This window comes from Mytilus californianus, unplaced genomic scaffold (genome assembly GCF_021869535.1).
Source record: "Mytilus californianus isolate M0D057914Y unplaced genomic scaffold, xbMytCali1.0.p SCAF_13, whole genome shotgun sequence".
Taxonomy (NCBI): Eukaryota; Metazoa; Mollusca; class Bivalvia; order Mytilida; family Mytilidae; genus Mytilus; species Mytilus californianus.
The window spans coordinates 20,630,341-20,702,429 of record NW_026262615.1 but is presented as its reverse complement, the minus strand read 5'-3'; the positions used below and the strand labels follow the sequence as shown (position 1 = coordinate 20,702,429).

The 72,089-nt window shown below is 32.3% G+C and overlaps 3 long non-coding RNA genes across 3 annotated transcripts in view; all 3 read right to left on the bottom strand.

The window, feature by feature from the left end:
- Positions 1-17,467: 17,467 nt before the first annotated feature.
- LOC127723355 (uncharacterized) lies at positions 17,468-25,860 on the bottom strand. The gene is made up of 4 exons (XR_007992011.1): positions 24,973-25,860; positions 23,415-23,569; positions 20,241-20,337; positions 17,468-17,534 (listed from the first exon to the last, which is right to left on the bottom strand). It is a non-coding gene; the product is annotated as an uncharacterized LOC127723355 (long non-coding RNA).
- A 34,287-nt stretch (positions 25,861-60,147) lies between these two features.
- LOC127723357 (uncharacterized) lies at positions 60,148-66,267 on the bottom strand. The gene is made up of 2 exons (XR_007992013.1): positions 66,039-66,267; positions 60,148-60,905 (listed from the first exon to the last, which is right to left on the bottom strand). It is a non-coding gene; the product is annotated as an uncharacterized LOC127723357 (long non-coding RNA).
- A 998-nt stretch (positions 66,268-67,265) lies between these two features.
- Positions 67,266-72,089, bottom strand: part of LOC127723354 (uncharacterized) — a 5,202-nt gene continuing 378 nt past the window's right edge. The window contains exons 2-3 of the long non-coding RNA XR_007992010.1: positions 69,899-70,106; positions 67,266-67,401 (exon numbers count right to left, since the gene is read on the bottom strand). This is a non-coding gene — a long non-coding RNA (uncharacterized LOC127723354). The remainder of the gene's footprint in view (positions 67,402-69,898; positions 70,107-72,089) is intronic.

The following is a 72,089-nucleotide window of genomic DNA, read 5'->3' as shown; positions in this document are numbered from 1 at the left end:
TATATGTTTTCAAAAAGTTATAGATACAGTGTAGAATATTCCAGGCCAAAAAAACACTAAATAATATGAAAAACTTATTATATTAGTAACCCTGCAGACACAAGTTGTCAAGTTATCACTGAAACAGTGGCTATGGATGTTGATTTAATGTTAATATGACAATTATAAACAATTTGCCTGATAGTTAATACAGCACTAAAGACGGTAAGATGACCTGATTGCCTGTTCACATTTTGTCCTTGGGTCTAATGGATAATACTCTCATTGGCAATCATATAATTTTTCCTGCTTTTCATACTTTCCTTTTATTTTAAAGGTACTGGTTTTATGTACAACACAAATGTAATAGTATAATTGTGTGTGATAATAAATGTAATGAAAACATAATGAATATATTAAAACTTTTATTGTTTAAGACGGCCGGTACATTAAAAACAAATCAATTTCTATATATACTGCTTAGTTGTTTCTTATTTTTAAAGATTAAGACTATTCAAATCATACAACTTTGGCAACGATTTGTGATTGACTTTTTGTTCCAGATTTGGGAAATGTGAAAAATATTCTCATCTTACATGTTTTTGGAAAGAATTTTTGAACAAAAAGGTCGCTTTTTTAAAAAAACGATGAAAAATAAACCACGTTGTTTGAAAAATCTGTTAAGCAACATTTGTATAATCATCTTCACAAATTACTTGTATTTATCTTTCATTCATATTTAAGCTGTTTGTAACACAAACGATTATTCAGAAAACACTGAAGCCCCGATCCTCCTACTACCCCAAAGGATTCAAATCTATTTATATATAACCGTTTCAGATGATAAAAATGCAACACAAATTTCCAAACAAGAACGCACCTCAACGCATTTAGGTAAAATAAAACTAAAAAAATGAAAATATGATATAGATGCGAATTAATGAGACAAATATCCGCCAGAGACCATGTGACATAGATATGTGCAACTTTACAAATCTTTGATATATTTTATTCATTACAGTGAATGCCCTGATGAAATATGAAAATTATAGGACTATAAGTGGGCCAGGTTAGGTAAACATGTAATGAGATAAAGGACATATATAATATACTGTATCAGATGTCTACATTAAAAATACGTTGTAAGGTAAGGGCACGAATCTATCAGTATAAACTACTTAAGGCATTACATTTGTTCTTTTACAAAATGTAGATAAAAAATAATGAATATACTCATATATATACACATTATTTCATATAGCTAGTGAAAGTCAAGGGAATGCACTCGATTCTATTGGTCATCACATTGAACTAGATCGACATGTGCACGTGGTACACTATTCACTTACTGTTATTGTTTTATCGTTTTTGGTTTTTTGTGTAGATGGGTAGAGGTTTTCTTGACGTTTGTTTTAAAGTACATTAAAATATCGCAGAACATTCAGTTATACACATCTGAACAACAGGCGCTTGGGTACAAGATTTTGATTTTTGTTTCATTGCATGTTTGCACTGAATATTCAATATTCTGTTTTAACATTACTATATATGCGTGTCTTACCTTGTGTTAGTACAACCCCTTATTTACTATCCAAGAACGGACAGTAAAATGAGGGGCTGTATCAGACTTCATAAATGGATAGTAACATAAGGGGTTGTAACATATTTCATTAATTCACCTAAAAAAAGGTACGAAAAAAAATATTAGTGTTAAGTATTGGGTATAAAAGCAGAAAATTCAATATTTAGTGCAATTAATGAAAAAAATTCCAAATTCTGTACCCATGCGCCTGTGATCTGAACAAATCGTCGTTATATAGAAAACCATTTCAGATGATAAAAATACAACAAAACTTTCCAAACAAAAACGCACCTCAACGCTTTAGGTAAAATAAAACAATATAAAAAAATGAAGATTTGATATAGATACGAATGAGACAAATATCCACCAGAGACCAAATAACGTAGATGTGAGCAACTATTCAAGAGGGTCTGAATAGGGGAAAGATTGGGTACATACATTTTATCATCATCTCAATTGTGCGAAGCCTTTTCTATTAATTGTATTATTTTAACTTCAAAATTAGGAGATCCCAATTGCCTAGCACATATACATATAACATATTGCAGATAAATACCATATAAGTCGGAGATAAAAGGATTTCTAACTCACTAAAATCGAGCAAAACCTTTGTTAATCAACGTCATACAGACATCAGAGAAGAAGTAAACAAAAGCTTGTTAAAAAAACCCATAAAACAACGTCATCCATAAATGATAATAACAAAGTTATAAAAATCATAAAAGATGCATCACTAATTAACAAATTAAGATAAAAACGGTATGAAGGAAATGTATAAGACCTCTGTCCTATTCAGAAATGGATCCCCATGGATTCCACTGGTAACTGTGATCTGTCCAGCATCTTTCGACATCTGACCAATATTTCTGTCCTTTTCAGAAGTGGATCATTGGAGTCCACTGGATACTTGTCATGGTATCTGTCTCGGAATTTTCGATAACCGATATCTTTTTCAGAAACCGTTCACCCTGGAGTGCACTGGTGCCTTGTCAGGGATATGCCCATTAATTTTCGATAACTGACCAATATTTTTTGTCTATTTAAGAAATGGATCCCTCAAGTCCACTGGTGACTGGATTCTGTCCTTTAATTTTCGTTAACTGACCAATATTTTTTTTGTCCTTTTTAGAAATGAATCACCAGAGTCCACTGGTGTCTTCACATGATATCTTACTACTTATTTTTGGATAACTGACCAACATTTCTGTCCTTTCCAGAAATGAATAACAGGAGTCCACTGGTGACTGGGATCTGTCCAGTAATTTTTGATAGCTGACCAATATTCTATGTTCTCTTCAGAAATGGATCACTTGATTCCACTGGTGACTTGACATGTGATTTGTTCAGTAGTTATCAATAACTGACCAATATGTCTGTCCTTTTCAGAAATGAATCACCCTGGAGTCCTCAGCTGGTGACTTGATATGGGTTTTGTCCAGTAGTTTTCAATAACTGACCAATATGTCTGTCCTTTTCAGAAATGAATCACCCTAGAGTCCCCAGCTGGTGACTTGATATAGGTTTTGTCCAGTTGTGATCGAAAACTGAACAATATTTCTGTCCTTTTCCGAAATAAATCACCCTGGAGTCAACTGGTGACTTGACATGGAATTTGTCCAGTGATTATCGATAACTAACTAATAATTCTGTCCTTTCCAGGTATGAATCACCCTGGAATCCCCAGCTCGTGACTTGATATGGGATATGTCTAGTAATTTTCAATAACCAACCAATATTTCTGTCCTTTTCAGAAATGAATTACCCTGGAGTCCACTGGTGACTTGTAATAGGATTTGCCCAGTAATTTTCGAAAACTGACCACTATTTGTGTCTTTTTTAGAAATGAATCACTGCAGTCCAATGGTGACTGCGGTTTGTCCAGTAATTTTCGATAGCTGACCAATATTATCTGTTCTCTTCAGAAATTAATCATTTGAGTTCACTGTTGATTTGACATGTGATTTGTCCAGTAATTATCAATAACTGACCGATAAATCTGTCCTTTTCAAAAGTGGATCACCGTGGAGTCCACTGGTGACTTGACATGGGATTTGTCCAGTAATTTTCGATAACTAACCAGTATTTCTGACCTATTCAGAAATCGATCAGACTGGAGTCCACATCTGGTGAATTGGTTTTGGATATGTCCAGTTATGATCGATAACTTACTAATATTTTTGTCTTTTTCAGAAATGGATTACCCTGGAGTCTACTGGTGATTTGACATGGGATTTGCCCAGGAATTTTAAAAAACTGACCAATATATGTGTCCTTTTTCAGAAAAAAAGATCACTCTGGCGTCTACTTGTGACTTTAGCATGTTAAGATGGGAATTGTTCAATATCAGTATGCCGTGATATGGTTTGTTTTAGGAGTGACTTTAATAGTCCCACTTCTTATATTCATTCGCTATAATGTTAACTTTGATAAAACTAAACCAGTCGAGAACACAAACATTGTTTTACTTAGTTCAGAAGAGACGCTAGGGAAAGTATTCACACGTGAGCATAACCTTGGATGTAATATATTAGACGAAGAAACCTGCTAAGCAAACGATAATTTAGTCCTTAAAACGATACTGCCTTTGGATGTACCTATATATATTTATAATCCTAACGACGATGTTCACATATATCGAATGATCTATAATTCTGGTACATGGGAAACCCCACTGGTTGACAAGGTAGTAGAAGCAATGAAACTTCACCCGGACGCAGTGTTTATTGACATTGGTGCTAACATAGGAATGTATTCTATGACAATGGCGGCTCTTGGTTATCGCGTCATAGCATTCGACTGTTTTATAGATAATGTAATGCGGTTGTGTGCCTCCGCAAGGAAAGCAAACGTTACGAACAAAATATCCATCATTCATAATGGAATGTCAGACAAGCGATCGGAATTAAGATTGATTAAATCAGCAGAGCCAAATGTTGGCGGGATGGGAGTAGAACAAATATCGTCAACATCAAATGTTACTCACAAATTAACAGCTAATGTCATACTTTTAGATGATTTACTTGATATAGTTCCCATTAAAAGTGCAATAATAAAAATGGACGTTGAGAAGCATGAAGATGAAATACTTAAAGGTGCCAAAATATTTTTCGAAAAGTTAAAGTTGAAACAGTTTTATTGGAGTTTCGATTCCATACAAAAGATGAAACAGGACAGTTCATAATTGACTTTTTTTATCAATATGGATTAACACCCAATTTGCCAAAGACTGTTAACGCATCCGATTATAGAACATGGCCAGGAAAATCGATTTGGAACAGGAAAAAATAACAACTTGAACATCTAAATTTATTAACGTTTGTTTTTATTTCAAACTGCCATTTTCAGATTGTAACAAATATGTAACTTATATCTGTTATGAATTGAATATAATTATCATTAGGGACCAATCATTTGTAACCTAAACGGCCGGCTCGGAGGTAATACATTTTGTCGACACTTCAGATGGAAAGAAACGAAATTACAAAAATCGAGCAATTCTGTTTTTCAAAGCGACAAAAATGATAAATGATGTGTTGAACATATTGATTACTGTAAATAGGTATCTGATTCTTCAGGAAAAATGTCTGTATCAATTGATTCACATATCTTATATATATGTTTTGTGTCATAAATATTGTCTTTAACTTCATTTCAATGTTTGTTGACTGTGAGTCATGACCACCTTTTGTTAATTTGTATGTTAGAAATATATCAGGGATTGCTGGTTTGATGTCTTAGTTTTTGCATTTTTTTCGGAGTTTTTCAGATTAAAAACATAACCCATTTCATAAGAACACTGAAAATACTAACCGTTTCCTTACAATTAAGGTTCATTGAAAAACTCATGATCGAGCATATATTGTAATGGTTCGTGATAAGATCGAGGAGTTAAACATGGCATTTTAAACATCTGTATTTATAAGAATTATTTTCCTTTAGCAATCTAGGAATTCATAGCAAGCCATAACTCTACAATGTTATGGTAACCCATAACCTTCATAGTTATGAATATTCATAACTGTGCATTTTGAGGGTGGGAGAAATTATTTTTCATTTATCTTGATAAGGTTATGGGCATCCATTACCTTCGTAGTTAGGGTTTACCATAACCTTCAGTCATAAAAAGGTTTTGGTAGTCCATACCATAAACAAAAGGCTATATTCCGTATCTTCCTGATCATGGCATCCATTTCAGAAAACAATACAATTATTAGAGAAAATATAAATGTTAGACCTATAAAATTTGACTGGAGTATAAAAGGCTATCATGTTTTTCGTTTGCGCCCACATGTTGAGATTCCATTGAATGTTGAATTGGAGGTTAACAATCCATATGATCCACATGCAATAGAGGTGTCAGTTCCAACACTGCAGCACATCCCTCAGCATCTTCATGACGCTGTAACAAGAGATGGTAATCCACCACAAAGAGTACGACACATTGCTGGTGAGGAATAGAAGTTTTCCTGCTTAGTGAAGTTGTCATTTTATTTTGTTTAAACAACTCGAGGGAACAAAGGACTTCTCAAACCGCCTCTGTGGTGAAATTGTTAGGGTGCATGTCTCAAGTGCCGGAAGACATAGGCACCAGACTTGAAAATTGGTAATTGCTGCTTCTCTGCCAACATGGCCAAGCACATGACATTGGGCTTTAATGAGTAAGAGCAAAGACAAGTTGGCCTGGATCCGAAATAATTTGTTCCTGCTAACTGTTAAAAATCTGTCCAAGCGTCTATTACAAAAGCAGGGTTTCTCATTTCTCATTATCATGTTCTCATCCTGAATATGCACCTGACCTGCCACTGGACGTTAAGCAATCATACATCATTATCATCTCTATTTCATAGAAGTTCAACAGGTTAAAAAGACCAGTATAGATGCCTAATGACCATAACAATGATTTCGATACAGGTAGCTCTTAAACTTAATGCTTCCTAATATATTTGAATAGCTATTATACTTACATTACTTTTGTGAATATCAAATCTAGACAATTCATGATTCATGTAAAACAAATATTCAATTATTTATATTATTATTCATGTAAACAAGTGGACAGAGTACCAGCAAATCTGTGTAAGGCCTTTCATCTGTTAACAACAAGGGGTTACATTGAAAATATAACTTGCAAATACGCTGGAGAAGCAACTATCTCAACAAGACCACTCTCCCATCAGCAATATAGACGCAGAAGAGGCAATGAAAGGCATGACCAACCAGGAGGAGGAGCAGATTTAAAATGCTACTATGTTGTACAGATTAAGAAAGAATATTTTGAACATGCCATGCACATTCTTGAAGAATGTGTGACACAAGAAGATTTACAACACATACTATATGCATAAATGTTGATCAGTATAAATCTATTAGAAATATCATGTATTTAAAAGTCTTAACAATAATTACCAATGATTGATATGCCCATATATGAAAGTATAAAAGAAGCAAGTTAAAAAACATAACTTTGTAAATGTTTATAAAAAAAAATATAGACAAGTATATTTATAACAAAATTAAAAAGATAATCATGATTATCAATATTGCCTTTAACATTTGGCAAATACATGTATGTGGTTACAAAGAGTCTTATTGGGTGAAGCCTGATGACACGATTAAACTAAACTTTGTAAATGTTTAAGAAAAGACTATTATATTGAAATTTCATAACAAAATTATTGCATATTCATAAAAAATTTAAAATATTATTCAATATTGCCTTGGAATCGAGTGTCAGTATCATTGCCTATAACATTCTACAAATACATGTATAAATGTATTGGGATTTTACATGTACATATAGTTTCACCTTAAAAACCTATATAATCATAACAAAAATAAAACAACAACTTTTTACAAATGGTCTTACTTTGTGAAGTATGATGACATGATTAAACATAACTTTGTAAATATTTAAAAAATAGACTAGTATATTCAACACAAAATTATAGTATATACCAGTATTCAACATTGTTCAATACAAAATTACAAAGATTAATCAATATTGCCTTGGAATCAAGTCTTTGAATTATTTTATCTATAGTTTAACCCATGAAACATATCTGATCATAACAAAAAAAAAAACAATTTATATACAAAGACATGCTGCATATTTCATATTTACCATGTTCATGTTGAAAAGATTTATTATAGACCCAATATGTCTCCAATTTTAATCAAACTGCTTATTTACTACAGCAATAAAAGTGGCTCATGAGAAATGAATCTGAACGCAAAATATAATAAAATGCTCAACAGAATGAAGGTGGTATAAGAACTGAACAGTCCAGACATACTAGAGTTATTGCCCAATACATGTATGAACAAAATTGTCTTATTTCAGAATGTTAAGACCTGTACATGTAACTCCGGAACAACATATGAGAATACAAAACAAAAACAAAAAACGGAGTCTAAACATGATTTAAAGTTTAAAAGGAAATAATTTTAGGCATTATAGAGTGAATGACAATATGTGAATATTTTAGTTAACACTTAACAGTTCTAAATTCTAATAACTCTAAAACAACATGAATTTTTATTTAAAATCAAAAATGAGGTCGCATGAAAATTCCTAAAAACATTTTTGAGTTAAAGTCTAAAAACTTGTGTATCCCCCCATTTTTATGAATGAAATCCCTGGAACATAAAACAAAGAAGAACAAGCATGACGGATACACATGACTCTATCATGCATTTGATTTTTTGTAACATATGATGAATTTAAACAAGTTTTGCTAATGTTCACCTATGACTACAGTAAAGTAAGTTTATCAATGCTATATTGTTAAAGAGAGTAATATACGGATCGACCGTTTCATAAATGCTAAAAAAGAAACAATTTGTCCTTCGCCTCATTTCATAACATTTTAATGTCACTTTGTGTCAGCATTACCATTTTATTAGGTTTTGAATTGTTAATCTTGTATTATTTTTTTTATACTGTCATTTTGCGTTGTTTGTTTGTCATCGATTCATATGTTTGAATATCCTTTTAGTATCTTCCGCCTTTCTTTTGACGATGACAGTATTCATGTTGTTATTTGCAATGGCATCATTTGGAAGTGAATTATGATCTGTGTCTATAAAAAGCACACAATTCAAACAGAGCCTTCAAAAATCATCCTACTAATCAGACACTTAATTTGGAATGTTTTGTTTCAAATAACTATGTTTGAAACGAATATTTCCAAACTATAGCAAAAACAAATGAGCAATTATAGTTAAAGGACTGGAAAAAAATCCTTGTATCTCATAGTGAATTGTATGATGATTCTTTTAAATATAGAATAAAACGGTTCAAAGAATTGAATTAAGTAATTCAGTCTCAGACATTAGAATAAGATGACGTTGTTTTAATCTCGAACAAAATGGGGCAACAACCTCTTCCAGCTCATTATTTCGTCATAATATACTATTCAATAAATTATAAATATTTGTTTGGTACATAACTGATATACAACACTCATAGATAATCTTAGACAAAAGACATACTGTCCTGTTACTTAACTACTAAACCATGACATTTTGCGCGACTTTTTGCATTCAAAATTGCTAGAAAAAGGGTTATAATAGCAGCCCTTTCACTAATGAAAAAACAAAACATGAGAATCATATTGCATGACAATAATACCTTTTTTAATCTATCTCTTTTTTTAAATGATTCGGTATCCAACTTTTGTTATATTTAACTGTTAGACCAATCTCAATATAAACAATATCACACAGAGTGATAACTCAAATAATTCAGCCGTTATATTCCGCTGATCTACGATTACTACATTAACGCCTGAATTCATAGACAATGACAAATTTTCAATCAATCATTCGGAATTATAAGTCATTTTCAGTATTTAAGTCAAATTGAAGTCTTATGTACTGTAGTCAATTCATTACAGTTCAGACAATTCGCTTGCAGTCAATTCTGTAGTGTTCAGTAGCTTTTCAGACAACTCAGTAGGATGTTGTAGTATACAGGTAAATAACTACTTCTCAACAGTCTGAACATAAACTGAACATATCTTAGTTGACTAAAAGCACATTTTCTGAACCGTATTGCATTTACCGCAGTGGATAAGTATTAGAATTAACTGAAAGACTGAAAATGATGTAATAAGTGTGTAGTCTTTTAAAGGCTGTTCACATCAAAACAACCGTTCCGGGTCCACATTAGTTTAATAGTGGGATGTTTTTAGAATACTAACAACAGTTTACTCATGACAAATCAGAGCTTGACATATTGTATAAATACCTGATTACTGTTGAAGAAGATTGTATGTTTTCCCTTAAAAATCTTTTGACTGTTAATCGCACATGTCCTTTTATTCATATATGTACTTTTAAAATGGTTTCAACATCTTTACATTTTTACCGGGATTGGAATTGTATTTGCTCTGGTTAAAAAACAAAAAAATAATTACATGTATAACTATGTATATGTTCTGTTTGATTGTTTTTACTCATCAGAGGTATTTGTTTATTTATCGTAAAGTTCATCCGAAAAATGTGTAATCATGCTTATATTTATTTTATTTATTTTCTTTATGTTAAAGTCAGTAACATTGTGTAATGACAAAAGGTATATTGCAAACGTTTTTGTTATCGATGCTATTTTGATTCACTCATCGTGGAAAATAGAGTCTCTTTGCCCTTCCCAATGTCTTAAGTTCCAATATAACTAGAACACACCGCGGGTCCGTGACTAAAATTAGAGTACATGCGCCTAATTTTGGTAATTTATAGTATTCGTATTGTCATCTGGTAAAGTCATGCTGCCTATAAGGTGCACAGTTTTCTCTGCTTTCAAAATCTTTCTGTGTGTACCCGTCCTGGTTTTCTTACTTGTTTTCATATTTTTCATTTTTAATATTTTGAGGATAAGCGAATCAGGTGAGTGTATGTTCGTATGTTTTATTGCATTTTACTTATTGTTTTTGGGGAAGGTTAACTTCCTGTTAGTAAGAGCTGACCAGGCTGGGAAACTGGGTAGGCAAATGCTCACATTAAATCTGTACCGATACAGTGTGGTACATGTCCTCCTTAACACAATAGTGGTGCTCCTATTAAAGGAGGAAGATACATAACATACATAGATATAAAAAGATTTGGTATGAGTGCCAATGAGACAACTCTCCCTCCAAGTCAAAATTTATAAAAGTAAACCATGATAGGTCAAAGTACGGTCTTCAACACGGAGCCTTGGCTCACACCGAACGGCAAGATATAAAGGGCCCCAAACATTACTAGTGTAAAACCATTCAAACGGGAAAACAAACGGTCTAATCTATATAAAAAACGAGAAACGAGAAACACTTATGAACCACATCAACAAACGACAACTACTGAACATCAAATTCCTGACTTAGGACAGGTGCAAACATTTCCAGCGTCATATACACAGGAACTACATGTGACATAAAACTATTTGTATCGGTATCGGATTCGACCTGGAACTTGTTAATTATTGGTTATATTGATTATGTGGAAAACAAAAGCGCCTGGAATGGTGTAATTTTTAATCTCTACTATTGTCGTATATTAGTTATTTATAAAGTTGAATTCTTTGATTTTCGTTTTTACGTCAAGACGTCTAACAACTTGTACCTCGCTATTTTAGTAGTATAGATGGCAAATTATGTACTTTTAACCTTAATTAATATTCCAACAAGTATATTAAATGCAAAACATATGTAGGAAAATATACAATACTATTTCTTGACGATTAAATGTTGAGCCCTCTAAATTGAATAACCCTTTATGACGTCAGAACTTCTTTACAAATAATGTTGCAGTTGGTAGCTGGAACGAAAAAAAAAACATATTAGAAAAGAATGTTTAACATTTTTTCCTACATTTGATATTTTTAGCCCTTATCATGGATGTTTCCTAATGGATGTGTGTAAAGTTAGCGGTCGGTTCGTTATTCGTTATTGAATATTCAATATTCAACCGGCTGCTAGCAGTCGGTTCGATATTCAAATTTCTTAGTTGCAAATAATAAAAATTTAAGTATTCCTTAATACTAAAAGCATGATAGTAGGAAATCTTTGAAAGACCTCTTCAAGCTGTCGTAAATGCTCACTGTCCTCAAATATAAACCCTCATATAATCCACTATTTGTCCTTATGATATATAGATTCTTATCTATACATTACAATCAGAGTTGTACTTTAATACACCATTTTTTTAGACACAAAAACAAACAATCACTCTACTAACATTTAAAAATATAAATAGAAATAATTATGGAAAGCCGAAAAAAAGATATTGTCACTATAAGGCTAAAAATCATCGAAAATTCGGGTAAAAGGGCACAGGGCGATGGCTAGACCTCTCCGATCTCTCAATCGTCGTGATATTATGCAAATAGTCATTTAATATAAAAAATAAATGACATCAAGATAAATTTGATGACGTCTGAAAGATTAGCGAGGTCAATCCAACGCATGTTACCTTTACATGAATAATTTTGGCGCATAGACTTCATTTCTAAACGTGGCGTCTTACAAATGAGAACTTACGAACTGATGATTATTTAAGGAATGACTGTAATATTTCTTCTGTCTATGAAGGAATAGCATCACAAATGTGGTATGCACTGAATAACCCGCGTAGCGCATTATTTGAAAGTGTGCACCACATTTTTAAGGTTTTTTTTCGAATAGACAGAAAAAATGTTAGTCATTCCTTATAATTTAATTTTAAATTCCGTTCTTAAGGAGCAAATCATGAAAAAAGGTTGATGACGTCACGGTCACAGGACAAAATTATGTCTATTAAATGATAAACAAAAGCTTTCAGCCAACGAGAAGACGTGTTACATCCAAAATTAAATTATTGAGTTACTTCTACGAGTTGGGCCTCAAAGGAATCATATTGGCCTCAATTTCTTGAAATTTTCAAAGTCTACTTATTCTTATATGGTTGACTTATTTTTTTAGTTGAACATATTTAGTTTTAGGAACGGAAACATTTATGTGGTACACGACGTCATAATGCTGTGTTTTGACGTCACTTCAAGTGCACTATTATCCATTTTCTCAATTTTAAATAATTTTCACTACTTGGTTTGTTTACGAAAAGAGTTCCAGCGCAGTCTTGTCCCAATAAAATATTTTGTCAGTGTACAAAAATAAGAAAATGCATTATTTGTTTAAATATTTTCTTGGGGCAAAACTCCTTTTTAATGAAAGCGTTGAATTAAAGTCATCAAATTCATGTTGTCGTCAGATTGAGGCACTGGCTAGCATGATTTTTGTTTAATGCGTAATTTTCCCTTTTTTTGAATCAATTATTTTAAAACTGCCAAACAAACATTTACCATTGTTAACAAATTTTCATTGCATAAATAATACATATTAGGTACCAGTTTGTTTAATAAGTAGTGACTACGGAACTTAAATACTGATTTTTACTTGTGCTATTGATACGGAGTTTTATCGTAGAATGCGACTATCGAATTCCTTTAAAAAATATAATATATATTAAAAGTATACTTTCGAAATTAACGACAAACTGCAGTTTTTACTTTTAACAAAAGCTCCAAAATAACTTGAATTAACTGGAGATGTGATGTACCGGTAACTCGGCTTTAAAAGTGGCGGATTCCGTTCTCTACTAAGGGAAGTTATGGATACATTATATTGTTCTCCTCGTGATTTAGCGAAGTCAATCGTTTTATTCTTGGTTGTTTTTCGATTTGTTCCAAAACAAAAAATAAGAACACAGGAGTTCTGAATCACGTGACGAAAACTGCATTTCTGGGGCATTTTTACGTTCTCTACGATTAAGAAAAAGGGTTTGGGCCATGAATTAATTAACTACTCTTGAATATATGATTCATAACGTAGAGAAGGATACTGAAAAATGGACCAATCCATTAATATTCAAAAAAGATAAATCTGAATTGTTAAACCATTCTGATTTCGTGGTTTGTATCGCCATCTCTTTAAGTCGTTGTAGCATGAATGCTCAATCAAATTAAAAGATGATTTAAAGTGAACGGTCCTAATCTATAACTGATATATGCATGTTATACTTCACTAGATAACTTTTTACATTATGGAAGTACGTACAAATGTTCCGCAAATAAGAAATACTTAAATAATTCCAACTTCAAACTCAATTAATTGACATGTGAGTTATCATGGTTATGATGCCTCATTCGTATCACCTACACCTTATTTGGTGTTATTTAACTATGATAATTCAAATATTTTGAGGTCAGGGACCAGCATTTCCTATGATTATATACTCAGATTATAATGTAGCCTTTTGCAAATGATTGATGAAAAAAACAATTTACTCACAAAGCTTCTATAAAGATCGAAAATGTATTGCTTGTTATGTGGATTGTGAAAAAATGTTCCATTCTGTAGTGTAAAGGAAATTGCAATGTTTAAGGGACTTAAGCGAAGCCTATGTAAATATATAAAATAAATTGATATGTCTTCGTTTTACTCATATAAAAGCAAGAAAATGTGGTATGATTGCCAACAACACAGCTCTGCACCAGAGACCAACGGACGTTTATTAACTTACGGCCTTCAACAATGAGCATAGCCCATACCGCAGAACACGCTATAATGGCCACGACCTGATAAATAAAAAAGAAGTCAAAGGATTCATTTACAAACGAAAAACAAATATGACATACATGTACAACAACAAACGGCAATAACTGGATAACATGCTCCTGGTTTGGGACATGCACAAACAGAATAAGGCTTCGTGGTTAAACATGTTTGCTAGCGCCCAACTCTCCCCTTATCCTTCGTATCGACTAGCCATCGCACTGGCAATTTGAGCCCTCTGTAAGTAAAGAAGCCATGTGCCCTTTTACCTGACTTTCGACGTTTTTGTAGCTGAAAGTGACAATATAGACCTCTGTAGTTATCAAAGATGACATTATTCTAGGAAATCCTTTTGATGCAATCTGTAAACATAGTCTAAAAGATGATTCGATTTTATTGACACTGAAAGACCAGGAGTGTCTCACCGTCATTTAAATGGTCTCTGGTAGGTTTTCACTATATATTTTGAATATCAAACGGCACTTTGAGGCCTCCGAAAACAAAGATGACAAAAAGTTTACCAAAATTCCTTTTGATGTCATTTGTATCTTTATATTAACTAAGTATCTGCATAATGTTATGATGTTTGAGAGAAGTCTAGCCATCGTGCTGTGCCCTTTTATCTGAATGTTTAACGATTTTAAGCTGAAAATTAACAATTTAAGCCCTCCGTAGTTATTGAAAACGACATCATTCTTTGAAACGATCTGTATATGTATACATAGTCTAAAAGATCAATCAATGGTATCGATACTAAAAGACCAGGGGTCTCACAGTCATTTAAGTGGTCACTGGTAGGTTTAAATATTAAACTGGCACTTTGAGCCCTCCGTAAGCATAGAAAAAAAAAAGGTTTACAAAAATTACTTTTGCTGTCATTTGTATTTTTATATCAACTAACTGTCTGTATAATATTATGAGTATTGAGAGATCAAGGAAGTCTAGTCATCGGCCTGTGCCTTTTTACCTGAATTTTCGACGATGTTTAGCTAAGAAGTGACAATTTTGTTTTCGGCTTTCCATAATTATTTCTATTTCTATTTTTAAATGTTACTAGAGTGATCGTTTGTATTTGTTTCTAGAAATATCATGTATAATTGCATTGTATGGATAACTATCTATATGTCATAAAGACAAATATTCGATTTACATAAGGGTTTATATTTGAATTTATAACAGTTTGAAGGGGTCATGAAACGATTTTCTACATATCTTTTAACCCCCTTTAACTATGACTATCACGCTTTTAATGTTATCGAATATTTTTAAATTGTATTATTTTGAACTAAGAAATTTGAATATCGAACCGACTGCTGGCAGTCGGTTGGATATTGAATATCGAATAACGAACCGGCTGCTAGCTTCACATCTATTGTTTCGTCTTGTTGACATTAGAAAATCTTTTTACTCTTTCTTTTTTGTATTTTAGACTCCCTAATCATGCTAATATGGAATAACAAACATATTCATTTGTACGTTTTTTAGAATGTTGATTAGGGACTTTCCGTTTTGAATTTTCCTTGGCGTAAGGTATTTTTGTTATTTTACTTTTTAGTCAGTTGTGTTGTATGTCTTTGGTATTTTTTTACACATTTTTGGTTGCTGGATCCCAATTGTTGTCACATTAACCTATTACGTCTGTTTGGGTTTGTTACTCGTTCTGTTGATCGATAACGTAAGATTTTGTGATTTGTTGCTGATTTCTCTTTTTTGAATTTGCCTTGGAGTTCGTTATTTTTGTTATTCTTTTTGTAAAAGCGAACCTTTTTAAAGTTAATATTTTCATCCGTCACAAGAAAAGTCATCGGACAAAGTCTGCGTTTAATGTTAACATGACTGTGGTTTTAGGACTAGCTTGATCTGTCACATAATATGTCGTACATAGGAAAAATTGCAACATATGTTTTCATATGTTTAACATATGTTTTTCATATGTTTGAAAACATATGTAAACATATGTTTAGGCCCGACATGAAAACATATGTTTTCGAACATATGAAAAACATATGGAAAACATATGAAAAACATATGTTTTTAAAATCATATGAAAAACATATGTTTTTCATACATGTAAACATATGGAAAACATATGTTTTTCATATGTTTTTTACAAACATATGTTTTTCATATGTTTTCATACCTGGCCTAAACATATGTTTTCATATGTTTGTCCTAAACATATGTTTTCATATGTTTGGCCCAAACATATGTTTTCATATGATTTTATCTTGGTCCTCAATATATATTTTTTATATGTTTTTAATTGTTCAAATGCATTTATTTTCTCATAGATTCTAAACATGGTTTGTGTATATATGTTTTTTTTTTTGCGGTAGGTTTTTTAGAGTTATGTTTTGATGTTTTAATATGTTTTTCTTTATTATCTTTTTTTTCTGTCAGGAACTCATTTTGAGTGTAAATACTTCATTGTGATGAGCTGTTGCTTTAAAAAGTAAATAACCCAAAATACCAAACTCCACAGAAAATACATGGCAAAATCAAAAGCTCAAACAAATAAAAAACAACTGTATACAGGCATTCTTTTATGCAGAAAAATAACAGTGCTCCATAATTTTTATATCAAGTAGAATTTTTTTTTTTTCAACTTGTTGTCTCTTCTATTTTCATATTTTTGTCTCTTTGACATACCACATTTCTATTGTCTAGTATATTCTATTTTGGTTTGTTTGTCTCTTCGACATTCACCATTTCTATTGTCTATATTCTATTTTCATATGTTTGTCTCTTTGACATACCCCATTTCTATTGTCTATATATTATTTTCATATGTTTGTCTCTTTGACATACCCCATTTCTTTTGTCTGTATTCTATTTTTAATATTTTTGTCTCTGTCATACCCAAATTCTATTGTCTATATTCTATTTTCATATGTTTGTCTCTTTGACATACCCTATTTCTATTGTCTATATTCTATATTTTCATGTTTGTCTCTTTGACATACCCCAATTTTATTGTCTATATTCTGTTTTCATATGTGTGTCTCTTTGACATACCCCATTTCTATTGTCTATATTCTATTTTCATATGTGTGTCTCTTAGACATACTCCATTTCTATTGTCTATATTCTATTTTCATATGTGTGTCTCTTAGACATACTCCATTTCTATTGTCTATATTCTATTTTCATATGTCATTATGTGTGTCTCTTTGACATACTCCATTTCTATTTTCCTATGATGTATGTGATATTTCTATTGCTATATCACCATACACAGATATTTAATTGTCTTCACTGCTGGCTATTACTGGTGCATGTGTATGCAGCTGCTTTTTTGGAAACATCCTGTATGATTAAGAAAGACAACTAAATTGACTTTCAGTTCAATATTGTATTAATCTAAAATTAACGTTCTTTGGTTCTGTTTCTTTACTTTTCAGTTCCTGCAAGTAAAAATAAAAGAACAGAGTTTCAATGTCCACCTAGTCGTACATTTTTTATCTATCAAGGGGCAATATTAAAAAAAAAAGCATGTTTTTTTTTGCTCTTTGGTCAGGTTGTTGTCTCTTTGACATATTCCCAATTTCCATTCTCAATTTTATTTTTTGTTCTCAAAAATATTTATAAATAAAAATGTGTTTGGGGGAAAAAAAGTTATTTTTCTTGTATACTAAATATTTCAAACCGACCAGGGTATTACTATAATAGTATACTACATGTATAAGTTTAATAAAAAAAATGAGAGCATTTACGAGGCCATTTTCCATAAATTTATTATTTCCAAGGGGCATAACTCTTTTGAAAAAAGTTGATCGGCCAAATTTATAAAGCTTGACTAGGATTATGCTGATATTAACCTATAGAATTTAAGTTTTAAAAAATCTGGCAAGAATTGTACCTGCAAGACAAATATAAACACCTTACAATCATTCCATAAACATAAAGTAGTTCACCTTTACTTTTAGTATCTAAAAAAAAGACCAAATCAAGAGAAATTTAATATTGACCAATGAACAATGAAAATAAGGTTAAGGTCAGATGAAGCCTGCAAGATGAATGTAAAGTTAAACCTAAACACCTTACAATTTCAATTTACAATCATTCCAGAAACCAATTATAGTTCACCTTTACTTTATAGTATCTGGAAAACAGACTAAGCAAGAAAAAAATATCCAATGAACCATGAAGATGAGGTCAAGTTCAGGTGATTACTGTCAGACCCATTGGTGGCCTTTGGCTGTTTTTTGCTCTTTGGTCGGGTTGTTGTCTCTTTGACACATTCCCCATTTCCATTCTCAATTTTAGATCAGTACACCTTACAAACATTCCATACACCAAATATAATTTACTGAATGCTTATAGTATCCAAAAATTAGACCAAAACATAAAAACTTATTACTGAACCATTAAAATGAGGTCAAGGCCATATTACAACTACCAGTTGGACATCTACACCTTACAATAATTCCATACACCAAATACAGTAGACTTATTGCGTATAATGCCTGAGATATTGACTTGACCACAAAAACTTTCTGACAGAGTAGACAGACACTAGGACCTTGCAAGGTACCCATATACTAAGTAAATATAAATATCCTATTACCATGAATACTATAAATAATATTAATAAGAGAGAAATTATGAGAGAAATTAACATTACAAAAAATCTTTATTTTTTCAAGTAATCACTGAACCATGAAAATGAGTTCAAGGACAATGGACAGTTGACTGACAGAAACTTCATAACATACATATGCATCTATATACATTGTACATAGTATGAAGCATCCGTGTCTTCCACCTTCTAAAATATAAAGATTTGAAGAAGTTTGTTAACCCCACCATGGACGCAGCCGCCTGATCAATATCCCTATGTCGAGCTTTCTGCAACGGAAGTCGCAAGCTCATCAAAAAAACTAAGCCCATTTATTAGTTGAAATACAGAAAAATGAAAAAGAATATTTTCAAAATTTTGCCTTGGATACTGTAGTTTGGTCATTAAGAAGCTTCGAATATTCTGTCTCAATTTCACAAAATCCCATGTCTGTTTGACAAAGTTATCAATGTTCAAAAAAAATTTAACCACAGACTGAACCTAAATTTTAGGACAGCGACGCCGCCTCTGGCAGAATCTAGGATCACTGTCTCGCTTTCGTGAATTAAATTTGCAAGCTTGACAAAAAGCAGAACATGTATTTCAGAAATTGAAATTCTATGCAACTATTAATACTTATATGCTGTTATGGTCCTACATATTCATTTGTGTTCAATATTTTTCGCATTACACAAAGTCATGCTTTCTTAGACTGTTTGAAATGACAAATGTTTTGTTGTTACATTAATTGATTAAATCTGTCGAAGGTGAACTGATAGATATTTTAGTTTGGGAATACATAATTTTTGCATCTTTTATTATTTTGTTATTTCTTTTTAGTGCTTGTTGATGAGTCCAGCCCTTTCTGGCTGATTCTGACATTTGGTTCTTATGTTGGGTGCTGTCTGCCATACTGTGTGTAGTTTTATTTTTTTTATTGGTTCACATTTTTTCATCCTTATACAAGTTACATGTATAGCCATAATAGGTTACTTTATGGTATGATTTTGATCATTGTTTATGGCTGTACAGTGACCAGCAAATGTTTACATCTTCGTCCTTTGGTTTTTTAATTGATAGTTGTCACATTGAGAATCATACATGTACCTCATCTCCTTATACATGTTATATCTATATGCTGGTTCATAAAAAAAGCTTAAAAGGAAATTATTCAATTGTTATACATGTATGTTTGAAAACTCATTCTTATAATGCAAAAACAATAATCGATTGATTTTTCTTGCTTATTTTAATGTTCAGTGGCAAATATTTTACAATGTATGTATATTTTAGACGAGAACAACTTTTAAATATACAATTCATAATATAAGCAAATGCTATAATTATTTGAACTTCTATCATCTGATGCGTGTGTGTGTGTGGAGCAGAAGAAGGAGAGCAGGATAAGGATTCCTTGATGCATACTTGACATCAGAAAGACATAAATAAACAACAGTATACATGCCGTAACATGTACAATTACACTTGAAAAAGGTTTAAATAGATAACATTAAATTATTTAAATTAACTGCAATTCTACAGATGAACTTACTTTGATACCAGTTCTTTTTGCCGGACATCCGCATCTACATGTACACCAGTGATTCTAATACTGCACTTTCCTTTCATTTGGTAACCATGGTAATAAGCTAAAATTGTAAATCTTAATTTGATCCAGAACTCCAGACAAAAACTAAATCATTTTTGTAGATGAAGTATGAACTGATGCTCAGAGTCACTAATTAATATTTTTACTTTTGAGTGAATGGAAAAAATGTGTAAGCAAACAACAACGGTCGTATAAAAAGATCAACAGTGTAACTAATATTAATAATAATATATGTATAGCCTAAGCCCGTCTTAGTATAGTATGAACTTTTTCCAATATAAAATCATCTATTCTGCTGTCTACAGTTTAAAATAAAATGCTCTGCTGGGCGCAGCTTGATACGACAGCAGAGGTTGAACCCTGATGGTTGGGGCAAGTATGGATACAACATTCAAGCTTGATACAGCACTGAATTTGGATTGTGATTAAATATTTGACACAGCATAGGTTTCTGACACAGAATGAATGTGGTCTAAGAACTTAAAATTTTTTAATTTACCTATTCAAACCATATCATTATTATTTGCTTTTATATATAAATCAGAAATAACCAATTAATTTAAAATGGAAAATTTTAAAGAAAAAAAAAGGAAAAAAAAATCCCTCCCCCAAATTTTTTGAACCCCCTTATGATTCATCACCCCCAAACTCAATCCCAGCCTTCCCTTTGTGGTATGGTACCTTGCAGTACAATTTCAGAGAGATCCATACACTTGAACACAAGTTATTGTCTGGAAACTAGAAAAATGTTTGTTTTAGGCCCCTTTTTGGTCCTAAATTCCTAAACATTTAGGGCAATTACCCCCAAACTCAAACCCAGCTTTCCCTTTGTAATATGGAACCTTGTAGTACAATTTCATAAAGATCCATACTCTTACACACAAGTTATTGTCCTGAAACTAGAAAAATGCTTGTTTTTTGCCCCTTTTTGGCCTCAAATCCTAAAATTTTGAGGCAATTACCCCCAAAATCAATCCCAGCCTTCCCTTTGTGGTATGGTACCTTGCAGTGCAATTTCAGAGATCCATACACTTGAACACAAGTTATTGTCTGGAAACTAGAAAAATGCTTCTTTTTGGCCCCTTATTCCTAAACGTAGTTACCCCAACACTCAATTCCAGCTTTCCCTTTGTGATATGGAACCTTGTACATGTAGTACAATTTCAGAAAGATCCATACACTTACACACAAGTTATTGTCATGAAACTAGAAAAATGCTTGTTTTTTGCCTTTTTTTTGGCCCCTAATTCCTAAAATTTTGAGGCAATTACCCCCAAAATCAATCCCAGCATTCCCTTTGTGATATGGAACCTTGTGGTACAATGTCAGAGAGATCCATACACTAACACACAAGTTATGTCTCGAAGTTACAAAAATGCTTATTTTTGGCCCCTTATTCCTTAACTGTTGGTACCATAACCCCCAAAATTAATCCCAACCTTCCTTTTGTGGTATTGAACCTTATGGTAAAATTTCATAGAAATCCATTCACTTAAACTAAAGTTAGAGTGCGAAAAGCAATGTGTCTTCGGACGACGACGACGCCAACGTCATACCAATATTCGACCGCAAAATTTTTTTGCGGTCGTATAAAAAACAACATTTAGGCATTAACTCTTGATGTTTATTAAATCTTGATTTCCTGTTACATAGGCAAAATTGTTTAAATACACCATTTATAGGCATGTTGTGGAATCTCAATAAATACTTATGATTGCAATGTACGTTTAATCGTTGTTGTAGCTATGAAATCTATACAATAACGTCATTCACTACAACGTTAGGGTTACAACATTACCATAGTTCAATGTTAGTACTTCGCGTATACTATTTTCAGACAAGGCAATATTAACTCATGAACATAATATGTTGTCATTTGTGTTACCATCCATACTTCATGCACTTAATAAAAGAACAGCGCTTCAATGTACTTCGCCAATTGATGAATATATAAAATTTGCTGTCAAAAAGCAAAAAATATGTATGTTCTTTTAACCTTTTTCATAAATTATAAATAATCTAAAAGAAATGAAGACATGTGTGGGATTGCTTGCAATGCAGTTTTTCTTACAATATCTATTTCCAAGAGGTATAACTACTGTAAACATATTTGATCAGCAGTTATTTTCTAACTCATAAAACTAAAAGACCATGCTGATATAGACCTATGGTATGAATTACAAAAATATCTGACAAAAAAATGCAACCATAACAGTGCTTTACTAGAAAAAATGGCTATCTTCCATAGAATTTACATTTCAAAATGAAGTAATTCCTGTATAAATAATTTATCCAAGACATTACTGGTATATAATAAACCTTTGGTATACATTATTATATGAATAAACTTTAGACATAGAAGTATGTCTTCTCTGTATGAAATCCTGTTAGTTGATTTCAAATAATGATATTCAAATGACAATGCTTAAACATCCAAAGTCACACACCATCCATGACTTGACAAAGTTTCAAAATCAATAGACCATGACTGAGGGGCTGGGCAAAATAAAAAAACAAGGGATATGAAATGTGCTAGTACTCTGACATATACAACTGCATATCAATTCATGCAAATATCAATGATTTATCATTATTGGTTCACTCAAACTGACCTAATCAGAAACTTTTCACATTTAAGTTAAGTAAAAATATCAAAGTCAATCAACCATGACTGAGGGATTTGGACCATATAATCTCAATGGAAATGGAAATGAGAAGTGGATATCCTACTTCTACTGCAAAAAATATTATTGACTTATTTAACCATAACTCGGCCATAAGTTATTGTTTGGTTCCTCTTAAACTGACCTAATCTCAATTTTTAACAAATTGTTTATGACTTCACCTCTGTTACAGCATGCCCAAGACTCACCTTCATGACTGTTGTTGCAAGACAAAAAAAGAACAAGCAATGAAGTGTTAATAGAGCTTCCAACCCTATTTTCTATAAAATTGACCTGTAAAAAAAAAAGTTTGTCACTGCTTATAGAAATAGCCCACAACAAGAATCAAAACTTTCAACTCTATCATGTCTATGACCTCAAAACTTGCAACATATATGTATACAGTCTGACAACAACAAAATATTTAAACAAAGTTATCCTCTTCATTACATACCTCTCATCACAAAATTATTCATAGACTACTGCTCCTTTTATGCACATAAATCAATATGACAATCTATGAATCCATTATATAATCTAGAAAGCAAGGCCTCAAATGAATTCTGTTCTGTTGAAGTACATGTACAAAATGTACTTTCACTGAAAATGCTAAAAGAAATAATGTATAACATGTTCAAATGTATAATAAAATGAAGTTACAATACATCTGCCAAATTGCCTTAAATATTTTTATATGGCAAAAATGGCTTATTTTGATCTTTTAAAACAAGAACAACAGATCTAGACTTGCCCTGTTTCTTGTTGCTGTATATCATATTTGTTTATTTGTTCCTTGTTTTGTTTATAAATCATTATCAGTCTGTTAGTTTCCTCATTTGCATTGTTTAACATTTGTCATTTCCATTAAATGTCTTTTATAGCTGACTTTCTGGTATGGGCTTTGTTCATTGTTGAAGTCATCTTGTACATTTGTACCATAACTTTAATATACTTGTTAACTTCTATGTCATTTGATCTCTTGTGGAGAATTGGACTCTTCTCATTGGCAATCTTACCACATCTTCTTATTTTTATATTCACATTTAAGTAGATGTAAAGTAGACCATTCATGCACTCTAGGGTCCACTTCTACTTATAATGTACAATTAAGGTGATAAGACCTGCCGCTGTAATAGCCTGGGTCATATTTTTCAGCTTAAACATATGTGAATAGGTGTGGAAAACTATCAGAAGTATAATACATGTATGATAAGGCTGAGAAACACTAGATGTTTATTGTTATAGTACTCAGTAATAGTAGTCTCAGACTCATGATAATCAAGGCTTATTGTACTTGTCATATGATGGGGGGTAGGAGGGGTCCTGATCCCGAAATCCCGGGCTTAAAAACATGGAATTCTGAGGTCCTGAATTTAAAAAAATTTAAATCCAGACATCCCGAAATTCGAAAAAAAAGAATTCCCGGATCCCGAAAGGATCAATCCCGAAATCCCGAGCTTAAAAACACCCGATCCCAGAGTCCCGATAAAGGTCCTACCCCCCTCTCAGATGCAAAGCCCTGTAATTTTCTTACATTTGTGTAGTTGCAAGTCTCGTTTTGCCTTAAGTTAACATGAAATAAGGAATTTGAGCCTCAGTTTTGAGCTTTAATCAAATGTGATGATTTTCTCGGTAATTACCGGAATGTGATTCTTGTCCGCTCCTGCATGTCCTGGAATCATTCATTATTAAAATTGGGGAAAGGTTACATGTACATTATTACCTACGCGATGTATGAAAAGGTATATACATTTTTTAAATCTAAATTATATGAAAAGGGGGGAGTAATTGATCCCCAGGGGCACCCCTATCTATTAAGTGTAAAATAGCTATTAATTGCTAGAGAGATAATAAAGTCGTCTACATTTTCATGGTTTTAAAACAACTGAATGTCAATGTCGTTCTCAGGTTTACAAATATCTACAGTCAAATAGTCTTTCGTGAAAAATAAAGCACACACATCTTCCTGCTTTAATCCAATAATTAAACAAAATGTGCATAATAATATTTACCTTTCGTTCCGCTTTTAGGGTACGTAAAATTATCCATCAAAACAAAAACACTTTGACTTTTGTTGCGTTGACTTTCGTTTCATAAATTTTCTATGTTTCGTTCCCCGGTTTCTTCCAGTTAATCGACAAGTCACCCATTTCAATTTATCTGTTTATAATAAATTTTTGATTCACCAGTTTGAAAAACCAAAGTTCCTTGTATCATCTATCTCTGTCCATTCTTAAAAACTTTTAAAAAGACAGCAACAGATGATCGCGTGAGCGTCCATGGATTTTGCGTCATAGTATAAAAAACGGTAACGGTGAAAAGATTTCCGGGTTTTCGTGTTCGACGTACCATGCAAGCTTTCGTACATTTACGTATATTTGAGGGTCTGGAATCTAGATGGGAGTTTAAGAATAGAAAATAATGACAAAAAGTGCAAAATAAAGAACAGATAGTAAAAAAAGGCAGAAATATAGAATAAAGAATCATAGAGAATAATTGGATTATTAATAATAAAAAAAAAAGAATTGAGAATAAAGAACAAACTAAATAAAGAATATTTATTCATATTATTATTTAATATTTATAACCCATTCACTTATTCTACATTCTGTTCAATTCAAAATTAGATAGCTCTGCTGTGGGGGTGACACTGACAGGGCTGACCTGCTTTCATCATCATGATCATGTGGGATTTAGTGGGAAGAGTAGAAAGTGAACTTTCCTGTTTGAGAAATACGCTATATAGATAATAAATGAAAAAGTGTATGTGATAATTAAATGACAAATTTTGACATTTTCTCAAAACATTTTTTTTTAATGTCCTTTAAAACATATGAAAACATATGAAAATCATATGTTTTTCATATGTTTACAAACATATGTAAACATATTTTATAAAACATATGAAAACATATGTTTGCTTCCATATGTTTTCATATGTTTCAAAACATATGTAAACATATGTTTGTAAACATATGTTTTTCATATGTTTGGGACAAACATATGAAAAACATATGAAAATCATATGTTTTTCATATGTTTTGAAAACATATGAAAAACATATGTTGCAATTTTTCCTGTGTATGTTAAGTATGGCAGAATGAAATGTCTAGTAATCAAGTTCATTAGCTGTGCAAGTTATGACCGCATATTTTTATTCTAAATGGTTCATACATTTTAAGGAAGATTATTCCAGTATAGGAAAAATGTATTGTCCGTCCTTCAAATTTCACATTGTTCCGTTCGAAATAATACGTCCAATATTTACTAGCCGACTGACAACCATTAATTGAAAAAAGATATGGTCGGTTCAGGTATCTGCAATTGGTTGTATTTTATTAGGAATCTTACATTTTACAAAAATAAATGCTTTGAAATGAATAGTTTTCAATCGATGTTTACTATATTCAATACTCTAATTCTGTTTTTAACGTAAATTTTTACAAGGTGTAATACCACCAAATCATAGTACGTCACATCCGGTTGCATACGAAAAATGGTCGAAAACAAAATATCCGCGATAATTTGACAATTGTAGGAAATTAACCCTGCATTTCACTGCAGAAATGATTTTTTTAGTAATAAACATATAACATGGGTGTTTAAAAGCACCATTTATTTTTTGCTGTTTCTATAAAATATTTTTGAAACTTCAGGAGACATGTTTACTAAAGCTTGTTAACAGGAAAAAACGATGAACATTTTATTAGTTTACTTCCGGTGATGGTTATTATCTTACATGCAATGATAAGTTATGTGAAATTTTCATTGTAGTACTGGACAGGATACAACTTTACTCATGGCAAGTATTTCTTTATTTGAAACAAAGATAAATTCTGCACAATATTTTGCAAAGTGCCAATTTAGCAGAGACTAATAGGGGAAATCATTGGTGGTATTACTCCTACAACAAAATACCACTTAAAGACTTAATTTTTCAAGGGCATTTCACAATTGACTGTTTTGCAATGAAGGACATTAACAAACAAGTGCATTTAGTTTTTACCTTTTCCTCAAATACGTCATATACGTCACGTGATCGGTACGTGTGTTCTGCATCACCGTCCATAGGGTCATCTATTTTGTGAGCGTTTATTAATTTATCAATCAATTTATTAATTGATGCATTGTAAACATGTTCTTATCATGTTTTTCACGATATAAATATTTACAAACCTCAAGCAGAACGCGTATGTTAGAAACTTTAAAATGTTTATAAACGTAATAAAATTAACAAACACAAAAGACCATAAACAGAATTATCCAACTGAGTTACAAAAAAATCATGTATATTTAGTTCACTAGTTAAAGGTTTTCGTTTGGTTTGTCTGTATTAACAGGCCTAGGTGACTCACAAACAAACAATTTGGTTTTCATTCATTTTTATCATTTTTGCTGGAATTCAGTCTTGAAAAGGTGCTGTCTATTAAAAACACGTTTTACATTTTTCAAATGGCACTTGATAATCTATTTTCTAAAAGTTCTTTCTTAATTGCGTACACCATTTCATAAAAGAGAAGACAGAATATACAATGAAAAATATGAAATTGTCCATCCTCGAAATTTGATCTCAATTGGAAGGGAATTGCACATTACAATTTTTTTTAAGATATTGCAAAACAGAAAGTACAAATGATTAGCTTTCGAATGATGCATTATTTTGCAAATTTTAATTTCATGGCTAATAAAACTCAAATTTAACAATAAACTGTTTAATTAATAAGAAGATTTGAAATCAAGTCTGCATGAAAAAGTTAATTCCGGCGGTTTCTGTAGGCGAGTACTACGCTCTTTGAGGAATAACCCTTTCAAAAACGCATTCAGTGGACAAGGCCTTAGGTGGTATTTTACAAGTCTACCTCTACCTTGCATACCCTGATTCCCATCTATCATGGGTTGCTCACCTAATTTTGTGAATATAACACAACTATAAACAACTGTGATACAAGTACGAGGCATAACTAGCTAAAAAAAAACAGGTATAACCCACCATTTTCTTTGGAAAAAGCCAAAACTAAGTCAGGAATATGACAGTTGGTTTTCACTCGTTCCATCTTGGTTGATAGCGTTTGATTTTGTCAGTGTTTATGGGCTTTCACTGTTTTTATCTACCTTGGAGTTCGGTTATTTTTTTTTACTAAAAACGGTTTCATTAGTTTGTTTTTAAGAAGAACTAATTTTGTTATTAGTTGTTATTGGCTTTGAACTAACTGTTAGTAACTGCGAGTAATCTCAGATCTGTGTCCTTTTTTTTGTTAGGAATAAGGGATGGATAAATACCCTGCCACACCAGGCCTGTGTTTAAGTTTAATGTTTACTGCTTTGTATCGATCGGATGGTTTAAGCCTTTTTCAACAGATTTTTATAGTTTGTTCTTATGTTGTGCTGTTACAACACTGTCCCAGGTTAGGGGGAGGGATAAGCGCTCACAAAGATGTTTAATCCCGCCACATTCTTTATGTGCCTGTCCCAAGTCAGGAGCTTGTAGTTCAGTGGTTGTAGATGGTTCATGTCTGTCATATTTGATTTTCGTAAATGGTTTTGTTAAATTAGGCCCTAGGTTTTCTCAATTGAATTGTTTCTTTTTTTATTCGGGCCTTTTATAGCCGACTATACGGTATGAGTTTTTCTCATTATTGAAGGCCGTACGGTTGCCTATGTATATAATGGTGGATAGTTGTCTTATGGCAATCATACCTCATCTTTTTATTCTTGAATAGGTAGTACTTTGTATTTATATAGCTACCGTTAATATATGTCGAGATAGATTTTCGTAATTACCGTTTTTCATAGTTACAACCTGGAATTGTATCGAAACGGCAATAAAAGGGTTGTTGCGCACTGTCAATTAAGTTCATGCTTTAACAGGACTTTATATTCTTTCCGTGTAGACATGTGGAGTTAAAGATTTTTCTCAAACAAAGGCTGTTCCAAACGTTCCAACAATTGACAAGAGTCTTTTGAAAGCCTTTACTGCAAACATTTTTATTTAACTCACACAACAAACTTTACATTAATTGAGCTTATACAGCAAGTTCAGACGACTACTAACATTACATTTGCAGTAGCGATACCCCAGCTCTTGTAAAAAGCACAGACAAAGAACAAAAATCAGTTCACTGTTAAACAAGCTTAGCAGGTTCAGACTGGTGAAATTTCGCGCCTATATTGTCCTAAATCTCTTGGGTAAAAGTACCAGGCAAGGTCTGATTTGTAGTTCTCTGTCGAGAACAAACTTTTAAATTTCCTCTTTAAGAAATGGATACTGTATTTTATTGCATTCACATTCAATGTAATCATCACATTGTTTTACAACAAAATCCGTAAAATTCAGGTTCTCTCAGGATTAAAACATTACAGATAAAACGCAAAAACGTATTACCTGTTTAAATTCAAACTCGCGCAAATGAAAATTCGATTCAGTTGAGCAAGACATTTTCACAAAAATAAAACTTTTCCATTTCTACGTTCAGGGCTTTTTAATACTATTTCTGGCGGCTTGGTGGCATGAGGAAGAGAAAAAAACGCGGATTGTGACAATAACAACTATAGTTGACTTTGTATTTTTGAAATAATTGTGGACACGATCTTTTGTTTGGTCGGTTCATCTTTTTGAGAGGTTTTTTTTAGAATAACTTATATTCATGTATGTCTGTGGTGTAAAGTTAGTGATACAGAAAAATACATGCAGTAATTGATATTCAAACATTTTCTTTGTTCTGGTTTTTATTTCTGATATACAGTATGTAAGGTTGCAAAAGTATGTGACATGTTGAATCAACAGCAATTACGGATTGATATCATCGTTGCAAAAATAGTTAAAATAGAGGTGTTGAAACGTACGAGCAGTGGAATATGTACGTATATTATCCGCAAATAGGTCACCACACACTGAAATTCCCCTAAATAGTTTTGTACTCAATTAATGTCGATGAAATGGAATGTATGATTGATTATAATGTTGAAATTTGGTGTTCTATGAATGACGATTCGGTCCAATCATAGATTATAAAGCCATATCTATGGTTCAATCTGTTTTAAGAACCACAATACTGGTATTATCTTAAATATTTAAATAACGCTTGATCTTGAAAATGATTTATTCAGTTAAAAGACATTAATTAAGGATGCATTGGAAAATTTTAAATCCGCCACATGTTAAATCTACCTTCTCACATTTGTCGTTTGAACCACATTGGCCAATACCTGCACAACTTTTATTTAAGCATAGTTCCCATTGATAGTCTAAACTTGGTATGATTCGTTCGAACCTTTTTTTACAACAGTCTTCTGTTTGGTTCTCCGGAACAACGAAATCATTTGGTACACAAAGCGTGCATGCGTTATTATCAATCAACACCTTCTGGCATTTTTTCTCTACACAGCTCAATGGGCATATGTTGACACATGTTTTCCACTGAGCCTTTCTCGCTGTTACAACACTTTCAACATGGCAAACTGTTGCAGAATTAGAAATTCCGAAACAATCTAAAATAAAATAAAGCATAATGTGTCAAGCAAGTGATTGGTTTCATACAATCATCTCAGTATTTATATTTTCAAGTTTTGAGTGTACCTCACTTAGGAACTGACGGAAAGCAAATACAACAATTTTCCATGCAATCAAACTGAAATCGGCGTTAACTAAATATAGCTATTTCATTTAATATGAGATTTATTTAGGGATCGCTCTCTATTATCAGAGGGTAATTCGACGTAATATAATCCTATTGGATCGAAATTAAGGGCTGATTCCCCTTACTTTACTTCATACCATCTCCAATTTCATAAAAGAAAAATGATCCCGATTCTTACTGAATTCACAATATTACAAGTTCATGTGTGTAAATATATTACAGCATTGTTATTTCAGAACAAAATGGATTTTGACATTAGAGTCTTAATTACATTAATTTCCCAATTGTACTGCCTCATGCGCAACACGACGGGTGCCACATGTGGAGCAGGGTCTGCTTACCCTTCCGGAGCACCTGTAATCACCCTCAGTTTTTGGTTGGGTTCGTGTTGCTTAGTCTTTAGTTTTCTATGTTGTGTTTTGTGTACTATTGTTTGTCTGTTTGTCAGTTTATTTTTGATTAATGAGTTTGAATGTCCCTCTTTGATTATACTTGTCTGTTCAATGATGCTCGAGGCTTTAGATATTTGAAATCCACAATTTCTTAAAAAGTAAAAATAGAAAAAAAAAAAAAAATGGGAGAAAAACATAAACTACAAATCAAAAACAAGACTCCAAAAGAAGTAAAAAAAATTTTTGAAATAAAATTACTTCATATCTGTCGACAAAATCGATGTAAAATTTTCCAAAACACGTGTACCAGTAATTAGAAATATTGTATTGTAATCATTTTCGACAACAATGTTACTGGAACCAAATGACAATAAAAGATCATTGAACTGCCAATCAATCTATTGTTTAGCCTTTTGATAAGTATAATCCTGGTACATTTGATAACTATCAACAACTTTCTGATTTTTACCCTATGAGTGTAAGTTTCGAGGGCTATATCAATGTCTCTGTGGGTCCGATGACTTACATATTTTAGCCTTAGATTCGTTTTGTTTTCTCCTCAAACACATATGGTTCAAAATCAGTTATTACAATTAAATTCTGGGGTAGTATTATATCAGATTGCTAAGTATCATTGACTAATGGTTACATGTGAAAAGAGCAAGATCCCTCGTATAGTTCAGAGTTTACATATGAATCAATGTTGAGGTAACGCTTAAATCCAAAACTCATAATAGGAGTTGTCAAAGTCATAATACCATTTTGAGATTGTTTTGTAGGTACATCTTACTGGTTCTGTTTTCTAGCGACGGAAAAGAAATAAACCTTAATGGATGAAATTTCAAAAGTCGTGTCCTCCTTGCATTTAAAAATGATATGCTTTATGGTCATATAGCTCTTCCACTGTTTCGGTTCTTATACATCTTTGGCTTTCAAATATTCGGCTTTGAGCGTTCCTGATGAAGGTAAATCCAGAAAGCGCTTCGAACGCATTACATTAATAACGTGTTGTTTTCATTTTCTTATCAAAAAATTAAACCTGCATTTCAGTATTTTTCTTTTGAAATGCAGACATACACACGAAAGTTTCTCTAGAATGTAAATTTGAAAAATAAACTGATTAAATTTTTGATATGAAAAACAAAATTTGAAAAATACATTGATCAAAATCTGCACAATAAATTGACTAAAATATGTTGAACAAATTAATTAATTTGTATTCATTTGAAATAAAAAAAAAACGACTATTCTTTACTTCCGTCTACACAGATAGTACTAACGAGAAAGCAGTGTTTGTTCTTTCTATGCAATTTTTGAATCATTTTGTGTAAGTTTTACAATTTTTTCTTCCGGTTTCAGTTGATCTTACTATTACCTCGTAGAATGTGAAAAATTGACAAAAGATTGAAAATATCCACGCAATTCTCTGTGTCTTTCCATGTGTGTGGTATATGGCGTCATTATTGTGCACCACACTATCACTAACCTTTAGAACATGTCTATCTCCATGCTCATTAAACATTTGAAATCGGAAGATACATGCATTCTATTTACCAAATCTTATCAATCAAAATAAAAACTAAATGTTTTGAAAAAAAAAAACCCAAAAAATAATTGATTTTCTTTGCCGTTGTACGAAACGTCAGTATACATTCCGTGATTTGGACTGAACAGCTTCAGTTATATTTGTATTTGCCCTAGCGACGCATTTTGAAGATCGCACATGGAACACTCCGCAATTGAGGCTGAACAGCTTCAGTTATAAAAATGTTGGTCCAAGCGACGCACTTTGAAGATTGCGCATGAATCCCATGTTATTCTTGAAAATGCATCTTATTAATATTTTGTCTGTGGCAATCCATAGTTTTACTATAACAACTGTTGCTATGGTAAAGTGATGCGTTACAAAAAAAATAAATTGTAATACAAAACTGCACAACAAGTTGAAAAGTGTCATATTCTGAGTTTTTGTTCTATGCATATGTATGTCGCTGACAAATTTTTACATTTAATACTTACTTAAGAATTATCTTTTAAACATGCATGACACATTCAAATATCTCTAAAATGTGTGTATAAAGGCATCTTCACAATCTCGTAAGACTCACACAAAAACACTTACCAATGATTACAAGTATAACTAACAGCGACTTCATTGTAAGCATTTTTTTCTGAAAAACCTTCTTTACCAAGCAAGCTTTTAAACAAAGTAATATGTTTTATATATTTGTTGCAACAGATTTTCACAGCAGGAATACCGTCTGACGATTCTATCATATTTTTTGCATATACAAATAACTAATAAGTGTAAACAGTTTGTTGGGAGAAAATTTGAAGCGACACTGACCGGAACCAGTCTTGTGTCATTTACCTTTACAAGGACGCTGTCCTTGAAGCCATACTTGGTCACTACTAAGTCCTAACATTTAAATGGAATATGAATACATGGAAATACTGGGTAAACATCTGTTGTCAAATTCATAAATTAAAGTTGAAATAAATCACCGTTCTTAAAGTTATATCAAGGTGAGACTATTTTAACACATATATTAAATAGAAGTCTCGGTATGAAGTTTTATGTATTATGGTCCTGCCAAAAGTACTGATGATATATCACGTGCAGACCTTAAAGAAGTAAGAAGTGAAAAGTAATAGGAAAAAAGTCTAACTATATATCAAACATTAAATGTCAAAATATGAAAAATGCTGTAGTTTTTAACATTAAACATTTAAACATATATTGGTAGCAGACAAACATGATAGAATAAAAAAAGAGTACGTTGGCCTCTTAATTACTATGTGATATTTTTGTCTCGAAACTGAGATATTTCTAATAGCTGATTTAAGATATAACAGAAGCAGTTAAAAGATATAACGATGTTGAAGGACTTATGTTATTTATGGTATTCTAACGTTCAACGTTGAAAATAACTTCGGCACTTCAAGAATTTTATTTTCATGTGGTTACGAGGGATAAGTATTATTACATGAATGCATTGTATCTATAAAGCAAGATGTTACAATTCATTGTAATAGGGGAAAATGTTATCTAAATAAACAACCTTGTTAATGTAATACAGAAGAATTTACATAGTTAAACTTCAAATAGAAATCGATAAATATATTAGTACAACCCAAAAATGATTTAGTGTTGTTGAATCAATTTTCAATCCCCCAAATGTGCCTGTTAAATTGACCGAATTAACAGTATGGGCCGGGATTTTGGATGACATCATTAAAGATAAGTTTAAGTCGGTTAAGATAAATCACTATCATTTTAGTTTGCATGGAAAAATAAAAGATCGTTTGTCTTCCAAAATAACATTTTACCACAGTATGTGTAGTATTTCTTTAGTAAACGAAGTATCATCTGTTATTTTTCGAGGACGTTATGTTAATACGTGAACAGATTTAATATTTGCATGAAACAAAAGGCAATCTCCTCAGATTCACAAATACAATATTGATTTCATGAAAATATGACACGAATATGACGTTTGAGAGAGCTGACAGTGCAATTGTTCAAAGAATTAATTTTTCAAATGGCGGTTACTCCTTTGAAAAAAATATATAAGAACAGAGTTATAATGTCCCCCGCGTTGCATCTATTTTGTCTATACAAGGTTCAAGGGCAGTAACTAAAAAACACCTTCTTTTTTTTCTCCTTTTAAACAATTGATAAATATTTTAGAGCAAATGCAATGCGAATTCTGTTATAATAAATTTTTCCATGGGGCATAACTCGTTCAAAGTATTTAATAGCTCTTATTTTCCAAAGTGTCAAAGACATAGCTGAAATAAACCTGTGATATCAGATTCATAATATTCTGGAAAGAATTGTACACACGAGAGTGCTACCAATGCAATTTTCCATACAATCAATATTTCAAAAGGGACATTACTCTTTTAAAAACAATTGATCAGCACCGATTTTCAAACTCATCTTAGTCATTTCTAATATAAACCTATGATATAAGTTTCATAGAAATCTGACAAGAATTGTGCACATCAGAGCGCTATGCATATCAGTTTCTTAATATTCTGGAAAGAATTATACACACGAGAGCGCTACTAGCAATTTTCCATATAATTCAGTGAACAATGTTTGATAATGATACTGACAATACAATGAATAAATTAGGCATCTTTTCTGTCTTGTGAGTTCCGTCCAATTAACACTGTTTAAATGTGATCATTTGCAATGGAACTCATTAGTAAAAGCTTTGTATTTGGTATTTGATTGCATCATGGCTAGACTCCTTAAGCCAAATTTAAATTCAAAGGATTTTAATGAAATTAAAAGTTGATAAAATCTTTTCCAATTTGAATTAATGAGATAAAAAAAGCAATACTTTAATACTTCAGATCACAAGGAAAATATTTGGTAAAATGCAATAAATATAATAGGCGTCTGTTCGGGCATGTGTTTTTCGTCCCGTTCACACTTGTCTAAATGTGTTCATGTACATCTGATTATCAAATCACATTTATTCGTTGACAGAGAACATCATCCATCAGATTATTTATTATATCTTATGTTTATTCTTGTCAATCTTATTTTGTATGAAAACATTTTTATAATTTTGATGAATCAGATTGGACTTACGACATTACACTGAACACATTCCATCTGTAATAAAAGTAATCCATGCTGAATTTTTGAATTATTCACCACGTGTTCCAGAGTCGCAGGTATTAGTTTCCACTAAAGTTTCATATCCAGAATTAGAGGCACTCAACTCAGTCATCCAGCCGGTCATTGTCATTCAGATTATTCGTCTATTGTGTAATTGTGTGGTCAGGGGCATCACACAGTTACAATAACAAGATGATATTTCGTCAGGCTTTTTTTACACAATTCTTTATGTATGTCACCATTTCCCTCTGTGAGGGCACTACTATATTATAGAGAAGAACCCACATGGACAGCATAATAAAGTCATTCTTCCTGCGCACTACCAGACATTAAAGCATTAGCCACATTGATAGCAGGATATGATAACCCTTCCTGAGCACTAACAGACAATACAGCATTAGCCACATTGACAGTAGGATATGATAACCCTTCCTGATCACTACCAGCCAATACAGCATTAGCCACATTTACATCAGGATATAGTAACCCTTCCTTAGCAATACCAGACAATAAAGCAGTAGCCAAATTGACAGTAGTATATGGTGAATAAAGGCAACAGTAGGATATCGCTGTTCAAAAGTCATAAATCGATTGACAGAAAACAAATCCGGGTAACAAACTAAAACCGTACCTTTCCTGAGCACTTCCAGGCAATTAAGCTTTAGCCACATTGAGAGTAGGATATGGTAACCCTTCCTGAGCACAACCAAAAAGTACAGCATTAGCCACATTGACGGAAGGATATGGGTATCCTTCCTGAGCAATACCAGACAATAAAGTAGTAGCCACATTGACAGTAGGATATGGTTATATTTCCTAAGCACTAAGAGACAATAAAGCAGTAGCCACATTGACATTAGGATATGGTAACCCTTCTTGAGCACTAACAGACAACAAAGTAGTAGTCACATTGACATCAGGATATGGTAACCCTTCCAGAGCACAATCAGACGATACAGCATTAGCCACATTGACATTAGGATACGGTAACCCTTCCTGAGCACTACCAGACAATAAAGCATTAGCAACATTGGCATTAGAATATGGGACCCTTCCTGAGCAATACCAGACAATAAAGCAGTAGCCACATTGACAGTAGGACATGATTACCCTTCCTGAGCACTACTATACATTAAAGCATTAACCACATTGACAACAGGATATGGTTACCCTTCCTGAGCACTGCCAGACATTACAGCAGTAGCCACAATGACAGCAGGATGATATGGTCACCCTTTCTGAGCACCTATAAGTATTTAGTATGCTTTTATTAGACCTATATTAGAGTATGGTGATGTTGTTTGGGGAAATTGCTCATAGCACGAGTCTGAGCTTCTTGAAAATATTCAAATAGAAGCTGCCAGAATTATTACAGGACTACGGCGTAATTTCTCAAGACAAAAACTTTATATCGAATTTGGATTTGAAACTCTGGAGAATAGACGGAATAAACATAAGCTTATTCTGTTTTATAAAATATTAAATGGGATGACACCTGCATACTTATATGAGTTAGTCAAGCCATATTTTCCTAGACAAACCCCTTATACGTTGAGGAATGAAAATAATACTTTTCACCCTCTTCTTGCTAGAACTAGCTCTTATTTGATAGTTTCATTCCTTCCACTATAAGACTTTGGAGTCGTCTTCCTCTAAGTTTACACAAATTCCCAAGTTTGTGTATATTTAGAGGTGTTCTGGACAAGTTTTATAGGACTGATGAAACATTTGAAACTTTCAATTATGGGATAAGGAAACATAAGATAAGTAATTGTCAACTCAGAAATAATGCTAGCAACCTAAAGTCTCATTTGTTTAAGAAGTCAACGCTCTATCTTGTTAAAGTGGTGCTCTAAAATTGTTATTGTTTGCTTCAGGTTAATCCACTTTACATCTCGTCGTGAATATGCATGACGTATTTGCCACTGTACATCAAGAGAGCAATTGATTAATCAGCACCATTAAAGTGATGTGTAATCATTAGTCTTCAGTTGATAATTATCTCAAGCAGTTTTCAAATTCTTAAATATTTGATTTTTATTCGAATTTGATTTTTTAAGAGTAAATTTAAGCATTTCTTTCGAATTCCTTAGTTTTCTCTTTGCATTTATTCTTTTTTTTTAACATTATATAACGTAGTCCACATCAGGGGTTACATTGCATCATATCCAGCAAAACTAGAAGGAGGGGAGCAGAACAGAAAAAAAATCTTCATTGGGTGGCAATAACTCATATATTGAAGCGTACAACGACGGCAGTCTCGTCTAGGTGACACAATTTGCTGTTTGAAGTTGTTTTTATATCTGGCATAACAGTTGTTATAAAAGCATAAAAAATGGATAAAACATGTTGGCAACAGTTTATATACGAATTCATATTATTTTGGCCGTTGTATATATTTTTTTTAATATAGTACTAGTCTTACTGATCGGTTTTGTTATTTTTCAATTTTTTTCATCTACGATTGTCTTAGAAAAAGTAGCAAACAATCTTAATATCAGCCATGCGAATTATTTTAAAAATGTAGCTGACCTTTGTTGTTGTTTACAAATGGTTCTTTAACGTACAGATAGCGAGAAACTTGCACTACACCAGGTATCGGACATACGACATTTCTTTTTCGACCGGACGAAGCTGCGTATTTATAAATCCGAACAACCAAATGGAGATAAAGGTTTACACTAATGCGACAGCAACCCAACGACACATACAAAAATCAAAATATAAAGAGTAAACATATTTTGTTTTGTCATAGAAAGATGCGTATACAGAATAATAAGCTAAAAACCGTCCCATGACTAAAATACGGAGTTAACTTATTAATATGTGCCGGCAAAGATATCCCAACAGGCACAGTTGATTATTTACCGTTAAAGATATCCCAACAGGCACAAAAAATATCCCAACAGACACAAGTGTTTGATTGAAAAATATCATCTGCCCTTTTTTAATTTCGATCGGTGGAAATTAAAGAAGATGTAATATAAACCAGTAGAAGAAAAACACTCCACTGTATAGTATAACGGTAAAATAAATAATGATAATGGATGAAGTCCTCAGCAAATTAAATGAATATGAGTATTAACCCTGCTTTGTACAAGACCGATACGCTGAGCCGGTTTTGTAACGCGTAAATTCACTAGATATCAGTTCACAGGAAGAAAAATCACCCTAACCGGAAACATTTCTGACTCCGAGCCAACAAGTCTGTGCTCTTTCTCTTAAATGCCGCTAGTTCAGCGTTGAAACAGCAAATACCAATTTCAACGTCTTGTTAGACCTGGTCGGGATTCGAACCAACAACTTCCCGCTCTAGAGGCGAACACACTCCCGCTAAACAAACCGATAGCGGTAGTACAGAATATCATACCAGAAACCAATGTACAATAAATACAGTTTCAAAAAATTCTCACAGTTACTAAAGCGAGCTAAAAGTATCTAACCTAAATTAGATGCGTTACATGATATTGATTTTACTACACGTAAATATGGATGGGCGACCTCATAATAGATTTCATGGATCAACGCTCTCTGCAAATAAGAAACTCTTACACCAATTATTTAAGGGGTGGGTGTGTGGCCGGATGTTGCTAGCTGTTACAAGGCTAAAGATCTGTACGTATTCAATATACCCTCAAATTGCAGTGGTATTCCAAGTTTCACGTCCTACCTAAATGTCGACCTCCTATTGCAAGACCTACCTATTGTATTTAAAATTTATGTGTTATCGTCATGAACATGCATGAAATATTTGCCACTGGACGTAAAGCAAACAATAATCAATGAATTATGAACAATAAATTATTCCATGTACATAGTATACACTAAGACAAGATCTTGTATAATGCTAAAATTAATTTCCATTAAAATCACTCCATAATAGTGCAAAGTTTTTTTATGGTTTGCAATTTACTTTAACAAAAAATAAATATCTTTTTACTATGGTTCTTATATACTGTTTTATTACGATTTATGATATATGATTTTGTCAGGAGATTATAAAATTAAGATTGTTAAAAAATTTTCAAGGTGTTTGTTTATGCTACATTTAGACGTGAAAAGGGAATGACGGACGACTAAAATAAAAGTGTTTGTTTTCATATAATAAATTGAATCACAGTAACATTGTATTTCAATTTAAGAATGATGATCAACCTTGCAGGCATATCTCATCTATAAACGTTTTGATCGAGCCGCTCAAACCTACATAACTTGAAGCTAAAAATGATACATAGGTTATTAAGAAATGGAATAAAAAAACCAAAATGGACATTTACCTGAATATTGTGAAGGACCTTATGCATCTAGGTCTGTTCAATTAGAAGTTGTGAAACAAGCGGTTTAAATAGCTAATTGTTGGAACAGTTCACTTACTGTTTTCATTTGGTCTGGTCTTTACGAATCTATTTAATGATTACTGACGGATTAAAAACATTAAATATATATAACAAGAAGTTTTTGTGAAGAACATTCATTGGTCAGTTGTAAATGAGGTCTGTATAGGGTTTTGATTTCCTCATTTATACTGTAGAAATCATTATATTGAAAAGTTGGAATTCAAAAAATATAAATTTAACACTTAATTTTATAAAACTATCCTATGGTGTTATTTTAATGCGAAAAAAATATAATAGATAAATAATTAAATGATGTACTGCCATTTAATCGGTCAGTTTTCAATGCAATTAGGTAACTGTTAATTGTCTATATCAGTCTGAGTACCGTTTAACTATCATATGAGTTGAATATATTTAGACCCGTCCAATTCAGGGGAATTAGGCTTCTGAAAGTGCTTTTTGTGTGTAGTTTTCTTATGGTTTTGACGGTTTGAAAGTCAGTAAAAATTCAATGATTAAGTTATTATTGACATTAAAAGACCTCCTCACAAAAAGGCTGTTCAAATCGCCTCGCCCTTCGGGCTCGGGGATCTCAACATCCTTTTTTGTTCGAAGGTCTTTTAATATCAATATTAACCTATCATTGAGCTTTTACTATTACGTTTACTTATCACCCAGTTGAGGATAGCCAGCATTTCTTTTTTACTTGCCCTAAGTACAATGATGCTAGACAGATTTTACTTGATTCTATTTACTCAATTGTTGATAATGTTGACATAAATATTGACTTATTACTTTTTGGAAACAGATAATTTTCATATGATATGAATATTGCTATCCTTAAATCTGTTAGGAAATATATCAGTGACACTCACCGTTTTGTTTGAAGTTTTCTTTATTTTTGTTTTATTTAGTGTTCGTTTATTTATTTATTTATTCATTTATTTATTTAGTTATTTATTTTTCTTTTTTTCTTTTTCATTTTTTTCCTTTTTTTCCATCTACATTAATTCATTTATTCCACTAAGTAAGCTAAGTGTCTCTTCCAAACCTTATATATGTTAGCGGCAATAAGCGAAATTAGTCATTAAGCTTAAACCCTAGGCAATAAGCTAACGCCTAGGCAGTAAGTCTATTGACTAAATCATGTTTAAGCTTAAATCCTGAAAAATGTGTTCAGGCATTAAGTTTAATACCTAAAATATAAATGCGAATAAATAAAAGACATTTATTCATTTAAATAAAAATACATTTGTTACATAATAACAATATGAGAACTGAAGTTTAAAATGTCATCTGCCGGAAATAAAATCACTAATAAGATATGTTATATATATTAAAACTCATCAAATAATGCTTTAAAAATATGAAAACTTGATAGAAATGCGTGTAAAAATCATTTGTTATCACAAGTTGTGGAACTGTGGCACCGACTATTGCACTGTCTCCCGTTTTTCTTGCATTTGCACCGGTTACTCAAACATTTGGATTTACATGAACATTGGAAAAATCCTTGAACACCGGATAATGACTGATGGGTTTGCTGCCTCACGAACACTTAAAGTTGTTTCACAATTGACTTTCTCTTCTAGAATTTTGCTTACAGATGCCCATCTCATTTGATCCAAATGTTCCTAGAAGTTGTGCAAATCTTGTAGCTACAACAGCATTTCCCTTATCACTGACCTGAAAAAATAAACATATGAAATTCTTATGAAGGCAGTTTGAGTATTTTCATTAAAATATCGATAAAATAATATTTGTTAAAGTCTTTAAATAAAATGGGCTTCACTACTACTCCTTTTCCTGTATGTTTTTTTTTTATATTACAATTTTCACAAAGTGAAAGAAATAGTTCAATAGCATCACGGGAAATATTAATATATATTATTCAGTTGTTTAATCATGCGGTCTCTGCCGCCATGACCTGTTTCTTTATGTGCTTTTTCCAAAATACCATAGAGTTCCTCTAGGAAGACTTAAATTTCAAAATTTCCCTCATCATTCTCGTTGACTTTAGTTATCAACCTCTCAAAACCTCCAATGGTAAAAAAAGTCATACCTTTTTACATTGTAGAAATCTTTCGCTGACTTCTTTTCTGATGATTCCAAAAGTTTAATCTTTGCCAAAAGATCCTGGCACTTTTCTCTAGGGTATATGTTCCTTGTTTTCCCTGATTCGAATTTAGACCTCAAAGATTCAAGAAATGTGTCCTCAGTAGACATGTTGTCACTTACATGTAATGCTAATAATCCAGATAAAGAACACTAGTAGCACGATTTCAGTCTGAAACGGTCATTTTGGTCTGATCATATCTTAATCGACTGGATTTACCGCTAGAGAAAAACGTCAAGACTTTTAAGAATTTTTCAGACGCCGTTCCGATCGATAGTCGCATCAGGTAAATCAGTCCGTTAAGGCATGTCAAGATAAACAAGACTGAATCTTCTAGCGAGCTGTTAAGATTCGGTCGAAATCAGACCAAATCTCAAAATTAACGTTCAAAATTGTCAGACCATGTTAAGATCCGTTCAGTATGTTGGTATGATACTACGAGTTACGCCCCTTCTGCTTGATAATGCATTTAGATTAATTTATATATGTATTAGAATTTAAAATGTATCTATCGAATAAATAAAAAAAAATAATTAAAGATTAAATTCTCTGTTGATTCTTTATTTCTGTTGTTGTTTTGTTGAGGAACTAAAGTAATAAATTATTCGTCTATATATGTTGCTTATTTTTTTAATAAATGTTAGTTTAGTTTATTTATTTATATACTTATTAAATGCAAGGACGTATGTTATTTGTATACTCACATAAATGTTTGCTATACATTTAACCTTAAAATGTTGTGAACCCGGTGTGAAAATGTTTTTCGTATTTGAAAATCAGTAACGGCAAATCTTAAACGTAACCTAAAAAAACAAGGAGATGTGGTATAATTGCCAATGAGACAATCCACTGAAATGAAGCAGAGGCAAATTAACACTTGTGTATTATTTTTATGTCAGATGCTTTAATTCGTTTTCTGTTGATCTTTGTAGTACAATATATTATCAAGGAATTGTATATTTAAATATAGAATTCCTTGATATTATTAAACAATGATTTACTTTCCACAGTGGTGCGTCTAAACACCACCAAGGTCGCCATAGTACATGAAGCTCCTGATACTGCATTCAGTCTGTGTCGAGACAGTGTTAAAACTATATATAAATTACCACCGTATAAAGATTTTGATTAAAAAATGTTTCCTAATAATTATTTTCCTACATATGTATATATAGTAGTTATGTCATACATTTGAAATTTTCCGTTTTAGTTATAATGATTGAGTTCAATGGCACATGCTAGTAATCAACCGGGTCAACAGGTAACAAAATCAATGATCCATAACGTATGAAAGTACAGGACTATTTTACAATATTACACTCAAAGGTGCCGTAAGGCTAAAGGTTAATAAAGAATTAATGAATTTATGTATTAGTATTTAAGCTGTTGATGTTTGACCGTCATTTTTACAGAGGATGACCTTCAGGTCATTCCGATGTATTGCTATCGCCTAAATTTCCATTATGCAAATTAGTTTTGGGATTTCAACCGATCTATAAAAATTATAGATCCGCGGTCATTACAAGGGAAAAAAGTGCATTTTTATACCTGCGATTCCGTTTTCCGTTCGTACGATGTTTCATCAAAAAAATGGAATCATTTCAGTTGTTGATTTAGTACTGAAAATTTGACTGAATTATCTCCTTTTAAATACGGTTTTATATGTTTAATTGGTGTTTAAGAAAGAGGTCAGGTGCTCATGTTCATTCATAAAATTATCTTTCATTCATTCATGAATTTATCGTAAAATCAAAATCACTACACAGGTCACACAGGTTGTATACGTAATGTCAAATGCTTACCTGTAATCTAAAAATAAACAAACTTAACTGACTCCCCTTACTATAGTGTGTGATAACATTTTGTGAGGAAATTCGATGTTTGCTATACCACTGTTCATTTCAACGCACTTTATGACGATACCACTTTATCAATATGAATGAAATTATTTGCAGTGTTTTAAGAAATAATTTTACTTTAAAATCGCGTATCATTTGTGAACTATTAAATGTTTTACAAGGACGAATTTTCTGTATAAAGTCAATAATTGTGTGAACTTTTGAAGCCCAAACTTTTTATAGCCTTAAATACGCTAATGAAAGATCCGAAAACTATACCCATACAGAACGACATGTTTTTGAAATTGTAGCAAAACTTTTGGTTGACAAATTTTAATTCGTTATTGCATAAATATTAACTTGAAATATCTGTCATTTTCTCCCTACCAAGTTTACCCCTATTACTCATTATGATGTGGACTGGACATTGTTATTGAATCTTATGCAATTTGATTGGATTAAGTCATTATTAGATTACCTTCAAACTGTTCATGCTTTTTCGTACGAGTATATCGATTAAATCAGAGCGTGCATGAATGTGTACAGTAAATTAAATGACCTGCAAACTGGACACTGGACCAGTCCATATTACATTTTATCAATGAATAGATTTTTTTTTTGTATTTTCCAAATTACAGGGCCCATAAAGGGCATAAAATCAGATACAATTGATTTACATAATTGGTAACAACAACAATAATAGCGGCATATGAATGAAACTTAAGGTATGAAAGGTAACAATTGCCACTTTTTATCTTTTCACATAATTTTCCACATACACATTAGATAAATTATTTTTGATAGCCTATTGCGGAGAAAAAAGAGAAAGTTTACTGTATTAACGTTCTATTCCATTAAATACGCCATTTTTCGCAGAAAAACATTTTATGCACGGCTACGCCAGGTAAAATTGTTGTTTATCCTAACAAAAAAATACAATTTTCAGTTTCATTAGAATATTATAATAATAATAAATCCCAAATTTATGTAGTCATTAGATAAAGTCCTTATATGTCCGATCTGCCTATTTTTGGACATCAAAAGACAATACGATCGTTTTAAGGTCAATTTCGTCTACCTCACACAATCTTGTTAGGCACTATAATGAAATGGACCTGAATTTATTATATGAGGATGACACATATCAACTGAGCAATTATGTTTGGGACTTAGTTTTAAGAAATGATGTCAAAGTAACATTATGAAAATATTTTTAGTAAGCTGAAATATATTTTTATTTTTTACATGTTTATGTCTTGTAAGATATTTTATTTCTTGCCCGTTTTTCAACATTTGCGTCTGGAAAGTTGAAATGTTTTAACTGAATGGTTAATTTAAATTAATTATGAAAATTGTTAAAATTAAATCAATAAAGGAAATTATTGCCCAGTTACAAACACTACCAGGGGACAATCCATATTGATTTTTTTTTTAGTTATATGTTTCAGCACATGTATAATTAACCCCAACTTTAGCCTGGTAAACTTGTTGTCTCCTTGTGAAATATAAAACATATTTAAAATGATTTCCTGCTAAAGTCTTTTATTGATATAAAGTTAAAACCGTCTTGCTTCTCACTAGTCAACACTCCTGTCCTGTCAGGTTTAATTCTTATATATATGGATGAAAAATAAAAGTCCACAAAGCATTAACATGGCAGCAATTGCTTTTACAGCCTTTAAGGCTTTGATTTTTTTTACAGAAGAGTGTCCACCATGCACTTGCACTGCACTATGATAATAGTAGAATAGCATGATATACAAATACAAATAGATGAAAATTATATATACATGCAACCGTAATATTAATATAATATATAACAACAAACCAGTGTATTCTCTGGAACTATTATTATATTAGTATAATAGTCTAAGGTATACTGATTTGTATCACTACAATATAATAGTTATTACGGTGAGGTTGAATTTCCTGTCATTTATTCATCATCCAAGCAGGAACTTGTATCAGAAAAAAAAATCTCTGTAAATTAACCTCAGTTTCAGGTATAGAGATGTGATCTGTTTCTGTGACATGTGCTTTTGACCATACAGATTGTGTCAGTTATGTAAAGTGGTGTGTATTTGTATTCTATTTACTTAGCAAAATTGTATCATTATATATACATTTTGTATTTCATAATTATTTATATATATACTATAAGTTGTGTATTGTGGGTTTACGGGATGATTTCATTTTTTTAAATGAAAGTAAGGTATTGTCATTATACTATGACATGGAACCCACCAGTGTAGTTTTCATGTAGTATAATATTTATAAGTAACTTAAATGTAATTAATATGAATTTTGAATACTAGTAAATCGAAACATAACGGGAGCTAGACGCATGGATCCCCCGGACCTATCACTTCTTTTCTCTGTTTTTAAATTTTTTAATGTTTATTTTGTTTTTATATTTCGATTTATTTTGTACTTTTATATAATTTACGGTAACTGTAGTGTATACGTGCTGCCAGACGAAAGATCTATATGTGTACTCTAGATGTTTTTATTTTTTGGTGGATTGGTTGCTTTGTCATTGACGTTTAACACGCAACTTTTATTTAGTGTGATCTATGTAGAAATTCAAACGTACTTAAGAATGAAGGATGCAAATCCAGGCTTTATATAAAGATGGTCATTTAAGAGCCACACAATTAAAAGAATACGAAAAATATAAGTGTTGGAATAACATAAATATACACTATATGTACATTGTCGGAAAATATAATTTTTATTTAACGAACTTCGGGAACTGGACAAAAAGAGAGGCGCACCAATCTTTCTCCTTTTGTGTAGCGAGTACAAAATGAACTGATCTGAGTTATTTCGTATTGCATTTCTTTTAAATAATAAAATAGCACGTGCTCTATCTTAAAAAAAAAAATGCTCACAGTGCAGTGTACTACTTTTCAGACAAATTATATCAAATTATAGAGCAGTATAACATCTCGAACTCACAATGTGAACCATTCAATGTTGCGGGTTTGGGTCTGCAGTTTAGTTTGAAAGCTTCAGTCATACAAGTGTTTTACCCTTTTTATTTGGACTAAATCACTACTTTACCTTAAAATTCATCATCTAAATTTTCAAACATGTACTACTTTTTATTTGATGCATAAAATATAAAGAAAGAAATTTGAAAGATTATATAACCAGCCTTATACACTAACAACTATCAAAGGCTGATAAGTATGCCATCGAATCATTTGTCACACACACACATACACACACATAATATTCACACTGCTGTTCGCTCAATATGGAAGCGAAGTAACAGTATAGATAGATATAAGATGGTGTGGTATGAGAGCCAATAAGACAACTCTCAATCCAAGTCAAAATTTGTAAAAGCAAACCATTATAGGTAAAAAAAAAAGTCAAAACTATTTGGTTGTACAATAATTGGCTAATTGCAGGGCTAATTCATATATTTGATCCAAGTTTTTAAAATCTCAGGTTTTTGATGTCATCGATTTCATCGTTCCCGGTGTAAAACAGTCCCTGACTACCAACGTGGACTTATGTTACGAACTAAGACCACTAACACACAGTTTTTACAACCGGAGCCCGTGTCATTACTCATAAATGTCATACAGGCAGTTTTGTATTATCTGTCTTTTGTTTACCCTGACTCATTTACTGACAGAAAGAGACTAAAATTTAATCTTACCAAAAAATACTTTGTGTACAATAATTTGTCATGTATTCGTCAAACTTTATCTATTTATTTGATTATTTGAATTAACCTCACAACGCACGTGTCAATAAATACAAAAGGTGAATTATATATAGTTATAAACAGACGTAATGGTTATACAAGTAATTGTCATTATTTGTCTGGAATACACATACTTGTCATACTTATCCCCATATTAAACTGCTTTTCCCCCAAGAGCTAATTTCATACGGCATGGAGATTACTAGAATTCGCTTGTTTGGTTGGGCGTAATGCGTTTCCGCTAATTTATCAAAGTTCCAATACTAAGTTTCCGAAAACTTAAAGTATACGTTTCCAGAATTTGTATTTATTACTTTTCCGGAAATTTACCTGGAATTAAATCATAAATATTTGAATATATGTTAGATAATTATTTATTTTACACGTTTGTACAAAAACGTTTCTGATATTAAATCTACAATATATAAGATATTACCAGTTGACTACGACTACAAGGACAAAGATTCGGATTTTGGAAAAAAATGGCTGACACATTTCTTTGGTTTGTTTTACTTGCCAAACAATAATATTGAAGAATGATTTGTAGAATAAATAGCAGACGCTCCATCTGACGATAAATGCATGAAGTTTGCAGATTACATATTGGAATTTTATATAGATGGCAATTCGAGATTTCCACCAACCAATGGTTCCGAGTATTTTAATTTCCCATTATTCGAGCAGTTTTACGCTAGCGATCCTAACATTTTAGTCTTTGTTGATGTGCTATCAAAACTGCAAACAACATCATCGTAAAGATGAGAACTATATCTATTAAAGCACCTGTTCGAAAATATGAAAAGGAGAAGATGGACTTCCTTGTTGAAAAAAAACACAAAACTTTTAAATGGTGAATGAACTACTGTGGACTTTGTACGACGTGTTGGCTACAATTTTATTATGACTTTGCTTTCGTTCAACAGGTATTCCTTAATTATTTTCCCGGAAAAGTAATATAATTTTTTTTCAGGAATCGTAACTATTTTCCCGCAAAAGTAAGGTATTTCTTTCCGGAAACGTGAACTTTTTTTTCCCGGAAACGTCATCTTTTTTTCCTGGAAAAGTAATGCCAATTTCCGGAAACGTAAAACGCCAGATTGGTTTTAAGCTTTTATTTGTGACCAAACTGTTTTTGTTACAAAATCAGATATATTATACGCATTCTTCATTTATCTGTAACCCCCAAGGGTGACTGGGGAATAGAAGTATGGTCACCATTGGTCTTCCTCCGACCGGCAGTAAAACCCTTGCCAAAGTGGGGCGTCCGTTTGGCTTTGCGGGATGTACAAATTTGCAGCCACGTCCGGTCAGAATGGGGACGTTAAATCCGATGCCTCGTGTAAAGAGAGTGCTACGCTCTTTGCACGTTAAGAACCCTTTCAACAACTCTTTGAGGGGTCCGTAGGTGACCTGTTGCAAGGCTAAGTTTCTGTCCCCATCCAATGTACCCTCATTTCCCGTGGCAGTCTAAAATTCTCGGACCTTAATCCCTTAATCTATTACAAAACCTACCTTATTGTATTTATTGTGAGCTTGTTCTCGTCCTGAATATGCATGAAATATTTGCCACTGGACGTTAAGCAACCAACAATCAATCAATCATTTATCTGTACACAAAAAAACACAAACGAGAACTAGAGAACGAAGTCGACCAATACCATATACACATTTTTAAATATGCTTTTTTATTACAAGCATGCTTGTTCGGGGTTTTATTTTATCTAGAGTTTAATCAAAATACATAAAAAAAGATGTTTTTATGTCCTAGGGTTACGTATTTTCTCACGTATTTGACATATACATTTGATCATTTTACTTGAAAATCGTCGTTTATAGCGTCGTAAGTATGCAGCAACGGATGCAGACATAGTGAGGCCGTTTGTGTGTTAGGTTGTATGAACAATATTCTTTAATTGTTATAAATTTCAATAATTTCTACTAGCGATCTAACGAAATATTAACCAAAAGTTTTGCCTTATATTTTTATAGACATCGAATAAAATTCCGGTCATTACGGAATATGATCTTCAAAGATACAATTTACCAAAAAGAAGTAATAAATACATTAATTTCTTTTATATCAATGTGATTTTCGATCATCAATAAAGGTTTTCTAGGAATGCAGTAGAGTATATTTGATTTCAAACACATACAAATCGATCTATACTATTCAAAATTGCAAAACGCAAGCTGAAATCGTACCAAGTGATTATTATTTTTGCACACGACATCTAAGCTGTCGTCTCTCCTCTAACAGTAGAGTACAGCTGGTTGAGATTCAATATTCAAGATTCAAGATTTTATTCATAACCTCAGACACATACAGGTGTACAAGAGGACAATTTAATTACAAACATAAGATAATACATAGCGAGACATGACAGACGAAACACAAATACACAGTATATTATAAAAGACAATTGGTATAATTAGTTTAAGTATCTTATAATTTTTTTCACGAAAATTGAATACTTCTTTTGAACGTGTACGTTACATATAGACAGCAAACCAGTAAATTTGTTCTTGAATGGATTCATTACATAATGATTAAGTATAAACCTAGATCTAAGAGCAGAAACATCCGCATTTTTACAGATAAACCATATATGAAACTCATCCCCTGTTCCCTCATTACATAATGTACATATTTTACTTCCCCCCCCCCCCCCCCCCCCCCCCCCCCCCCCCGTCTCAAGAGGTAACTTCAAATTCGAACATCGAAGTTTAGATATATAATATCTGTAATAATCGTAATAAATATGGTTCTCTGGGATAGGCGCATTGTGTATTCAACCGTGGATATTATTAAATATCTGTAATAAACATAATTTTAATGTTTTGATCGTGTATTGTCTTAATTTTTAAGGTTACGCGGCTTCAGTTTTAAGCGAACACAATTGGTATGAACACATTTCGGGATACGTGTAGAATATATTAAAGAAACTTTCAATTATAAAGTTTTTTCGAGGATTTTTAAAGTTTCACATACAAATCCTTGTTATGTTTTTGGAATAGGCTTTTAATGTAGAATATATGACATTTATATATAAAGTACATGTAATTCTTTATGCTAGTAATCCATAAATGAAATTGCATAAATCACAAAGGTCTCTAAACGAAGATTGTCAAATCAAATCTACACTATATAGGTAGGACGCAATTAAATTTTTCGTCATTTACAAGTACACTTGGACTGTTTGGGTTTTATGTGGTGTGCAATGTAAGAGTGGAATACCAAAGTGTCATAAGAGAGAGTATTTTTCGATTAAAACACACCCGGGAACACCAAGAAAGGCTACCAAAGAAGTTATGGGAACTTTACTGATTTCATCGTATATATTTCTGATAATTTTCCCGACCTATTCACATATTTTCACACTTGAAAGGTAACCTATTTCAGCGGCACGAGCCTTGAACACGTGACAGTTGTAAGTAACAGGTCATCTCACAGATATTATAGTTATAATAAAAGGTTAAAGTACTTACAAAATATGCATCTTGTAGAATGTGAATTGACAAATATATTATTTTCAAATTCGCAGTCCAAGTCAAACGGAAAATCTGTCACAAACAATTTTCATACTATAAATCCATTCCAACTAAATCATTTTAAACACACACTAGCTGGCCTTTTCATTAATTTAGATAATACAAATTTAGCTAAATTTTGTGTATTCACATCAACAGATAAATCTCACACTTAATATCCTTGACGTTATTAATACTCACTTCAAATTTGGATTAACAATTCATTGATACGGATGACAACGCATAATAAGATAAATATTATAACTTTCCGTTTAAATTTTAATTGGTTGCCCAGCGGTGTCATAATGCCATAAAACTGTTAATAGAAAGCTATCTTGATACATTGGTAAATGAAAAAAAAAAAATTCAATTGTAAAAAAAAATTCACAATTCCGTGCATTAACTCGGGGAAAAGTTACCACGTAGAAACGCTTGTATAGAATTCATGATATCCCGAAGGTATATAGTGAAACTGATAAAAAAAATCATTTTGATGTTAACAGTTTACTTGTCACATGTCTTTTCTGTGACTCATCAATAGTCCATCGACAAACATTACTTGATATATTATTCAGTGAAATGATAACATGCAGAGTGTATACAATTACTGTAAAAGCAGAGCATCCTTAAATTCTAGGCAGTTGCTATTTGCCCGGCTAACCGGACGAATAGTAGCAGGACTATTTGTCCGGCCAATACAATGTGCATGTCTGTGTGTGTGAAATAATAGTTTTGTCAAAGCAGATTCATACGTGTTTCAATTTACGAGTTTTACCGATGCAAGGATATTTTATATACTGAGTTTAAATGGCCTAGCGGTAGTCATGTCACTTCGAATGCAACATGCTTAATCAAATTTCGTATTAAATGCAAATTTTGCTTTATCTTTGCGGAGCATTCATAAAGTATTTAAAATTAAAATAAGAATTATAATAGCTTTAATAGCTCAGATTCAAAACATTGAGAATAAGATAAGCTCCTAGCTGTCGACATATACTTCTAAATATATAGCTTGTACGCCATCAACACCCACATAGTCTTTAGAATTAGGTAAACTGACAGAAAGTCACTGGACTGTCGGATAAAAGCTCTACAGAGTTTATGTTGTATTGTTATATGTATGACAGACTTTAAATAAATCTTTTATGCTAAGGAGTAGGTCCGGTAAGGGCCGATTTTGGCCTCACAATCCAGGTTCATCTGATGAAAGATTTTGGACACTTTTTAAACACTTAAGTGTCTACTTCGGTCGATTCAATTAGTGTATGTGAAAGATTTGAACTGATTAAGTCATTAAAGACGCTCAAATTCAAGCTTAAATATGAAAAATCTATCAAATATGCCATAATATATCACTTTTCAGATGGTTTTTGTCAAAAATGAAAGTGGCCGCATCCATGTTCAATCTCAACCTTTATATATGTTATGTATTATCATCAAATACAACTTACATTTAGATATTAAGAATGAACACAAATGCGGCCACTTCCATTTCAGACGGAAACCGTCTAAAAATTAACCAAAATGCTAAACTTTCGAAGATTTCAGTAATTTAGCATGACTTAATGATGCTAGTATCCGAAACATGTGCATTGTATTGTCAAAAACATCCCATATTTATGTAACAGAAGTAGTCTTCTTTTCCAATAAATAGCTAAAAATTTACATTTTAACAATTTTGTAAAACTGCTATATTTTGGGGCCAAAAAGGGGTCTTACTGGGCCTACTCCTTTATAGGACAAAGTCACAAATGACTTGTTTAAAATTGTTTGATTATACCGGGTATAAGAGAAAGTTCCTGAAATAATTAAAAGATGTGTTTATGTTTACATTTTATTTCTGAAGTATTATCTTATATCTTATTCTTTCAGCTCATATTTATTTCAAAGTTACCGAAGAGATATATAAATTCATAAGTCAAAGCTTGGAACAGTATATCCAAGGATACGTATACAAATCCTTGGTATATCTTACGTCAATATATATGTTCCTGGTGGAAGACAAACTGACAGTGACGTGGCAAAAAATATATATTATGCCTTTTTCTCGGACTAATACATTGAAGTATACAGAAATTTACAGTTCAGAACATTATTATTACCCAAGAAGATCGTTTAACATTACAAAATTGTCTTGAAAGCTGTGGTTTGGTTTTTACACTATTTCAGGATTCTTTGTATTTATATGGTTACTAGTTATATTGCCAACTGGTGACCTAAAAATGTTGGTAGTCATGTATGGTATTTTGGTTCTCAATTTTTGTGTGTGTATATATCAGTTTTTATTAATGGCGGACGCCCTATAGTGATCAGTCTGTCCGTTCCGTCCGTCCATCCTTAACAAATTATGTCCGCTCTATATCTAGAGAACCGTTATGAATTCAAAGTTTATACTTGACATGTATATTAACCAAAACCAGAGGGTGTGTCATAATGTATGTTCAACTTCCTAAGTCAAAGGTCAAGGTCAAAAACTTTGGTTTTAGTTGACAACCCCATGTCCTATGGTAAAGATCGTGTCCGCTCTATATATTGAGAACTGTTATGATTTCAAAGTTTATACTTGATATGTATATAAACCAACACCAGAGGGTGTGTCATAATTTATGTACACTTTCTTAGGTCAAAGGTCAAGGTCAAAAACTTTGGTTTCAGTTGACAACTCTATGTCCAATGATAAATATACAAATTTTTTACCACACATTATTCACAGCGGAGCCCACCGAGATGACTCCCATCTCAATGATATCTAGTATTTTTCTGTTATGCTATAATGGTAGGATGGACCACCCTGATACTGGCTAATTTTTAATGTCTAAAGTGTGTTTTGTTGGTTGCTGTTTATCATATTTGTTTGTTTGTAGCTTTTGTATATAAATCAAACTGTCATCACTGTTGGGTTTCTCGTTAGAATTTATCACATTGTGTTAGATGCATGGCTGAGCCTTTTATAGGTTGCTCACTATGAAGTATTAGTTTTGGTCATTGTCGAAGGGTGTGCAGTGACCCATTATATAGTTACTAACAATTACATCACTTGGTCTATGGTTGATGACTGTCTCATCGAAATTCATACCACATCTCCTTATTCCATTTATTTTACATTATACAAGACTACAATATTATCAAACGAATGTTACTTATTGTTAATAGTTGTCGGACTATTGTTTTAAAACATAAACTGTTATCACAGAGGTCCGTGTAACACTTATCAATTCAAAGTTTTAAAAAGTTTTCAAATTTTAGATTTTTGGGAATTTTGATCAAAGTTTTAAAATATCAAAATTCCAAATTATTTAAAAGTTTTGAAATTTTGAAATTTTGACCAAATATCAAATTAAAATTTTAAAATTCTAAATATCGTTTTTAAAATTTGATAGTTTAGATATTTGATCAAACTTTAAACTTAACGTGCAGTTTTGATTATTTCGCTTTTAGAAAGTTTGATTTTTTCAATTTTTGATTAAGATATCAAAAATAGAAAAGGGGCGAAAGAGGGGTACCTGTAAACACGGCTATGATTATGATCATTCTTAGTAAGGAATAAAAAGCACGAAGTATACCTGTAAACTGCGAAACGAAATAAAAGCGGAACGAAGCAGAACAAAATTAAATGAAACGTTACTGTTACTTAAAAGTTAATGTATAAAATAAAACCAGAGGCAGACAGTTGAAAGCGGTTAAAAATTAGATAACAAAATAAATATTTCATTAAAAAAAGAGAATTCATTTTAAAACAAGACGCACGGCTCTGATTATGATAATTCTTACCTTAGAAAAGAAAGCACGAAATCAGAGACATATAACACAAGAGATTCGCAACTCTAGTAGAGTCTATATAACAGCCAATGAAATAATTTTAATTACACCAAGGATGTGTATATGTATACACATAAACAATCTTACTTTTAAACCGCCATCTCTTTACCCCAGAATAAAAAGACAAAAACCACTACAAAGGATTAAAAGACAAAAGCCACTACCAATGATTGTCTCGTCGAAATAAGGTTATAAAATACTTTTAAATAGTGTCTTCCATGTTGCTTTAATGTATGACCTCGGCTCCCACTTCAATGTTGTGAGTTTTTTTTATAGATTTTTTGTTGCTTCGAGGACACACATATCCATCTTTGTATGCAGTGCTGTCAATTGTTTTTGTTGTTGGGTCTCTCGCTTATGTCTTCGTCACTTTTACTATCAACAAATAGTTCGTTATCAGTTTATTCAACTAGGAGTATATCTAAGTCGTAACTATTAAGATTGTCATCCCACGAAATAAAATCGGAATTTTTCATATTGCGTGCACATGAATGACGCTTTATTCAAATGAGAAATTAATTGTAATTTTCTTAAATATTAATTCTCAATACACACTTCGAGCATGAAGAAACCATACATTTACCGACAATCATTTAAAAAACAACTCAATGCAAGCCTATGATGAAACTGTCAAACAACACTTAAAAAATCAAACACTTACCGACAATCCTACAGAAAAAACTCAATGCAAGCCCAATTAATGATGAATATAAAAATAAATAAAATTTTAATAATTTATAAATATCAAGACTAAAAAACAAAGCCTATCACGATTAACAATTAATTAACATAAAAATTAAGTTTTTTTTCCACATAAATTAATTTTACATTTTGTGAATTGTACTGTTGGAAAGAGTGTGGACACCTGTGGTGTAACAACTTCGTGTTTACAAGGTGTCAATTAAAACTCATTATTGATAAAATGTTCGTGATTTACCTGGTCATCGAATAATTCAAACCTAATATACATGTCACACTGTGAAATTATGTCTCCGAGACAGGTGTATAGTCAATAGAAACCCATTATGAAACTATCAAATAAAATGAACTCTGATACAATGTATGTTTTAGTGTTAATTATTTAATATCAGTTTTTTTTAATACAATATCAAATTATGTCTCTTTTTCAATAATACAAATCTAAAATCAAAATTACATTAAAATAAATAATTATATATGAACTCAAATTATTTGATTAATTATGATAAATTTAACACTGAAACAGTTTATGCTATGCTTAAACATTCGTCCTTACTCAGGGGCGGATCCAGCCATTTATAAAAGGGGGGTTCCTAACCCAGGATAAAGGGGGGGGGGGGGGGTCCAACTATATGTCCCCATTCAAATGCATTGGTCGTCAAAAAAAAAGGGGGGGTTCCAACCCCCAGAACCCCCCCCCCCCTGGATCCGCCACTGCTTACTTCGAGTACTTTTAATACTTTTATTAATGACTTTATTACCTAAGGAGATCTCACCAGGTTTAACTAGTGGCCGCGAGTTTTTACGGGATTTCGCCGAGTTGCGAATCTCTTGTATTATATGTCTCTGACGAAATATAGCAAATCATTTTAAGGGCAAAATAAATAGTCTAAAGTAGAAGTTTTTTTTAAACGAATTGGACATCACATGAGATAACAGTATCCTGAAAATTTTAAGGTTTTGCATCTATTGAAAAAAAATTGTAAACCTATTTTAACCGGCATCAAACAAGTGGATTTACGTTTTGAAAATCTCTAACATAACCTTTATAGCGTTTCAGATAAATAATTCAGAACTATGTGGTTTACCAAGCGCCCATCATTTAGGAGTAACAGTGAAAACTGACCAACTCGCAGTAGGTCAAATAGTATGGTTAGGTTGAGTATGTACATGATGTATATATATTTTCTACTGAACTTTAAGCAATAAAATGGCTCAATACACGTTGTGTTATCTCAAATTTGATTTCAAATTTTTCTGTTTTGCTTTATGACTTCTTACTTTCTGCAATCATGTCGGCAGATGAAATCATTGCTTGTACATTTTGAACGATCATCTTTAACCTTTTAATCAACTATTTCAGTTATTTATAAATGGTTGTCCTTCAAATATTCGGCTTTGAGCGTTCCTGATAAAGGTAGATCCAGAAAAGCGCTTCGGACGCATGCAATTTTTGACGTTTTGTTTTCTATCGATTGCATGACGATCATATATTGCCTTGTATCATTGATTTTAGTTCTAAGTATTGGTGCAGTAGGAAAAATAAATTCAGTGAACGTTGTGCTAGCCTCGAATGTGGGTTGTTGATATCTTTTTTACGCTTTTATTTGCATACCAAATATCATTGACTTAACATTAGCAGTTCATCTTAAACTGATCTAATCACACACTAATACATGTAAACTAAGCAAAAGTAAAGGGTATATAGACCATGACTGAGGGGGCGGGGCCAAATATTCTCCATGGAAATGAGATGTGCTAATGCTTATACAACTGAACACCAATTAACATTGGCCTACCACTAATGGTTCCCCTTTAAGGCCTTGAACTGACCTAATCACGAACTAATACATGTAAACTTAGTAAAAATTTCAAAGTCAATAGACCATGACTAAGGGGGCAGAGCCAAATTATCTCCATGGAAAATGAGATATGCCAATAGATAAATGAAGATGTGGTATGAGTGCCAATGAGACAACTCTCCATCCAAGTTACAATTTATAAAAGTAAACCATTATAGGTCAAGGTACGGCCTTCAACACGGAGCATTGGCTCACACTAAACAGCAAGCTATAAAGGGCCCCAAAAAATTACTAGTGTAAAACCATTCAAACTATGCTTATACAACTGCATACCAAATATCATTGACCTACCACTAGTGGTTCCCTATAAATTGACCTAATCACAAACTAATACATGTAAACTATGAAAAGTTTCAAAGTCAATGGACCTTGACTGAGCGGGCAGAGCCAAATAATCTCCATGGTAATGAGATGTGGCAATGCTAATACAACTGCATACCAAATATCATTGACCTACCACTAGTGGTTCACCATGAACTAGACCTAATCACAAACTAATACATTGTCACGTCTCAGCTTTACCTACATGTACATGAGTATAATTGAATTGTTGTTGAAATTCTGTAATATGAAGGTTTTACTAGCCTACAAATCACATACACTTTACATTATTAAAAACTACATTAAAATGAAGTCAGGTAAAATTAACCATGCCAGATAGATGATGTAAACCTTACAGTCATTCCATACCCAAAATTTAGTGGTTTATATACATAGTATCTGAGAAAAAGACCAAACATCCAAAGCATGAAAATTACATTGTCCAATGAACCTTGAAAATGAGGTCATAGTCAGATGAAACCGGCTAATCAAACATGTACACCTTACAATCATTCCATATCATGCCAAAATAGTGATCCTATACATATAGCTTATAGCATCTAAAGAAACATTGGAAAATAGATCAAACCACAAAAACTAAACATTGTTCAATGAACCCATGACAGGTCAGTGTCTGATGAACCCTACCAGTCAGACATAATATACTGTACAATTGTTCCATACATCAAATAAACATGAAGTTGATCTACTGACATGACTGGAGTACTGCTTATATCCAACGCAATCATAGGTTTGAACGTTGTTTTCAATTTAGACTTGTTTATATTTTTTCGTTTGGGCTTGTATTATATTTGCCTTCGGGTTTATATGATCCGTTCATCCTATTTTGACTCCTCAAAATTCAAGAGTCTATCCTAAATTGAGGTAAATTATGTGGCCTTCCAATAACCGTTTCGATTCCTAACATCACTGAAGAGACATTAATTGTCGAAATCCGGATATGGTGTACAAAAAATCTTTGCACCTTTGTTTGCGGTATACCATCTTTGCCGCAAGTTTATTCTTTTCTGTTTGGTATTAAATTTATAGTTAAGATCCATTTATTACACCTTGTGATCCGTTTATTTGGCAATCGCCAATGGCAGTCAGCAGGATTTAAGAACATTTGTTGTTCGACCTGTTAGTCAAATGCGTTTTGTTAAAATATACTTTTTCACTTTTTTGGTCTTTTGGAAAATGTTGTTTGTGCTGTATTTAGACCCCTCTAACAAGAAATTTGTTTTGCATGCACACGTATAAAAATTGCGGTTTTTATCCAACGCAATCATAGGTTTGAACGTTGTTTTCAATTTAGACTTGTTTATATATATATATATATATATATATATATAGTATCTGCGAAATAAACTTAACAATGTGACTATAAAATAACCTTTGTCACTTATCCATGAAATAAAGTCAAGGTCTGGTCAACCCAACCTGATAGACAAATAGACCTTGCAAGATACTCATATACAAAAAATGTATCCAATTACTCATATAAGAGAGCATTTCACTGTTAAAAAAAACCAGTATTTTTTTCATTCAGTCACTGAACCATGAAAATGAGGTCAGGTGCAATGAACATGATGAACATATGAGTATAATGACAGACTGAAACTTCATAACATATTAGCTATCTGAATACAAGATAAGAAGCATCCAGATCTTTTAGCTTTTAAAATGTAAAGCTTAAAAAATAGTTTACATCATCACCCCCAGATTGTAATACCTATTTCTTGCATACCACCAACTTTTGTCGTAGGTTAGACAATAAAATGATACTTTGAAGTACATGTATTGTTTAATATGCTTGACCAGTATAAAATACAAGTTTCAGTATGACCAATAATTTAGACTATTATCAATATACTTGTATGTACATTCAGACTCTTATATAATAAGTACAACAAGCAGTCATTTGACACTAACCAACAAGCATGGGAGGGCTGTGACAGACCCTCATGAGTAGTCAAGGTTGTTTAACACCCCCTGGTGGTACATGTAGCTCACAATAGCAATGACAGCATTAACTTCAGATGTAATGTACTATAAATTTCACAGAAACCAGAAATTCTCATTATCCAAATTTTAAATGAATAATTATCCAAGGTATTCATGAATTCAGATATGATTCACTATGGAGACACCTAAAAATCCCTAGGGAAAACTGGTTGTGTCAGTCCTGCAATAAAATTGAGGATGAAAAACATTAATTTTTCTTTTCTATTGCAGGAAAAACGCTACCATTAGACCCTTTTTTCATTGAAAAATTAACAAAGGCTAAAAGTATAGAAAATTTTAATAGCCTCAATGAAAATGAAAAAATGATAAATATTCTTTGCCCATCAACACAAAAACAGATAGAAAGCATAGGTTCCTTTATAAAAAAGTCATTGGCACTAAGGATACGGGACTCATAATTAAATTTTGAACTATTTTCATTAGTTTGTTTAATATGATTATACATGCTTTTTTCTTGTCATTTAATGTGTATAATTATTAATGTTGTTTTTGTCACAAATCTTATAAGTTGGTTTATATGGCAATACAAGTTTGATTTGATTTGACTATTAGTAATCACTGAAACTACGAATTTTCATTATTCAAATTTGCTATTCTAAATGAATAACTATCCAAGATATTCATGGAATTCAGATATGATGCACTATTAATATTCCCAGGAAACTATGAATTCTCTTTATTCCAAATTGTTATTTCAAATGAATAATATATCAAAGGTATTCACTGTCATCAAGTAATGTAGTCTTTCTTACAAATTGTAAGTTTGCTATTTGTTCAATGCACAATTTTCTTCTTGTCCAATCTAAACCGAACATCCCATCAACATCATGGCATAATGCTGTAAGCCCTATTCGTTATTTACAAAAGCAATAAGTAAACACAAAATTATGAATTAATCCACTGTTTCACAATTAGCAGCTATGAGAGTTACTTAGTGACATCTATATATATTTCCTATATCATGTATATGCCGGCTTCATAATCTGGCTGGGAATGATGCTCAAACTAATGTAAATTCTACAAAAAAAAAAATACATTAAGAATAAAGTACTGAAACTAATCTAATATTGTATATATTTACTTGTATTTATCTAGAAGAAAAACCGGCAGTCTAACTTGCTTGATAACAAAGTTCTATGACTAATACAACTGTATTTATGACTTATACAATTGAACTTATATATATAAGTCTCATATAACAAGAAGAATAAAATCTAACTTTGGGGTTCTATTTTTAAAAAGATATTGTCTCTCTTTCTACATTAATGTTTTCTTATGTGTGTACTTCATTGAAGGGTTACTGTCTAATTGAGGCTTAAGCACTTTACATTTGTTTTGATCAATTCTTTAAAGTCTGACATAGTTATTTCTCTCTAAAACACAACAGCTGATATTTCTTTTGATCATTTTATAAAATTACTACAAAGATAAGTTTAAAGAATGATTAATAAAAACAGTAATAAATGCGTTTATATCTATACATTTTTTTATTTTAGAAAGAAGGTATATTCTGGATGATATATTAGCACAAACTTGGTCAATTTGATTTCTCCAGTTAAGTGTGCTGTCAATTTTAACACCTAATAATTTTTCACATGAAGAATTTTGTAATACTTTTGAATTTATTATCAAGTTTGGTTGATAAGTCTGAATTGATAGTTTCTGCTTTGTTCCAGTAACCAAACATTTTGTTTTATTTTCATTAATGAACATGTTATTCCTTTTGCACCACTCTTCAACCCTGTATAAATCTTCTTGAACATCATCATGTATATCTTATATGTTTTTCATGTGGACGACCATTCATGCCAATTCCAAAACACGATTAAAAGGAGATGTTGGGTATATTCCAAAGCGACAGCAGTCCCAAAACCAAGACAAGTAAAAAGGCATCAATGAATTTCGACTAACCATGCTAACAGGGCAAAATTTATGTAATAACTGACAAAGTTCACATGAAAATATATAGTTTAGGCCACACTAATTTGATTCATAGTTCTTTGGATTGAATGATAATATAAGACAAATCTGTGTGCCGTGTGCACCCTTACAGAAATGAAAAGTTTGCTGCAATATTGAAACAATATAGCGGCAATATTGCAGCAAACAAATTTGTTTGCAAGAAGTGTTTGCAAGAAAGTTGCAGGTTGTCGCAGCTAGCTGCAACATTCTCGCAATGTTACTGCAACAAAATTTGTTTGCAAGAAAATTGCAGCAAGTTTGCTGCAATGTTGCAAGAAAGAATTTGCTTGCTAGAAAGTTGCAGGAACCTTTTCTTTTATTATTTAAGGAATGACTTTTTGCAACAACTTTGCAAGAAAAGTTTCTATAATAACGTCAGACAATCAGATAGCTTGCACCAATATTTCAAGCATTTTAAAATATTACATATGATTATTTGTTTTAAGATTTAAGGTTCAAATAATACACTTTGAACATTTGGTTATGGATACTTCTAACTATCTAAATTTGTTGTCGTCATACTTTATTTTACTCAGAAATATCTGGATATGTGAATAATTTATTTTAAATAAATCTTCAAATAACAATGCTTATATTTTTAGAATTCCTAAACTGTACATCACATTTATATGATATTTTGTAAGGAAAGAATTTCAAGAATACTTTGGTATTTATTTCAACAAGTTTAATCTAAATAATTGAGTCATAATAATTTTTGTTCTGCATGTATTATTATGCCTTTTTGTCACTTTTTTGTGACATTTTTCTATGAACAATATTTTTAATTCTAATATTTTCCATCAAATGAATTTAGCCTCACCTGCAGGTTGCATTTTGTTTAATTTCTAGTATCATTATTTTAAAACTATGTATACACAAATTATCTTTCTCATCTCAATTTATTTAGTAGTATGAGCTGGTGATAGAAATGTAATGTGCCATCTGGTATCCATTTATCTCTGTGTAGTGGTAAAGACAGGAAGTACCATAAATTAATGTACACAGAGTTTGAGGCCAAATTAAGGGTAAAGCATTTCTTCTTTGTATATATTTCCATTATAACTTATAACATCAAAGATAAAAAAAAATGTATATATACTTATATATAATTATTTTTTTATTATAATATATAACAAATATTCAAGATTTAGGCAATTGATATTTATATTTAGGGGCAAATTTAAAAGGGATCACACTGTCACAATACCCTAAGCAACCTTGATCAACATATTCAAAATTTGAACTGGACATGAACATGCATACAACAAACAAAGATGTCTTCTATCATGAACAAAGTAATATGAATTTTACAATGGATTTAGATCCAAAAGTTCCAATTAATTCTATTGACACTGGATAGTGCATATGATAGCCTTCAGTTGACATGACTCTTGGATTTAGGAAGATTGGTGTTTACACATAATTTGAATAACATCTTTTGGTAAGTACAAATTATGGAGTTGAATGTCCACCATTTTGAATAAGTGCTTGCTCTTACAGTTCAAAATAGTGATATTTAAAGAGTTTTCTTAAGTTAATAGAGTTGACAAAAGTATAAGACAATAGATTTATGCACATGAATATTATTAAAATTGTGTAAGACAGGAGATATTTTTTTAAATCTTTTTAAGACTATATGTTTTAGAAAGAACATTACTTAAATTGAAACAAGAAATCTTCTAATAAAAGCAGTTCGGTATTAAATTAGAGATCTGTGATTTGACTGCCAATAAGAGGTCTATCAACAAACGGCAACAATATTTAGCTTTTATATATACACACTTTTACTGTGCGTACTGTTGTACGTTTGTTTTTTCTACATTGGCTAGAGGTATAGGGGGAGGGTTGAGATCTCAAAAAACATGTTTAACCCCGCCGCATTTTTGCGCCTGTCCCAAGTCAGGAGCCTCTGGCCTTTGTTAGTCTTGTATCATTTTTATCTTTAGTTTCTTGTGTATAATTTGGAGTTTAGTATGGCGTCCATTATCACTGAACTAGTATACATTTTTGTTTAGGGGCCAGCTCAAGGACGCCTCCGGGTGTGGGAGTTTCTCGCTGCATTGAAGACCCATTGGTGGCCTTCGGCTGTTGTCTGATCTATGGTCGGGTTGTTGTCTCTTTGACACATTCCCCATTTCCATTCTCAATTTTACAACTAATCACAAAAATTTTAAAGAATAGACAAGACCAATCATGTTATAGTTCAATGAAAAACAAATATTCAAAAAAGCAATAACAACCTAGTACTGGCATAAGGTTAAATGTATAGTAATATGCAATTTCTAGAAGGACTTGATCAGTTTTAGACATTGACCCTTTAAGTGAAACAAATGCTGGAAAAATTGGTCTGTAATCATCTCTTTATAAAGAGTTATTTTCATTTTACAAGTCCAGAATTTACAATATATAGTAGTAACTTATATCTTTATATCTTTATAATGTTTAGTTATTCTTTTAATGTATGCTAAATTCTTCAACTTTTATTTTGCAGTATTTGAAATCAGAAAATTCAACTTTAAGGACAGTGAGTACGGAGAAACAGAACTAAAGGATACACAGATATGTAACACAACAACCAATAGAGGACAGAGAAAATTTTGTTTTATTATTAAATCATACTTTTTTAAATGTTTAGTTTTTAATTCCTAATTTTTCAACTGAAATTGTTGAAAGATTTGCTGCAATGTTGCTGCAATATTGCAAGAAATTAATTTTCCTGCAATATTGCTGCAACATTGCAGCTAATGAATTTGCCGCAATATTGCTGCAACAATCATAGCTACTGATTTTCCCGCAAACATTTGCTGCAATATTGCCGCAAATTGTTGCAGCAATATTGCAGCAACTGTTTGCAAGAAAACTAATTTGCATACGAAAAATGAATATTTGCAGCAATATTGCCGCAAATATTTACAAGAAGCCTTATTTTTCCATAAGGGCAGAGCGTCATCCCTCCACTATTAACATCATATTTACAGATATTTAATTCATCGTGTTCATTGTAATTATTCATTTTGAGAAAAGATGAAACCTCCACAACACTTGTTCAATAAGAATCCTTATAGGTACACGCCCGGGGGTACTGTACATGATGAAACAATTAACTCATTTTGATTTATCAACTGTTTTTAAATGGCAACTGTTATGACTCTGTGCATTGTTTCAGGAATATTAATTTAATAACATTGTTTTATTTTGATGATTAATTTTATTTTGAAACATCTAATAGATATTCACTTTCAATGCTTTATTATATTATAAAATCTTTTCATGCATGTTGTCCATGACTCAGGAATTATTTGAACAATATACTGAACATGCATTTTTGCTAAATAAGTCAATAAAATTAATAATTTTCACAACATTTTATATATAAATATTTGATTTGTAGTAAAATTCAACTTGAATTATCTCAAATTCTATTAAGTAATTTTATAATAGTAATTATTGTACATCGGCATCGCCCACATCGGGCACAAGGTAATTAAGTAAAACAAGGGACATACTTATAAACCAGCGTTAGCAAAGTTATTATATGAATATGGACATGTAAAGATTGGTTGGATGTTGGTAATAAAAAATCCAGTGACAAATTATTCACGCAAATTTAGGACGAGACAATTATCAATACATTAACATTATCATACAATATGTATAGGTCCTGTAATAGGCCATCCTGCACAACCAAACCAATGCACCACATGTTAGGGTTTAACAGTAAGACCATGAACAGGGGTGGATCCAGCCATTTTTAAAAGGGGGGAGGGTCCCGACCCAGGATAAAGGGGGTTTAAACTATATGTCCCCTTTCAAATGCATTGATCCTCCAAAAAAGGGGGGTCCAATCCCAGGAACCCCTGGCCCCGCCACTGGATGAAGACCAAGAGTAACCTTTTTTCTTTTCCTTTCAATTTGTCACCCTTTGGATGTATATGAAGTACATAAGTCGTAAGGGTTTAAATGACATAATTTCATAAACATGATAAAGGGGAGGGGAATGGTGTCATACATGAATTTCAACGATGCATAAACTTTTTACAATCCTACATCCTAACGTTGCATTGGAACATGCCACTATGCACGAGTGCGATGATATAGAACGTTGATTCATACCTTCAAAATCTTGGATCCATGATTATTCTCAAATTCTGATGAACATGCTTTAAAATATTGTTCATTTCTACTCACCGATTGCAATATTCAGAGCAGCTTATATTGTACTGTAAGTTTCCCTTCTACGATTTTGTGTAAACTATAGTTTGCCGACCTGCTTTCCGCCGACAGAATGCAACAAATAAGGGTACAGTAACGTTAAATCGTTTACGGGTGAAGAATTGTTTTCCGTTTTTAATAAAACTTGACAGATTTGATTAATTATTATCGGAAAATGTCCCTAATGGATAGTAATTCAAATTAAACCAGTTTTTTTATGCTGTATAGGATATATATGTAACTTAGTCATATTCTTTAACTTTACTTCACATACACCGACGGAACAATTTCACTTCCGCATAATCATCATGATAATTTATCAAATATATTTCAAATATAAATTTGAATTTATGAATTCATAAACCATCATCTCCAATAATATATAAACTCTATTTTTAAACGAAGGCTTCTGGTATGTAAAACAAGTTATAAAAGACTCTAAATAGACAGAATAAAAAAATAAAAGATACCTTTAGGAAAGTCGAATGCACAAGTCAAACACGATCGCAAAATAATTAAATAAACAACAACAACAATATATATTTTTTTTAATATAAAACATGTTTAATAATTACATAGGAAAAAGTAAGAATTGAAATTGTTTTTTTTTTTAATTAAGTAGACATGGTAAACTATCAAAGTAACATAAACCGTCTAATTTGTATTTTACTCTTGAAGGGGAGCAACCCCTGATACACACTTGGAAAGTTTCACTCGTTTTGTGTCCAAATTATTAAAATCTGAACACGACTGAACACGGTCTGACAACATCTTGACGTAATTTTGTATCCATGGTCTGATTTCGACTGAATCAGTCGTAACGGATCTTAACAGCTCGCTAGAAGATTCAGTCTTGTTTATCTTGACATGCCTTAACGGACTGATTTACCTGATGCGACTATCGATCAGAACGGCGTCTGAAAAGTTCTTAAAAGTCTTGACGTTTTTCTCTAGCGGTAAATCCAGTCGATTAAGATATGATCAGACCAAAATGACCGTTTCAGACTGAAATCGTGCTACTAGTGGGGCCTCTTTGCGAGTTCAATACAGTGCCGGAATGTTCCATGGAAAAACAAAAGAGGAAAATAAACAACCGAGGACGGTGTTTAGCAAAGATCTAAAGTGCAGATGCTCCATGATATTAAAGAAACTGATGGAGAAATATGACAAAAACATTGATGAAATAAGCAAAGAATTACCAAAAGTGCTCGAGGCAACTCTTCGCTGCTATGATAGTGACTGCACCCTGTGTCCGGAATATTCCATTGTCTGCAAAGGTGATGCTGCACTTAACTGGTGGAGTCGTTCATCGTACTTGTCCACATACCAGATCACTGCCCTGCAACTGGATAAAACAAATAAATTTTTACTTCAAGAAATCCTGAAAATGAAATTAACTTCAGCAGCTATTGAAAAGTATGAAACTTTATGACAATACAAACAAAAATGAAGGAGTACATAGAGCACTGAGTCTTAATTTGCCCAAGAATGTAATTTACTCCAAAAATATGCTAGGACGACTTGCTTCAGGAGTACATAGAAATAACAACATGCCGTTAACCTCGACACAACTGAAATGTACAAATCTAAGGTAGACCTTTCAGAACGAAGTAAACTTCACCTGAAGAAAATGGACACTGACTTTCAATACAACCAAGATTACATTCTAAGACCAGCAGTTCAAGAAAGGAGATTAAAGCAGAATGCAGAAAAGCTTGCAGAGCACAAGACATGGAGAGAAATGAACAAAAAGCATGACTATTACTGCAAAGGTCAACTAGATCCACAGCCTGCCTTACAGTTCCAGGACCATGACAGCTACTGCAAACCAAAGCTTCCAAGACCTGCTGCAGACTGAGATACCAGAGCCACCAGCAAACAAAACCATAAAAGGTCCTTTTCAGGACCACACAAATATCAAAAAAAGAATCTAAAGTTGTTGTACATTAGCTTCCAATTGTTTTCCCTTTTTTTCTCCCATTCTGATAAAAATATAAAATTTTGGCCTGCCCCAGAAAAAAAAATTAGTAAAATGAAAATAAAAAAGTACCCGATAATTATTTTACCCAAATTATTATTGTCCATTTCTAACTCCACTCTGCAGGGAGGGAGGGGATCTGGGTGGCCAAAACAGGAACCGGTTGAAACGCATGACTGCCGGCTGTTGTTGAAACCATGAGGTTCCAACGACAGATGTTCGACAGTAATGCATTTCGAATTGTGGCACAGGTGCGAAACATCATCAGTTTTATCAATAAAAATATTCTGATGATGCACCATGTAGGCAAGCCTGTGCATATGCATTTGTCTCCACCCCCTGGCATCTGGAAATTTACAATTAATAACTCCATATTTGCCATTAGGTGTACATAAACCTGTCCAAATTTGACACTGCCCATTATAGCCAGGTGCAGAGCTATCTCTTAATTTTTGACTATATTTTAGATAAAATGCATCCATTTTGAAGATGTGATGTTTTGTAAGACAATAGAGTAGTAATATATTCTAAAATATAAAAAGGGTCCAACAATATTGACAGAAAGGGCTGAAACTGGGGTCAAAGGGCTTTCAGTGCATCAAAATGGCCAAAAATGCCTAAAATTGCATATTATAACCGGTTTAAAGATTAATATTGAATAAAATTACAATAAACCAATAATATTTATCATTTCAAGTGACTTTCTGCCAAAAAAGTTGGTCCTTTCTTTGTTTTCAAGAATTTGGGTATCAGCCTATTAGACCCTTTTTATTTTAATATAATACCCCAAAAAATGGCACGCATTAAGCTAATTCTATATCGAACTAGCATACCATATATCAAATCAATCTGACAAGTTTTGTGGCAGTTCTGATAGTTTTAATAACACTACCCTCATGTTGATAATTCTAGTTGTTTTCTGGCATGAAACTTTCAAAACATGTAACTACTAGGAAAAGTAAAAGTTTAATAACTTTCTTGTTAAACATGATATCTTAAAAAAGTAAAATGTCTATAGTAGCTAATTGGTTAAATTTCTAGAATCTGAAAGAAAATTTATCACAAATTATGTTTTTTAAATTGAAATTATTTTTTTTCTAAAATTCTTGTAAATTTAGTGAATATACCAACACTGAACATAAATAAAATTCCATTAAAAATATTTAAAAAGAAAATTAACTTTCAAACTTATCTTAAAACATTGCTTATCTTATCTGTAATAAGTAAAATATAGCATAAACACTAATCAGACAAATTTCACAGGTACTTGGCCTGTTTACCTGAGGTACCAATATTCATGTGTAACATCAGGTCAGATTACATGTAATGAAAATTTCAAACTAGTGTAATTTTTTAATTCCTTGAAATATTACTCTGAAATAAACGTTTTAGTGAAGTTTTCTGTTATGTTTATTTTTATAGATAAATAGATTTTAATTTTATAACAGATTTCTGTAAGAAAAATAGTTATTAAAAAATATATTGCATTTTGATAAAAAAAATTAAAAAAAAATTAATAAAAAAAAATAAATATGCTTCTTTGTTAAATTAATCTCTCAATAAATGATAACATTTTTCAATAGATTTGGATGAAACAATCTTAATCTGGACCCCTAATAATAGATTAATTGGCTTATTTGGATACTGCTAAGAAAACTCTGTTAATTCAGAGTTGCCTCTGAAGGTGGTCTCTTGAAATCTACACCACAGACTGCATCAAAGGAAAAAATGTACATCAAAGCAGATATCATACAATGCTTGATTATAAATATAAGGATGTCCAAAGTTTATGCTATCAGTCCAAGTTGGGATATTAAGGATCCAGTTAAATTTTCAAAATGTTCACTAAAGGCTATACCAAGAACAGGTCAAAGAAAGACAACTCTCCAAGAAATCCTGGATGGTTCCAAGCTGGAAAACCCAGTGGTAGAAGCCGAAGCCAGACATCAATACCGATCCCTCAATCAGGTAGTGCACGTACTTCCCATGTGCGGCAAACTTTTCAATCTTCTGACTGCAAAATAGAGACGACTGGTAACATCTGTACTCTTCGCTCGCAAGCTGACCTGAAAAGAGAAGAAAATAAAGCATTACATTTTGGTATGAGGTGGATAGACAGTCAACTGACACTCAGCTTGTACAACACTACTTATGATAAACACCAAGTGGACTCACCATCCTGTCCTAAATCTAATGTTGACTATCATGAACAGAAAAAGTGGGGAACTTGCTGGCAGTATACCCTGAAATGCATAACCTGTGGTTTTATTGGAGACAGAATAAAGATGTACAAAGAAATAGCTAATGGCAAACCAGGACCCAACCCAGGACAACCAAATGTAGCCCTTGCATCTGCTTTGCAGGACTGCCCAATTGGAAATACAACAGTGCAGCAACTCCCCGTACGAAATTATAAGGCGTATTACGCCTGGAAATCTGGCGTAAACCAGGCGTAAGTGGTCGTTACGTGTCCAGATCCAGGCGTAAGGGAACAGGAAACGTAAATTTGTAGTCCTTACGGGCGTAGAAAATATGGTAAACCTGGCGTAAATTGAAATAAGCAAGACGTAAAATTTCCTACGGGCGTAAAACTGTTGGTATGGCGTAAATCATAATACCCATAATGCTTTATTGATAAAGGATCATGGGATTTTTTTTCAAAATTTGGCTCTTTGGTATTATTTTGCAAGAGTTGGACTTATGGCAGCTTTATATATTCAGGGATAATTAAGCTTGTTTTGTGCTTTTTGGAAGATATTTGAAATTGGAATTATGGAATCAAATTGATTAATGAAAATTGTGAAATAAAAAGAAAGTAATATACATGGTAAAAGATAATTATGTAAGTAACTAAGTTTTTTTTTAACAGTAATTTTGAATTCTGAAAACCTTCATCCTTGGATGATAACATTAAAATCTTTCACATTAAGTTAAATTGCAGTATTATCATTGATATTTTGGTTCAAATGACATTAATTTAAAAAAAAACTTAGTTAAAATGCTGGTTTAAAAAGTATTTCAGGAAGAATTAATTGTCATAATTCCAATTTAAACTTAAACTTATTTGAGCTAGTGTCTGCCTAATATGTATTTATTTATATAGCTTCTTCAATTAATGGTTAATATTTCAAGTTTCATGTCAAACAATGAGAAATTTAAGCAAAAGTACAGAAGTTTGTATCAAATACACAAAAGTACACAGCTAGGGTAATACACTGATTTAAAATAAGTGTAGTATTATGTAAGGATATTACGCCTGGTTTTTTTATTGACCAGGCGTACTCATTTGCATATAACGCCTGGTTTTCTGTGGACCAGGCGTTCTCATTTAAATATTACGCCTAATTTTACGCCTGGTTTCCGCCTCAGTTACGCTTGGTTGACGCCTGGTTGACGCCTGGACATGCATTCCGTAAACACTACAATGACGCTCCTGATAGAGTATGATTTCTACGCCTGGTTTCCGTGTCATTTACTGGCGTCCCATTTCGTACAGGTCCTTGCAGGAATGGACACACCACCACCATGTCGAAGCAGTATGCAACGCACATCCAGTAGAGTAGCAGCTGAAATGGTCAAACTGAACAAAACAGACATGGCACAGAAACTGGAACTAGTAAAAGAAGACAGCAGAAAGCGAGGTGTCCCAGAAGATGAAATTAACATAACTGTGGATGCTCGATACAACAGCAACACAATTGTTAGTAAAAAAGAAACCCGGTCAGAATGCCACTCAAGCATTTGCCCTTGCAATAGAAACAATGACAGATAAAAAGTATATAGTAGCTGCAGTTGCGCAGAATAAGATGTGTTGGAAAGGGGCTTAGCTTAGAGGAAAAGGCTTTCCAATAGAATGTCCTGGCCATGAAGAATGTACAGCAAATTTATACAGAGCTGCTGCCCTGTCAGAGTACGAGCTGGGAAAAGAGATAGGAAATCAGCTAGGACTCCAGAAATGTCTTGTACGGTATGTGACCACAGATGGAGATGGACGTTCAGCTAGAGGTATTGAAGACGCCCTTACAGCTCTCGAACCATTGTGGAAAGTG